Raw genomic sequence first — 72,089 nt, 5'->3', positions numbered from 1 at the left:
TCTGAATGATTAGGAACGCCAGATGAACGGCTATGATCTCACACGCACCTGTTTTTCGCATCCATGTGTGGGTCGAGAGTGCACATTTTAAAATTGTACTCGAACGCGAAAATACGGTATAGATATGCAAGAGCGAAAACGGATTGGCTACTCCCCCTGCCACCAGCCAATGGCTGGTGGTCGGTGCTCTGCGGGCCCCACCATGATGTATTTGTTTCATCCATTCCGTCCATCTATATTTCCAGATCATGTTATGAAATGAAATAGAAAATGAGATATATAATGTTCTCAAGTGGACCACATTACAGGAAACAGTGTTGAATGAGCTTCAACCATTAAAAACCTTTTGGGGGCATAAAAGTTTTGGATCAATATGGTCATTGTTTTTTACCTTCATCCGGTCATTTATGACCTAATAAACATATTGGATATCAAATAAACAGTACAGTGGGTCTTAGGAGGATTTTAATGGTGGATATCCAATCAATATTGTTTTACTGTGGTGTGGTCCAACTGAGACTTATATCCCTCTCATTTTTAAACGTAAATCTAAAATGATATGTAAAAATGGATGAACGGAATGGATGAAACACTTACTTCATGGTGGGGCCCACAGAGCACCGACCACTAGCCACCGGGCTGGTGGCAGGGGAGAAGTTTAGGACTGTGGACCCAACTTTTATCCAGCTGTTTTTATGAAAGAAGGCAAACCTTGTTTTGCAACTTAGACCTCCACGTGCGGAGACCGAATTTCAGGACGAAAATACCCCTCCTTTCACGAAAACGGATTGGGTACTCCCCCTGCCCCCAGCCAATGGCGGGTGGTCGGTGGTTTGTGGGCCCCACCATGATGTATGATTTTCATCCATTCCGTCCATATATTTTTCCACATCATTTTATGTATCAGACCAAAAATTAGGTATATCCACATCTCAAATGTACCACATTACAGGAAACAGTGTTGAATGAGCGTTGACCATTAAAAACTTTTACGGGGCCCACTGTGATGTTTGTGATAAATATTCCCCATCTAAGTTCATTCATAGGGTCACAAAGACCTGGATGAAGAGGAAAAACAAATTTCGTAATGATCCAAAACTTCCGTAACCCCTAAAAGGTTTTCAATGGTAGACGTTCAATTCCCCACTTCCTTTTACAGTGTGGTCCATTTGATAGTTATATCTATCTTATTTTTCTTCTCAAGCCTTAATATGATCTCGCCAAATATATGGACGGTTTAGATACAATACAGACCTAATGATGGGATTCACAAAAGCAAAACAGCAAACAAAAAAAAAAAAAGACGGCCGCGGCGCTATCTCCCGTGGCAGTCTACTGCGGTTATAATCCGTAGCTATAGTGTATCAAAAATCTCAGGACCTTTTAGGCTAACTCGCTGGACAGTTCCGGACGTATTCGATAATATCGAAAGAATTTTTACCTATAGCTACGGATTATAACCGTAGCCATAGCTAAAGTGTATCCAATCTATACAAATTTTTTATTTTTATTTTTATTTTTTTTTACATGGAGAACTTTATTCTACCTACAATATTCTCTAATACATATTTATATAAATATGTATATATAAGCATATAAATTTTTTTTCTCTTTTTTTCATTTCTTTCTTTATTCATTTAATAAGAATATCTTCTAAACCAAAATTAGTTACTTGACGTACCCTATATGATTTTGGGGTAGGAGAAGCTACTTTAGCCAACCAACCTGGTTATTTTTCAAGATTCCATCAGGTCGATGGTCGAAAATCCATTTCATTCACTTCGTGATCAATTTCATTCATTTCATTTACTTCGCAATCAATTCCATGCATTTCACGATTAATACCAGCGATTCTCATTCACTTCATGGTCAATTTCATGCATTTCATGGTTAATATATTTCTTTCACTTCACGGTCAATTTTGTGCATTTCACGGTCAATTCCCTTCATTTCACGGTCAAACAGAAATTGGGCGGGGCAAACTAGAAATTCAACGAGTCAAACTAGAAATTGAGCGGGGTAAACATGAAATTGAGCAGGGCAAACTAGAAATTGAGCGGGGCAAACATGAAATTGAGTGGGGCAAACATGAAATTGAACGGGGCCAACGAGAAATTCAGCAAGGCAAACATGAAATTAAGCGGGGCAAACTGAAAATTGAGCAGGGCAAACTACAAATTGAGCGGGGCAAACATGAAATTAAGCGGGGCAAATATGAAATTGAACGGGACAAACTAGAAATTGAGCGGAGCAAACATGAAATTGAGCGGGGCAAACTAGAAATTGAGCGGGAGAAAAATGAAATTGAGCTGAGCATGCTTCAAATTGATGGCTCATGTTTGCCCCACTAAAATGAAATTGATGGCTTATTTTAAGGCATGCTTCAAAAAATGAAGTAGATCTAGGCCCAAGCTACGGAGCTGGAAGTGGCTGCGACAACTTGTGCCGAGGTCGAGACCTTACAGGTGGCCCTGAGGGTATCCCTCTCCTCTTTGTTAATTCAAGTTTCTTTATTATTGCTTTGATTTCTTATAGCTCCATGTTATTTTACTTTTTCCCTTCAATTTGAACACTAAAAGGAAACAATTTGTTTGTCTCACATCTGATAATTTTTCAACGTAAGAGGGATGTTTAGTTCATAAAATTGGTTCTTCCATCGACTATCGGAAAATGATGTCTGTAAAGTTTTTATTCCCTCACTTATAGGTCAATTAAACATCCATTCCTTGTTATTAATGGCAGTTTGCCCCGCTGAATGCAAACGATTGCACATGCAGAGAGAATGAAAACGATTTTCTACGTCTTGTCCTATAAGTGAAAAACCACCAAATTTTCAAGAGTATATTAGGTGCACCCCAGCCTCACCCAGAGTGATGCAGCCCTTACCATGAGGCATTTTTACAAACACCTGAACTACAACTTAAAAAACCCACTGTTTTACAAACAAATACAATGGTTTTACACCTGCTTAATTTCATGTTTGCCCCGCTCAATTTCTAATTTGCCCTGCTCAATTTCGTGTTTGCCCCGCTCAATTTCATGTTTGCCCTACTGAAATTCATGTTCGCCCCGCTAAATTTCTAGTTTGCCCCACTCAATTTCATGTTTGCCCCGCTCAATTTTCTGTTTGCCCCGCTCAATTTCTCATTTGTCCCGCTCAATTTCTAGTTTACCCCGCTCAATTTCATGTTGATTGACATGACGAGGGAGGGTGTAAACACAAAGCTAGACATATAAACAGATGCTTTAGAATCTGAATGATTTAAAATTAGTTAGACTAAAATCGAGTATATGGAGTGCAATTTTAGTAATAATAAGAGTAAAAACGAGGAATTAGTAAAGATTGCTTACTTGGATTGACAATTCATGAGAGTGAAAAGATAGAGAAGGATGTTGCCCATAGAATTCAGGCGAGGTGGAAGAAATGGAGATGTGCCTCTGGAGTTTTATGTGATCGTCGTGTACTCACTTAAATTGCCCTGATCCCATTGACTAAGGATCGAGGCAAGCAGGAGCCCTGTAGCAAGGGGATAGATTGAAGAGGCACATAATCCCCCCTCCCCTCTTTCCTTACCATCATTGTCAAATGAAAGTAGAGTTGTGGCTGCTCTCTACTTCTGCTTGTAGACTTCTTCTCCTTCGTGCTTCAAGTGACAAAATGTGAAGCAGAGGTAGGTGAAGAACATGTGGTCCCTAGCAAAAATGGTTATGAAATAGATGTTGAACAACGAAGTTTGATTTTAGAAAAGCACCATCACTATGGGAATGTACACACGGTAAAAAAAGTTACGTCAATCCGTTGAGATATGGTATGCTACAAGTGAATATTTGAGACAAAAAATGCATCCTAATTTAGGATGATTGATCCTTCTAATCTAGTCCATATAATGTCCTTTTCGGGAGTGTACATGTGAAGAAATGATCAAAAGGGTCATATTTGTTAGGAAATTGGGAGTTCTTATCATAATGCATGGCGATTTAATGGGGAGATTCACTGCAAATACTAGCTTGGCTCATTATTGCCAAAACAATGGTTTACTTCTTCACATCCATTCAATTGGGTTGGTTTGTCTATTCATTTCTATTGAAAAGGAGTCAGTTGTCCGCGTGAGTTACCTTCTTCTAGGCTCTGTGAAAATTTTTATAAGATGGCTTTAAGATCAATCATGCTTTATGGGACAAAATTTTGGGTAGTTAAAAACAAAATGGTCATTAGATGAGTGTAGCTAAAATGAGTATGTTAAGATAGATGAGTGCAATATAAGAAAGGATTAGATTATAAATGAATGCGTTTGAGGGAATTTTGTAATAGCACCAATAGGTAACAAGATGAGGGAAAGTAGAGTAAGATGGTTTGGTGCAATGGAGACCAAGAATTGCACCAGCTAAAAGGACACCATTCTATGAGAACCCAAAATGTGATTCAAGATTATGATAGTCTAAGGGACATCTGAGAGCTGATTGAAGGTCACCATTCTCCCGATAACCATAGCAAAACACGTGTACAAATCCTATACTCAACTCAAACATGCCCTTGTAAATCATACATGTAAATCCCAATAACCAAAGTGTTCTCCCTTTGGCTCCAACAAACCATATCCGGAAGAGTTCTCAATAACCAAAGTGTCAAGTGGAGGAGAAAAGGAACCCATAAAGCAGTTGAACTTTGTGGATACCAAAGGCCTGAGGTCATGTTGGGTCCTCTAGAGGTCATGTTGGGCCCAAATCATACATGCTTGCCCCGCTGAATTTTCAGTTTGCCCCACTGAATTTTCAGTCTGAAAACCAATACAATGACACGTTATCAATAAATCGTAAATCAATAGAACCTTACCATATGACCAAACTCAATTAAATAATGAATGACCGACAACTCAGTTTTTATTATAGATGAGGATGATAAAGTCTTATTTAGGTACGTTTTCCTTGGCTGGTTACTAAAAACAGGGTGTACGATCATTTACTTCATAACATCTATATTTTTTGTTTTCAAATTTTTTTAAAAAAAGTTAAAATCCGGATGACAGTTTGAAAAATAGAAGAAAGAAAGGTGAAAAGGGGTTTCCATCATCGACAAACTCAGCATTTCATATTGATTGCAATGAACACAAACTTACCGAGATCATCTTAGCAGAAATTCTCCAAAGATTAAGGTTGCTAATGTGGAGTGCAAATAAATGGGTATCGAGTGTAATAAAGGATGGTTGGTGAAAGCAGTTAATGCAGTTTTTTTCAAAACCGAGATCCATCGATAATATCGATAGTTTGTCGGTATATCGACAAGTTCCATTTCGATATATCAATAAATCGGCGATATATCGTCAAGTTCCATTTTTCGTGTTTGGCTGCTGGACACTTACAGTCCTAATTCGATAATATCTACAACATGTCGATATATCGATATGTATCTATTATCGATATATCGAGATTGTGTCAATATATCGATAAAATATGAAAATGCACCAAACCTTGCTGGACAATTGTCATCCACATTCGATATTATCGACATATTGTCGATATTATCGATGACTTACGTCGATAATATCGATGATATGTAGATGATATCAATGACTTATGTCAATCATATCAACGATATGTCGATAAAATCGACTTTACATTTCTGATTGTTTTATAAGTAGATATCATCGACATGTTATCGATATATCCATCGACATCGTTGATATTATTGATAACTTGTCAATATGAAATATTTCCTGATTACTTGCTGGACACTTACAGCCCTAATTCGATATTATCTACAACATGTTGATATATCGATATATTTCTACTATTGATATATTGAGATGTTGTCGATATATCGATAAAATATGAAAATGCACCAAACCTTGTTGGACAATGTCATCCACATTCAATATTATCGACATATTGTCGATATTATCGATGATATGTAGATATCAACGATTGCATCTTTTGTAAAAAAAATAAAAAATTTGAGGGTTTTTTTTTTTTTTTTTGCTTGGGTTTGATTGTTGTACACACCCATGTCAGTACACTCCCTCCATGTTAGCCATCCCCACTAGGGAACGATATGAAGATGAATAAATTCCATCCTTGTTGGGAGTATTTGAAATTTTGCATTTGTGTGAGAACTTGGGCTGATGTGTTCTTGAATTTACTGTGTGAATAATAGTACAGTACCTTGTTTGCTTTTAGTGCTTGTATTTTTTAGCAACTAGCTAAGGAAAACGTATCTAAATAAGACTTTATCATGCTCATCTATAACAGAAACTGAGCTATCGGTCCTTCATTATTTAATTGAGTTGCGTCATATGGTAAGGTTCTATTGATTTACGATTCACTGATAATGTGTCATTGTGTTGGTTTTCAGATAACGAAGACATTGATGATTTTCTTGCGTTGAGAATGATTCTCTGTGAAATTCTTTCCGATGAACCCTAATCGAAAGTGCATTTGTCAGTGCTAATGAGAGAAGAATTGAAAAGTCTCAAGGGAGAAAGGCTTCATGTCAGTGAGTGCTACTATTTGCTGGGAACTGCAGAACCGACTGGAATGCCAAAAGCTAATGAAGTTCGTGTTATTCTGTATGTAATTTTGTTGCTATATTACTCTGTTTATGTGATTCCTCTGATTATTTTAGAGTAACGTGATATGTTTACATTTGTTACCTACTCAACATTTTCATGCTTTATTTCTCACTAAAATACAAAGACAATGGGCAAATCTCGAAAAATATATTAGTATACAAGGCTCCTGGACTACACTTAGGAGATATCCATGTTGTCATTATGAAGATGTATAAATGACCCGTTTCATGTGGTGCCATTGATTGCGTCAACCACAGCAGCACGAAACATCCAACCATTTATGATTCAAATCCTTACGGATGGCAAAATGAGAAAAATTTGGGATACTCCTTTTATGAACCAACCCTATTGGCTCAACCCGCTAAATCCGTGACCACATTTTTGTTATTTATGTAGTGAATTGGTTGTGACATCACCTGTGGAGGATTATTTTATATACATTGATGATCTCCCATGTTTGCTTTTACTGCTTGTATGTAACGGTTATTTGTTATTTGCAAAGGTGATGTGAAGAGTTAATCCAAATGATTCCGTGGAATTCCTCTTGATGAACCGTATTTAATGAACCGTATTTAAAAGCTCACTTTTCAGCACTAATGAAATGCAGAATTTGAAAATTGTTGTTGGAAATTCTAAATATGCACAAGTCTTTCTCAATATCATTGATTTTGGCACTTGATTTTCACATGATTTGAGCGGGGCAAACTGTAAATTGAGTAGGGCAAATTGAAAATTCAATGGGGGAAACTTGCATTTGAGCGGAGCAAACATGAAATTCAGCAAGGTAAACTAGAACTTGAGCGGGGCAAGCATGAAATTGAGCTGGGCAAACTAGAAATTGAGCGGGGCAAACTGGAACTTGAGCAGGGCAAGCATGAAATTCTACGGGGCAAACTAGAAATTCAGCGGGGCAAACTGAAAATTCAGCGGGGCAAACATGAAATTGAGCGGGGTAAACTAAAACTTGAGCGGGGCAAGCATGAAATTGAGCGGGGCAAACATGAAATTCACTGGGGCAAGCATGAAGTTGAGTGGGGTAAACATGAAATTAAGTGGGACAAACTAGGAATTGAGCGGGGCAAGCATGAAAATGAGCGGGACAATCTAGGAATTGAGCGGGGCAAACTGGAAATTAAAGGAGTAAACATGATATTCAAGATCTAGAGCAATTACCAAGTATTAAGTTCCATGTGCATTGAATGATGCTCAAAATGTTCGTTCCAATAAGCACATTATGTTGCATTGAGATGTGCTGTTGAAAGTGATTTAAATGCACATGCAATTGGCATAAGTTTCTATCATCATAGATTTCTTAAAAATTTACATGTTCTGTATAAATCTGATGTAGTTTTTCCATATTGCTTCAACATGTTGTCATCCACTTGTTCCAGGTGAATAACCTAAAAAGTGTTCCTTGGACAATTTATTGTTTTAAAACATATTTGTTCCATGCATTATTTCTCACTAAAATATAGAGAGAATGAGCAAATCTCGGGAGATATCCATGTTGTCGCTGCAACTTATATCGGGGATTTGGAGAATGTTGTTGGAAATTATAAATATGCTATTTTCTTTCCAAATCAATCTAGTTCTTATTGCAGTGTACTAGTTATTGTTGTTAGTTTCACAAGTAAATGAAGTATTTCTTTACCTTGGATTTCATCTTGGAATAACAAGGAGTCAAGCAAGGATTAAGTCCTTGAGAAACATGTCATCTGGGCTACCACCTGGCATCATAGGATTCCTGAACTGAACTCCTAGACATCACAAAGAGAGAGAAATATCTTCAGAAGGCATAAACATCATTCAAACCCAATGCTCATCCTGAATTAACTGCATTTTTGCTCTTAAGAGTAGGGCAAGTATGAAATTGAGCGGGACAAACTATGAAATTGAGTGGGGCAAACTATGAAATGAGCGGGACAAGCATAAAATTGAGCGTGACAAACATGAAATTAAGCGGGGCTAACTAGGAAATTAGCGGGGCAAGCAAGAAAATTCAGCGGGGCAAACTAGCGACTCAGCGGGGCAAGCATGAAATTGAGTGGGGCAAACATGAAATGAGCAGGGCAAGCATGAAATTGAGCGGGGCAAACATGAAATGGATGGAATGTATCACGTGAGGATGTGTGACCTCAAGTCTTATATAAGTGTGATGGAAATTGTGTGTTAAAGATTCAATCCGTTCATCAAATTGAGTCCATTGATTAAATTTTATCTACAAAAAATTAGTAAATGATTCTCGTATCTGTAACCATACATGTAAGTTAAATATGGACCATTGGAATGGATTTCTAATGGCCTAAATGTTTTTAGAAAAATATCATATTTTTTATTGCAAAAATAAAATAAAATAATTGTATTCACTTGCTTATAATAGACCTTACCTAATTAACATATTAGATTTTTTTACATACGTGGCACTTCATCCAAATACATCACATGTGTACAATTTTTTAATCATCCCATTTTCTTTGGAAAGAATCATTTTCCTCTCTTCTCTCTCTATTAAATGCTTCTCTCTTGTTTAATGTTCTCTCTCCCCACTGTAAGAATGGAAATTAATAGACTCTTCAACTTAGAGAGGGCTTTGTGAGGCCCACCATGATGTATGGGTTTTATCTACACTGAGCATCCATTTTGTTCGATCATTTTAGAGCATGAACCTAAAATTGAGGCAGATCCAAGGCTTAAGTAGATCACACAACGAGGATTAAATGTCCAACGTTAAAAACTTCTTGAGAGTTGGAAGTTCTTGATCAAATTGATATTTGTGTTTTCCCTTCTTCAGGGCTGTGTGACCTTATGAACTGGTAAGATGACAAATGAACATCATGGTCAACCCTATGAAGATTTTAACAGTGGGGTCATTGTCACGACTGCTTTTCTTGGTGTGTTCCAATTGAGTTTTAGATTGACTGGTCTTCTGGCTCATACATTAAAATAATTTTCAGCTTGCCCCGCTTAATTTTCAGCTCGCCCCGCTTAATTTTTAGTTTGCCTTGCTCAATTTCATGTTTGCCCCGCTCAATTTCTAGTTTGCCCCGCTCAATTTCATATTTGCCCCGCTGAATTTCATGCTTGCTCCGCTCAATTTTCAGTTTGCCCCGCTCAATTTTCAGTTTGCTCCACTCAATTTCATGTTTGTCCCGCTCAATTTCATGTTTGCCCCGCTTAATTTCTAATTTGCCCCACTCAATTTTCTGTTTGACCGTGAAATGAAGGGAATTGACCATGAAATGCACGGAATTGACCATGAAGTGTGAAATGCATGGAATTGGCTGTGAAGTGAAGGAGAATCGCTAGGATTAACCGTGAAATGCATGGAATTGATCGCTAAGTAAATGAAATGAATGAAATTGACCACGAAGTGAATGAAATGGATTTTCAACCATCGACCATTGACCTGATGGAATCTTGAAAAATAACCAGGTTGGTTGGCTAAAGTAGCTTCTTCTACCCCAAAATCATATAGGGTACGTCAAGTAACTAATTTTGGTTTAGAAGATATTCTTATTAAATGAATAAAAAAAGAAATGAAACAAAGAGAGAAAAAAAATTATATGCTTATACATACATATTTATATAAATATGTATTAGAGAATATTGTAGGTAGAATAAAGTTCTCCATGTAAAAAATAATAATAATAATAATAATAAATAATAAAAAAATTTAAAAAATTGCATAGATTGGTACAGACCACAGTTATAGCTACGGTGATAATCCGTAGCAATAGGAAACAAAGCTCAGCACTACAACTATTTTCGAAAAAGTCCAATCTATGCAATTCTGTTGAAAAGATTCAGAACTGTCCAGCGAGTAATGCTGGAATTTTCGATATACTATGGCTGCGGATTATAACCGTAGCAGACTGCCCTCAAGCACTTCCGCAGCAATCTGTGTTGTTTTTTTTTTTTTTTTTTTTTAATATATGTTGTGTTGCTTTTGTGGGTCCCGTCATGAGGTCTGTGTTATATCCAAACCGTCCATCTATTTTACGAGCTCATATTAAGGCTTGAGACGAAAAATAAGATAGATCTAACTATCAAGTGGACCACACTGTAAAAGACAGTAGGGAATTGAACGTCTACCATTGAAACCCTTTTAGGGGTTACAGAAGTTTTGGATCATTATGAAATTTGTTTTTCTTCTTCATCCAGGTCTTTGTGACCCTATGAATGAACTTAGACGGGGAGGATTTCTCACAAACATCACAGTAGGCCCCCAAAATTTTTTTAATGGTCGATGCTCATTCAACACTGTTTCCTGTAATGTGGTACACTTGCGATTTGCATATACCTCATTTTTTGTCTCACGCCATAAAATTATGTGGAAAAATATATGGACGGCATGGATGAAAAGTATACATCATAGTGGGGCTCACAGACCACCGAATATCCACCATTGGCTAGTGGCAGGGGGAGTACCCAATCTGTTTCCGTGAAAGGAGGGGTATTTTCGTCCTAAAATTCGGTCTCCGCGCCTGGCGGTCTATGTTGCAAAACAAGGTTTGTCTTCTTTGGCATCGACCATAAGGCTGTTTGAACCTTATCTGTGTGTTAAATACAGAAATTCTTTTATACTTTGCCAGAGTACAATTGCTATAAGCATGCACTACTAACTTGTACAAGTGGTAAGAATACAAAGCAAATCTAAACCGTCCAAATAGTGGTATATGGATTATAAATCGAAATTTCACTGAATATATTCTAATCCATATTATTTGTGCACATGCAACGGATTTTGGAGTGGGAAAAAAAATTCAACAGAATGCATTGGACCTTAATCATATTCTGAAAATTTTGACAATTGTATAATATATGTCCACAGGACACATGATTTGAACGGATTATTTTTGAGTTAACAACGTGCCATGAGTTCAAAGTGTGAGAGGATGCGTATTAACTATCATGCTCTCGCAGAGCATCAGATATCAACCAACTTCTAATTATTTCTCACTAAATTACGTCCGTCGGTAATGATTAGAAATGCCAATTCCGTACAACGCCTGTTACAGGATGATCGTGCAACGAAAAGCTCGGTGGGGCCTCCTGTGATGTATGCATGAAATCCACTCCGTCCATCCGCTGAGACAGATCATGTTGGAAGTTGACCACAAAAATTAGGCAGATTCAATACTCAAATGGGCCACTTCACATGAACTAGTGTAGATTAGTCTCCCACCATCGAAAAACTTCTTTTGGCCACAGAAATTTTGGACCAGTCTGATATTTGTCTTTTCGTTTCATCCTAGTGGGGTTCACCTAATGAAAAGGTTGGATGGAATATAAATATCACAGTGGGCTAAAAAAGTTTCAATGGCTGGCGTTTCCATTCTCCTGTTTATCTGGCTGTGGCTTGCTTGAGTTTGATCTATCTCCATTTTCTGACATCACATGCTAACATGATACGGTGAAACTGAGTAACGGAGTGGATTTCATGAAAAACATCTGGCAACTCATGTTTTCATGGCACTGCCTCTCGTATTACACGCATTCGCATCCAGCCGTTAGCATGCATTAGCCTTATGGGACCCACAGAACATGCTAGCAGTGCTGCCTTCTATACATGCAATTGCTTCGCTGGCTCACCAGAATTGGCTGACTATTGTCTATTTTTAATTCGATTAAATCTTCACATGCAACGTTCGGTTTTCTACTGGGAGCGAATTAGCTGTTACCCGGGTAACAGCTCAGTGGGTGTTACCCTAACTGTGTGGGTCCCACATTGATGTATTTTTTGTATATACATGCCATACATCTGTTTTTCTATCTAATTTTAGTACACCATCCAAAACCTTAAGAAAATCCAAATCTTAGGTGGGCCATATCATTAGAAATAGTGATGAATGGCCATTAAAAACTTTTTGTTGCCATAAAAGTTTTGAATCAAGCTGATATTTGTATTTTCCCTTCATCTAAATCTTATTGACATTATCAAAAGTTTGGATTTCAAATAAACATTACAAAAACCTCACAATGGGCCCTTCGGAATTTTTAATGGTAAGGACTCAATCACCACTGTTTCTTATGGTGTGGTCAACTTGATACTTCTATCTACATAATTTTTGGAAATCCATTCTAAAATCGGCTGAGAAACGGATAAATGGAGTGGATATACAAAAAATCATCAATGTGGCCCCACGTTAAGGTTAACACCCATTCAGCTATTACTGGGTAACACCTAATCCGGACTCATTTTCTTAGCGTGTAGCTTTAGTTGAAGATCACAACCGTTAAAAAACTGAGTCGCGCGGTGAAAATGTTGGGTTGGTTGATTTAAAACATATAAAAACCTAGACATTTTTTAATCATATTTTTATTTGCCCTTGTACTACATGCCAATGTGGAGAGAACCTAAAGTCCATTATATTAAAATATTTCACGGTAGGTTTGTAAGTAGGAGTTTTTAATTGCACACACCCGCTGGGTGGTGTATCATATGAGATCCCTTTATTAAAATGTTATTTTCTTTTTATTTTATTTTATTTTATTTGGTGAAACACAATTATAATTAATTACTCCTTGATTGTGGGTGCACTTCACTAATTGGCTTGGTTGCTGGTGCACTCAGTGTGAAAAGCCAATGAGCGCAGCATGCTTAGAATAGCTTTCTTGAGAAGTCAGCTTCTCCAATTTATTTAAATTTTGGTTTTATTTATAACTGAACTACTTCCTCTCTCTTTTCTTTTTATTATTCTCTTTCTTAGAAGGTAAATCAATGAAAGTAGATTTAAGTTAGGGACTTTGATTTAAGTATGCATTTGATTTGAACCATTCATCAACATGGAGAGTTATTGTCACGTGTTGTGGGAACAGGCAAGCTAAAACTCAATGCATCAATATTCATATCCATATGGAATTATTTGATTTGAACCATTCATCCACGTGGAGAGCTATTGTTTTGTGGGAATAGAGAAGATATATGCATAAGTAAATTTATCTTTAAGACCATGAGTGTACATGTCTTAACTTTTCTCTTTTCATTTATTTTTTAAGAAGTTTAACTTTGTCATCAATTAATAATTTTTTTGAAGGTTATTTCTATATACTGAACTAACAAAAATTTGGCTAGAGTATGAGTTGGAAAAAACCACTAAGTTAGTAGAAATTGTCTATGATGAGATAAACACTCCCTAGGGAAGCTATTTCTTACTTTAGAGAGCTATGGTTCCGCAATGGAAACTATTTGATCTATTGACATATGCAGTTGGTGTGGCTATTGCAAAATGATCATAATTAGAAGATCTCCTGGACCGCATTAAGGCAAGCATCATAGCCGCAGTTATAAAACTTGGTAGCTACGGCAGTCATTTTCTCCGAAGACTTAAATGCGTTCACTGCAGCGGTCATTGCCAACGCTAGGGAAGCCTCATCTTCAACCTGTTGAGCCTCCTTCGCTAGGGTAATTGTTCGACTCTGTTCTTCTACCACCTTGACCATAGTCCGCTCCAGCACGTCTCCCAATCGGGCATTCTCCTTTGCGAGCGAGTCGGCATGGGCTCTGGCTCGGGACAGCTCGGTTGTAGCGGCAGCGCATCGGGCTTGAAGGTTGCTGGCGACCCCCTGGAGTTGTACCTTTCGCGCCTTTCCATCATCAAGCTGCTGTCACATTTCTGCCTGCTCTATTCAAAGGAATGCAACCTCGTCTCAGAGAGTCCCGATCTCACTCCTGAGGGCCATTATCTCTGTGTCTTTCCGCGTGATCTCCCTCAACATCTCTCGAGTCAAAAGGAACCTCAGGATGGATTGAATCAAAATAAGAAAATGAGCATATAAACACGACAAAAGAAACTAAAGGCAACAAAGGTTGGTAGAAATACCTGGTAGAAAACGGAGGCCATGTCGTTAATGAAGGACTCATCCGACTTGTTGAGAAGGGTCGCAATCTCCTCTTCCAGAGTATACTTCATAGCCCAGCGAACCAAGCCCGACATGTGATAGCCTAGCTAAAGTCTATCTCCACTAGTTCCGAACCGAGCTGACCTCGTCGCTCCCCCGCCCCGATCCCGCTGCCTGCTGAAGCTTGGGCCTCAGCTCTGGGGTCATCCCCGGCTTCAGGAGGAGAGAGCATCGCGTCGGCCATCCAAATGATCTCCTCCCATTCGGAAGAAGAAGGGATGACTATGCAAGGTTCGAGGGCTGGTGGAGGTACATCAGGAACGCGATGGGCGATGACTGGAGGGGGAATTGGAGCCGGAACATTATTGACTGCGGCCCCGACCGCAGCGGATGCTGAAACTGCAGCAATTGAAGCCGGAACTACAGCGAGAAAAATTGAAGCTGGAGCCGGAGCTGCAGCGACAGAAATTGGGGCCGAGAGGCCCCCTTCATGAGGAGTCGCTTGCCTCATCCGATTAGTTGTCTTTGTCCGCGGTTCGGCCCTCAGCATCTCCTCGACGGACAGAGCGGCCTTCCTCTTCTGAGATCCAGAGGCCTCGGTCATGCCTGAACACGGGACAATGAATTAATATCCGAACTGAGAGATATTCAGTTTCTTCAAAGTAAAAGGCGGAGAGGAACTTACTGAATGACGTGGGGAGTGACTTAAACTTGCAAAGCCTGGACCAATGAAGGTTGTCGGCGGTAATCAGGACTGACCAGGAGCGTAGATCTTCCGGACGCGCCCTAGCCTTGGCGATCCGATTCTTTTAATCCGAGGTGACAAGAGGTAAGCTCCTCTAGAAGTTTACAAAAATGGAATGAAGACGCTGATCAGACCATAGTAAACAGATGAATATTGCAAAAAAACGGTTCAGAGTCCAATCTGGAAGGGTAAATTGGGTGGGAACCCGAGTCCTTAGGTTCGTGAGCTCCACTGTAGGCGCTTCCCACTCACTCAAAGCCAAAAACCACTTGTTCTTCCAATCCTTGTTAGAGGATGAAAGTTGTAGGACCAGCCCCAAGCCCTTACTGTCGCGAGTCGCGAAATACTACCATGACTCTTGACTGTCGTGCTTAATCAAGTATAGACTTATCAACTCTTCTAGTGTCAGTTCCGGGTTCCCGACATGGCGCCAGATAATGTATGAAGATATGAAAACTCTCCAAGCATTGGGGGTAAACTGGCCTGGAGCCAGTCCCAAATATGTTGTCAGGGCTCGGACGAAGGGATGCATGAGAAGTCGGAGCCTACTTTGTAGCGCGTAAAGAAAGATCACGACTTCCCCTTCAGTGGGAGCCCCAACAGTATCAAGGGGCTCTGGTGCTCATATTTGTACGAAGTTTGGGATCTCAAACTCCGATCGAATCCATTCCATCTGAGACTCAACTAACACTGAGCCTCCCGGGATGGTTTCTGCAGTTCGCCCACTCGTGTGCATCTCTGTAGTTATCCTTATCGAATCTCAGGGGATGCCGGTGGCCTTCTTCCCGCCCTTGCGACGCGTCTTAGCCCCAGCCCCTTTGCCCCTCCTAGGTGGAGGGAAGAGGGGCATCGCATTAGAGGGTCTTCAGAGGCCCCTCTTTTATCATCTGAGCTTCCCAGCTCGGAGTCATCGTCAAAGGCATAATCGCCTCAGATCATCTCCAAATCGTTCAACATCTTGCAGAAGTAAAGGAAATAAGGGTAAATCGGAAACAAGAGGGAGGACTCATCGGACGGTCACCGGAAATCGCTTCTCCCCGCAGAATACACTCGCCGAAAATTGCTTTGCCGAAAATTGCCCTCTCAGGCAGCTCGCAGCAACACGAATTCAGAAAGCGAAAATATGAGCGCCTCTGAGCACTGGGGTTTTTATAACCTGCAAATGATTCTTACATTAATGGCGAGATATGATGGCCGCAGCTGAATCGTCGCGAGCTGACTTCAGAAGACACATGGCTGGAGGCCATTGGTTTAAGCACTGCCAAGTCACATGCCCCTAGCATTCAGCGATGGGCTTCGAGCAGTGAAAGCGTTGCTTAGCCGCCCTTCGTGGCTTACGTGGCGGTCCCTCATAATGTCTTTGATGATTCGAGATCCTAACTGTCGCCACGCGTTCATTCGAGGATAAACTGTAGACAGAAAGCCCCAAGAACGTATCCTTTTGAATATGAAAACCATGATTACAGCTGCACGCGTTGGGGACGTAATAGAAGAATCTACTAATCTTCCGTGTGTGTGTGTGTGTGTACACACTCTTTGAGTCCGTGTCTGAACTTGAAGAGTATGGGGCTTCTGTTTTAGGAAGACCAGGGATGCCTCAGCTACGAGATCTGAGATAATCCAGAGCCGATTCAAGGCATAAAACTAAGCTCAGAGTTGTATGAACATCCGATTCGGTGACTGTTATGTTCCAAGGCCACGAATGGTATGATCCGAGGCTGAGTCGATCTGCTTCGAGGTCAAAGCGGAATCCTATAATGGTCCGAGGCTGAAGCTGTCGACTCGGAACGATCTGATGCCGAGGTGCTTGGTTTAGGACTTGAACCGGGATTCACTAATGAAGAAGGCCGTGAAGTGTTCTACTATCACATGATTGACAACAGTTACTCAACCACCTACGTCGGAACAATCATGCAATGACCGAGTAGCCGAATCACCCGTAAGACGGGACAAATGTCTCAAGATGCGCCTAATTGGACGAATATGCCCATCATGCCCTAAGAGGCGCCGAGTTATGCGGGCGTGCTCACCTTAGGTGATAAGGTATAAATAACATCTCTGTGGAAAGCAAACATGCACGCAAGATCTCACACTCTCCCTCTACCATACTATTTAGACCCAGATTCCCTTAACCTGACTTAGGCATTGGAGGGTCCCCTGCTCAAACCAGGGCCACCTTTGTTCATCACTATTGTGCAGGTTCAGGGCCTTGAAGCGGCTCGGAGTGCGAATACCTGAGTAGAGGGAAGTTTAGATTTTGACCTCAACAAAAACTATTTGATCTATTAACATATGCAATTGGTGGGGCTACTGCAAAATGATCAAAGTTAGAAGATCTCAAGATTTGATTATAGGCTGTGGATTACCTAAATAATCTCTGGTGACCTGAATTTGTGGGCCAATTGTGATGTATATGTGTTATCTATACCTTTCATTTATTTTCAACGTACTAAGGTATGAGCTCAAAACGAGGCAAATGAGGCTAATCTAAAGCTCAAGTGAATCATGACATTCGGGAAAAGAGGGGTTTAAAATGCTAGCCTACTATTGAAAACTTCTCAGGGCCACATAAGTCTTGGATTCCTTAGGAAGTTTTGTATCAAGTTGATATATGGATTTTACCCTGATTTAAACCTGTGTCGGTGGCAAGCAAAAAATCAAAGAGGGCCTCGAGAAGGTTTCATCGGTTTCATTATCTCGACCGTTTCCTTTAGCATGGTCTGTTTAAACATTGGACGTGCATCAATTTTTATTTTTATTTTTCGGACCAATGCAGTGTAACGTGGATAAAGGGCCCGCGGAGTTGGTACCATGCAGTCCCTAGCTAGGAATGGATAAGCGTTCAAAGGGGCTACCATGATGTATGAATTTTATTCACAATATCCATCCATTTTGCTGTATCATTTCACGCTACCATCCAAAACATCCAAGACCGTTACATAGTAGCTGTGATAATGAAACCTATAGTTGAAACCTTCTTAGGGCCCACCTTGATAGTTAATTGCCATCCAACCTGTTCATAAGGTCACATAGGCCTTGATGAAGGGAAAACACAAATATCAACTTCATTCAAAACTTGCGTGGCCACGAAATGTTTTCAATGGTAGCCGTTTAATCCCCACCGTGTGGTTCACTTGAACCTTAGAACCGCCTCATTTTTGGTCCGAACCTTAAAATTTTATGGAAAAAATGTATGGAGAGTGTGGATAAAAGCCAAACATCACGGTGGCCTCTCAGAGCCCCAGTCCGTTACCAGCAGCTAGTGACGTCCATCCATATCACGCTTGGTAACCATACGACGCAACTTAGCTAGGGGATGGTGTACTGATGCGAAATCCAACCGTCATCTGGTTGGTGGCGTGAAATTGATGAAAAAGATCATCGATCCATTCATTAGGTGGGCCATAAGTGTAATTTAGAACGTATTAGCGCATTTTTCATCGTTCTCTGTGATTTGTGATTCAGATCGCTCCACGAGTGGAAAGGGTGTTTTCGGAACTTTGAAATTCCATAAAACCCTGCATTTTCATATATCCCATATCCAGGCTCCGCCTCCGCATGCGTGGAGCCTGGTTCTCCACCCGAACCACAGACAATGGCTCTCTCTCTCCTCCCTTGCGGCCAGCTCAGGACTTGCTTCCCTCTTATCTCGAATTCCCATTTTACGGTCAGCAATTCCTCTCCATTCCCACCTTTTCCTCCTTCGAAGAAAAGTCACCGGAGAACAAACAGGCTTCTTCGCTGGAGCAAAAAGGAGAAGATGTGTGCTTTGTGGAGAAAGAAAGAGGAGAGGGTTTCTAGGGTATCTGAGAGGAGAAGAGATGGGATTTCGAGGGTTTGCAGTTTTGGAGGCGAGGAGACGGGTGAAGGAATCCAGAGTGTAGAAGATGAAGATGAGGAAGAAGCAGAAGAGACGATGAAGGCTTCCGTTGCGCCGGAGAGATGGGATGTTTTGGGTCTTGGACAGGCCATGGTATTATTTTTCCTGTTCTTTTTTTCATTTTTTTCTTTGATTTGTCTTTGAATTATTTTGCTAGTTCTTTATGGGAATTGACATTGACACACCCCCTATTGATACATACGCCCTTTGTATTCTTCTTATGGTAAGATAATAGTACAAGTCTGTATTGTTGTGTTACCTAGAGGAAATGGCAGGTGTAAATAATGTCTATTTTTCTTCTTTTGTATGTTTTTGGTTGTATGAAGGAAATTTCAAGTCTTTCAGTGGGGAAATTTGGAGTTCAAATTCCAATTTCATCTGTTTTCACTGATCTGTTTTTGCCCTCACGATATCTCTCTCTCTCTCTCTCTCTCTCTCTCTCTCTCTCTCTCTCTCTCTCTCTCATTTTGCGAGTTGAGGGAGAGACAGAAAGGTGCATGTCCATTGCCTAAGCATTTTACCAGTTTAATCGTCTCTGAGTCATCCATTACACATTGGGCCCACCGTTTGAAAATCAGAACCATCATATGAGGAGTCCTCCGTTATCCTGGCCATCCAGTTAATTGGCTTTTGCTTGTGGAATGTGAACCGTTTCAACGTCTGTTTGAAGGCTAATACATGACCAACTGAATGATCCAATCAGTAGGACCCCAGCAGTTGGACCCACTGGATGATCCATCCCAGACAATCAGGGCTGGCCCAATGTTCAATGGATATCCTGCGGGTGCTGTTCTCTCTACGTATGTTCAGTGCTACAAAATGCTGTAGAATTGTATGATGGGTTTATCATCACATATTTTTTAGTTTCTAGATTCTACTCTCTCTCTCTCTCTCTCACCCTGATTTTCTTTTTCTGGGAGTAATCTGAATTTAGAGATTTGATTTGTCTATAATGCGATTTAGTGTCACACAATGCTTCCCAATGTAAGGACACACCCTTCAATGGCAATTTGCAAACCCAGCTGATTTTAATTTTAGTTTATTTAATTACATTAGTCGAAATGACAATCTTAGTCACATTGCTCTCGTCCATAACCATAGCTTTGCATGCTGATTCATATGTTTCTAGCATTGGCGATGATGGTGAAAAATGGGATATTAGTATGACAGAAAGCCGAGTTCGTTCTGGGTTCTCATTGCCACATACAAAAATGCTTTCTCATAGACTCAACATTCTGTTCTCTCTCTCTCTCTCTCTCTCTCTCTCTCTCTCTCTCTCTCTCTCCTGGGTAATAAGACGCAAAGTCCTTATGTTCCTTTTTTGTTGTCGTCCTGCCTCTGGACTACAATTTGATTCATGCACCATCGTGCTATGGCATTAGATGCATTTAAGTCGCAACTCTATTCTTATTTCTTTTCTTATATTTGTCAAAATGGATATTTTTCTAATATTGATCATGTGACTTTTCACCTTTCCAGGTAGATTTTTCTGGTGTTGTCGATGATGCTTTCCTAGAGAGGTTGGGTTTAGAAAAGGGGACAAGGAAGGTTGTTAACCATGAAGAGAGAGGTAGAGTCTTGCAGGCAATGGATGGTTGCAGCTACAAGGCTGCTGCCGGGGGGTCTCTTTCGAACACACTGGTTGGTCTAGCAAGGCTAGGTAGTCAGTCCATTGGAGGTCCTGGCCTGCATGTTGCCATGGCTGGCAGTGTAGGTAGTGATCCTTTGGGTGGGTTTTACAGGTACAGTCAGTAATTACGCCATTGTATTACAAAAAGGCTTAGAAAACAATGCTCTTGGTTTCTTTATGAAGTGCTTGAACTGCCATACTCTTTTGATTCTCTGAGGTTTAGGCAGTTGGTGGAATGACATGCAGGATGGAGTGTTTTTATTTTATTTTATTTTTAACAAAATGACTCGCATTTGACTTGCTTGACGTGCCCTTGTGTTTCCTCTCTCTCTCTCTATAAACCATGGGATTGTGGTGTCTTTGTGTGTAAGCATGAGTGCTACAACACATTTATGCATGTTTGCATGTGTGTGCTTCATTAAATCTGCTTGGAAACTGGGTTATATGGGCTGGCACTTTTCTCTTACTTTGAGTAATTACAATAAAAACATCCTTCTTGCCCAATAAAATTCTCATTTCTCAAAAGAAAAAGAAAAAAAAAATCTTTCTTCTTGCCATCTCAAAAAAACACATTTTTTAAGGATGATTTGCATAAAAATCAGCATATTTATGCCACTTCAGGGAAATATTTCCTCTCATTTTCCTTTTTATTAGAAATTTGGGACCTGCATCATGTTAATATTTAAATTTTGTTATGGATATGTGAGTTGCTTAAATGGTAAAAGGAGCTATTAGAGCTTATATTAGGAATGTCATTAACGAAATTTCCTTACAGCCATGATCTTGCAAGCTTGTATATCTTCTTTTAATACTTTCAGGGCAAAACTGCGTCGAGCAAATGTGGATTTTCTCTCTACACCGGTGAAAGATGGAACAACAGGGACGGTTATAGTCCTCACTACACCAGATGCCCAGCGAACTATGCTTGCATATCAGGTTAGCTTCCTTTTGATTGACTCTCCCAAGGAAGTCTTCTTATAGCCTTAAGTAGAAAAACCTGGAGAATTTTGGAAGCTTGCTTCACCCTTTTACTTTAATGTAAGTCCTTATTTACTAAAAAAAGAGAGTAGAAAAGCCTCAACCACCTTTTGTTAAACCTATCTTTTGCGTAATATTGAATGTAAATACTTGCTGAGCTCATACTTGTTGTTACCAATTATTAGTTGCATTCCACTTGTTATTATAGATATAAATATCTAAATATGAATCCATTGGATCAGTAGCCATTACTTTGATTGAACAGTTTGCACTTTGCAATTTACTGACTCATTACATGGGCTAACAGTATATTTATTTTCTTTCTGTAAGTCGAACATAAATGATTAGTGACCTGACACTTTAACGACTCATCATGCAGCTTTAGCAGGCCTTAAGGAGTATGGTCTTGCCATGTAAAACATATTTAGCAGAAATGAAAGCAGAGTGAAACTCAATTACAATGTTTAATAGTCGGCTATGAGCTTATTGAGGGTTGACTGTAAGGAAAATCATAACAGCATAACAAAATTCTCATTAGGGATGGAAAAAAGGAAAGATAAGGACAGTAGTGGCTTCAGGATCTGGTTAAGAGAAGAGAAACATCTTTTTAATGCCCCTGAGTTGAATGATATAGCATAAACCCATTTTTTAGTGCCCCCGAATCAAATGATTATAGCATAAACCTTTTTCAAAAAAATAAATAAATTATTATTTAAAGATAGCATAAACCCATTTAAAAAAAAAAAAAAACATTTGTGAAAGTTGGGTCAAGGAATGAGAAACTTGTATTGCACCTATTTTGGTCTAAATGTAATAATAAGAACAGTTTGTAAGTCCCAAGCTGGAACATTTTCAATGTCTTCCTTCAAAGTTTTAAGGAATATATTGAGCAGCTAAAACTTTCATTGACAAAATCTGAAGTCTATGTTCATTGAGATATTCTCATGCAGCCCTATTTGCCTTCAATCGTTCTCTTGAAATCATGGTTTTGTCCAGGGGTGGGTTGTGAATGTAGACAGCCTCAAATTCTATATTCGAACTTGAGTGAATTGGTTTTAAAAGGAATACATGGTTGTGAGTCCTGTAACTGGATTTTCATGTGTGGATAGCTCAGCAAGGTTTCTTCAGGATATTGGATAAGAAGTGAGTTACTTGCGCCATTTCCTTTCCTGATCATTTACTTGATTTTTGATATGATTTATAGTTATCTATGTTGTTCTAATGTCTTTCTCATTATTGATACACATATATTGCTCCTGCATCATCTTACAACCATGGGAAAAGTTTCTGTGGGTGCAGTGTGCACCCAGAGTAAGCACACACCTACTATCCAAATATGGTGGGTGAAAATCTTCTTAACATACATTTCAAATTTGAGTCTTGAAATGCTTCCAGATCTAAATGGTGAGTGGTAATGTGCACACCAAAACTGGTGCATACTGTGCATATTGAAGTTGTTGTGCATACTATAGGAGTCTGTGGCCTGTTGGGATTTTGAAGGTTGCCTGACTAACGCCTTATGTCCATGGTGCGCACCTCTAAGTTGTATAGGCTATAAATTATGTAGAAAGTATGTAAAAAATTACGTTCTGTTTTTCTCTTTGAAACCCACTTCTGGTTCCCTTTTCCCTTTCTACGGTGACTGGTAAGTCTTCCATAAAAGGAAATGGAGGTTTTCCTCTAATCTTTTTTGCTATAGATCATGAGCTTTGCCAAGCCCACACCCATGTGCAATAAAAAGCTCATGTACATGCCACATATGTGCTAGCATGACGTGATAGGTTTGAGATCCAATGCATCAATCAGAACTACACTATTTTTTATGCCCTAGCCTGAGAATCAGGTTGACCCACTGGTCAGGTGGGCCCAGTTTCCAAAACAAATGTAAGGCTCTGAAAAACTTGGTGGAACTTTTCTAACCCAGCCCACGGTTTCTTATATTGGAACCCACATGCTGATTGGACTGGATTTTGTTTTTGGAGAAAACATGAGCAAAGTCGGACCAACCTGATGGATGGATTAGAATCTTGCACGCGTGGCACGTGTGGTGTGCATGAGCTTTGTTGTACACGTTTGTGTGCTTAACAAAGCTCAAAGATCATATATGAGAAGAATTGATTGGTCTCTTCAATTCTTTATCAAACTATGCATCTTAAAATTTGGTCTAGGCTATGCGTAGTTTGTGAGTTGAATTTCATATATCAAGCACTAAGGTATTCACCTTCTGCCGAGTTTCCAGGGCACTTCTTCAACTGTTAACTATGATTCTTGCTTGGCTGGATTGATCGCCAAAACAAATATACTTGTCATAGAAGGGTATTTGTTTGAATTTTCTCACACGACAGAAACCATTTTGGAAGCATGTGAGGATGCCCACAAGAACGGTGCTCTTGTTGCTGTTACCGCATCCGATGTATCATGCATTGAGAGATATTATGATCACTTTTGGTAAGCCATTACATTGAGTTTCTTATACTTTATGTTTTGTTCATTTCATTCTAGTCAGAGGGGGGTTCATACCTTATCTAGTGAAAATTATTTTAAAAACAGATGCTTCCATGTAATCCCCTTCGCAGAGATTATTTCTTTACTTTATATGCATGTAATATTTCATGAAGTTTAGAAACCATTTTTGGTCCGATAAATCATGGAGCATTGCTAAGCACCCACGTGTGTGCAATAAAGCTTGTCTACACACCACACATGCGCCAACATCGCACATAGATATGAGATCTAATTCATCAATCAGGTTGGTTGACCTTCTACATGTTTTCCCAAAAATAGAATCTGGTCCAGTAAGCATGTGGGCCCCAATATTGGAAACAGGTAGATGGGTTAGAAAACTTCAGCCCAGTCTTTCAGAACCGTACATTAAAAAAAAAAAAACCTGTGGCTACCTGACCGGTGGATCAACCTGATTCTTGGGCTAGGCCATCAATATCATGGTTCCGTTTTGATGGATAGATTGGTTCTAGGACCTATCATGCCATGCTGGCACATGTTTGGCGTGTACACAGGCTTTATTGCACATGCTTGTGGGCTTAGCAAAGCTCTAAATTATAATCTTGTGCATAGTTTCTATAATTAGCTGGTATCATTTCTAACTTCTAACACTGGGTAATATGAGCAAAAAAATGTTGTATTTTGAAATGCATTTGAGAAAGATGAGAAAGAATATAAAATATATAACAGACTTTCACATGGAATGAACCAATGAACTGAACTTGGTACTCCGTGGAATGTACTGATTCATCGTGGAGTATTTTTATCAGGAGAGGATTCCAAAAGCAAATACAGTTCATCAGAAAACATGGATGGGAAAAAATAAGAGAAGAAAATCCTAAAGCATTGTGCCCAGAACAAATACTTTGGGAAGTATTGTTATTATGTTGGTTGCCTTGTATGCGTCATCTTCAGTGGTCCTGTGCTATATCCTGCAGAAGATTCAGCTCTAGAAAAAGGCTTTTAGCCTTATTTGCGCTGCACTCTTTCACCATGCTGCCGTTGATGGGCGGTTTCTCTATCTACCAAACTAATATCAGATTCTTGAATTCTTCTTCTCAGGAAAATTATAGGAAACTACGCAGACATTGTCTTTGCGAACAGTGATGAAGCGAGAGCCTTGTGCCAATTCTCCTCAAACGAAAGCCCTGCTTGTGTCACGAGGTACTTGAGCCATTTTGTGCCCCTGGTCTCAGTCACAGATGGCCCAAAAGGCTCTTACATTGGTGTAAAAGGTGAAGCTGTGTATATATCTCCTACCCCGTGCGTGCCTGTGGACACGTGTGGAGCCGGCGATGCATATGCTTCCGGCTTTCTATATGGTATTCTAAGAGGAGTCTCGGACTTGAAAGGTATGGGCATGTTAGCGTCTAGAGTAGCAGCAGTCGTCGTTGGCCAGCAGGGAACACGTCTCCGGGTTCAAGATGCAATCAAGTTGGCAACGTCATTTGCTGATCACCTTGAGAGCTCCAAGGTCCACTCTGATGTAGGATCAGATCAAATTTCCAGCGTCTGATTGGATCAGATTCCCTCTACTATAGATTTTGATTTCTTCTACTTGTAGTAAATTCTTTTAGCATTGCAGTTTAGCTTGTAACCTTGTCTACATTTTTCTTATATGTATGTTGTCCTTCAGTTTCTCATTCTTGTCAGCTTACCATTGATATTTTCTGGGGTCACTGTATATAATTAAGTCCTTGGACTCTTGGTAGAAATTGTACTGGTGGATGTTATATGTTAGGCCTTTTGGATCCGCGGAATAAACAAACAAATAAATAAAATGTAGTAGTGTTTCCAAAGAAACATTGTTTCCAGGAAGCTGCAGGAAGGACGAATGATTTTGTTGTTTGTTTTTCCGTGATAACTGGGGCCTGTTTTCAAATCTATGGTTGGACAGATTATTTCGGCACATGAAGATGGAGGCTGGGAGATGTGGAACATGTGGGCCGCTTGAAGATGGATAGAGGTGCATCTCCGTTGTGGATGGATGGTGTTACATGCAGGGTGACAGTGGCACATTAGTGCATTGGTGCATGTGGGAGCACTTGAAGATGGACAGTGCCACATGCAGCACATGCACGGAGGCACATTGGGGATATGAGATGCTTTGATAGGAAAAAATTCTGTCGTGGGAAAATGCTTTCCTAAAAAAATGGTTTCACCATGGAATTGATTCCTCAACACCAATCCATTAATAGGATTGTTGTTTTACAAATATGATTTTTTCTATAGGTTTATTTTGGATTCAAAACAGCAAATTGACTACTGGAGACATTACGTACCAAGTTTGCAATTTTACAGTGAGGTTTGGTGGAAATGGTTTAAAATACTTATTTAAGTTTCAACTTTACAACCCATAAGTTAGTCATTTGGGAATGAATGATATTGATCCCTTGATAGGTAAATGAGTGGTTGAAATGAATGGTATTGATTCTTTGATAGGGAATTTGAGGTTGGCGTCATTCAGGAAGAATTTATGCAGAGGTTGGAAAATCTGAATCTAATGGTCGAGATCTTCTGAGTGGTTTTAACTCTCAAGATGCAGATGGAGAGGGATGGGCATGTAATATTTGGGCTTTCTCTTGGTTGAATATGAACCATTAATGTCTTTGAACGTAACCATCGATTTATCAATTTGAAGGGTTAGAATTTGGGCCATCCAAAGTGGGGTCCCATAATGTCGACTGTTTGGATAATCGAACCATAGCTTTCATACATACAAAATAAAACTTGAATGGTGGTTAAAGTGGTCTGGTTAAGCAGGCGTAGATGAATTCGCTTCATTGTCATCCTTGTAGATGGTTAAGATTGCTTGATCAAGGTGATCTTAGAGATATGCTCGACCCACAATTTGGATGGTCAGGATTAGAAATCACCATTTCCAAATGGCACTTAAAAACTGATCAGTTTGAGATGGGACTCACTAAAAGAAGATGGTATTAGTATAACCTTTACTGTTAATTCTCGAATGAACATTGTAAAATCTCTTCCCTGGTGATAACAAACACCCAAAACTTCACCAGGAAAATCAACGTATTTACAAGGAACAGCTTCAAGTATTGAGTAGGAATAGAGAAGCATCGCGGAGTGGAGAAAGATTGTTGAAAATCCCATCATCTGAAGGCAATGAAACTGAAAGTTGCCCTTGTACAGTGGAAGAGGATTCTGCAGGATGTTGCCCTTGTACAGTGGAAGAGGATCCTGCGGGATGTGAAGTACCACTGTCGAATCCAATGCATGTCAGAGGAGAAACGCAGACAGCTCTTGAAAGCTCGTCCGCACGCGCCAACACATTCCCTTTAAGTCCTTCCAAGCCCTTCTTCAATTGCTTAAGTTCATCCACGCTGACATAATCATGGACCTTCAGGCGGTCCCACCAGTACCCCACGCTGTTGCTCCTCCTATGCAATTGAGCTTGCAGATGACGTTCGAGCTGCGAAAGCTGGATGGAGACGTCGGAATGGACGGTGGATGCATTAGGAATGAGATAGGGCCCACCATGGGTGTAGTGGCGATAGCGGTCGATTGTGGAATCAACACATGGGTGGCCGAAAGAGTAGAGCTTGCCAGCAGGAGAGAAGGTGAAGATAGCAATATCAGCGCCACAGAGAATGGAAAGCTCAGCTGCTTTCTTGAAGAGTCCCTGGCGTCTCTTGGTGAAGGTGACCAATCTCGAACCTTTGTCCTCTATCCTTCTTATCGGGATCTTCTTCTTACCCATCTCTCTCTCTCTCTCTGTGAAACCTGCAAGAGATGAGCGCATGTGGGTATGAGATCTCGAGAGAGGTCTTTAAATGGCAATCGGACCGTTTCGATTTTGGAAGCGGATTGTGTACTGAGTAACTCAGTACGGTAAGCGTACTGAGTAAACTCCGTGGGCCCCAGTGTCATTCATGCATTGTATCCACTCCGTCCATCTCTTTTAACACATAATTTTAGGGCTTTATGCCAAAATTGGAGAATATCCAAACCTCAAATGGACCACACCACCGGAAACTGTGTGAATTGAACATCTACCGTTGAAAATTTCTTGGGGACAACAGAGGTTTTAGATCAAGCTGATATTTGTGTTTTCCCTTCATCCATGTCTTTCTGATCTTATGAACAGGTTGGATGACAAATAAACATCACTGGGGGCCTTAGAAAATTTTCAACGGTTGAAATCAATACTTCCACTTTTTCCAGTGGTATGGCCCACTTGAGCTTTGTATATGCATCGATTTTGGGTTGAACCCATAAAATGATCTGGAAAAACGAATGGACGGCGTGGATAAACCACATGCATTCGCGGTGGGCCCAACTGAGTTTACTCAGTACGATAAGAGCGTACCGAGTAACTCAATACGCAATCCGATTTCTTCGATTTTATTTTGTAATAGAAACTTTGCTGAGATTTCCCACATGGTCGATTAGGGTCTAATCAATAACGCGGATTGCGTTTTGCCGACCGACATCCGTTTTGGCAGGACTGTGGGGCCCAACGTGATGTATGTGCTTCATCCATGCCGTCCATCCGTTTTACTACCTCAAGGGGATCCACACCACAGGAAACGGTAGGGATGATTATGTTGAAACCTTGCTAGGGCCCACACCAGGACGAGTAATGTCGTATCAACATCTTCGATCACTGAACTAATGGGCCCCACTTGTATGAACAAAAATCCGAATGTGAGGTACAACGTGCAACCTTCTACCGCAGCTGTATAATACATTAAATTTTTTTTTAAAAAAAAATTATATTCTTACCTTTTTATTTTCTTACTACTTATTTCTCTTTCTGACAAATGTACTGTCATGAAAAGGTACTACCCGGAAGCATGGGACGCGGATTTCCTGCAAAAGGGGCCCACCGTGGATGTTAGTGAGAAATCAACCCCGTACATCTGTTTTTCCAGATCATGTAAAGACATGAGTCCAAAAATTACGTATATCCAAAACTCAAGTGGACCGCACGACATAGGATTGAAATTCCACCGTCGAAACATTTGAGTGGCCACGGAAGATTTGGATCAAGATACTCTTTCCTATTTCAGTTCATCCCAGTAGGAATGACCTTATGAACGGTACGGATGACATATAAACATCACGGTGGACCCAAGGAGGTTTCAACGGTAGGCATTTACCTACACACGTTTTCCTATTGTGCGGCCCACTTTAGTTTTGATTTGCAGCATTTTTGCGACCATGCTCTAATATGATCTGAAAAAAACGGATGGACGGGATGAATTTCTCAGTAACATCACGGTGGGCCCATCTAACTTCCCCTCACAAGGATTTCATGGAATCCGCGTCCCCCAGCATGTATGTGATGTGGCTGAGAATCGGGCCAGTCCACATTTGGACACCCATCTGTATGTCCCATCCGACGTCAGACGATTTTTGGGCCACTACACACATTAAGGGAGGGACCCACCTTTTGAACGGCATAGATTAGGTTTCAACACTAGTGTTTGGTGTGGCCGGGACATTTTTAACTAATGCTTGCACTTATAGCAATTAGTAGGGTAGAATGCTGCGCATGAGAGCTTCTATCGCCTCTTCTATTTAAAAGCTTTTCTAAGTGGGCCCATGGTTTCGGTGATCCACGGTTATGAATGGCCGGTTGATGCTATGATACGCTGCCTTCCCCGTAAAGTAACCGAAAATGGAAAATATACGAAATAGGAAAATTTGTAATAATCATCTCGTTTTTAGGCAACTATAAAATAATATTACTTCTAAATTTCTAATAAGCGGACACAGCTCCCACATTGGTACCGTGCGACCAGTCACCATGATACGCCATCCATTCATTTTTATCATTTTAGGCAGCATGAGCCCCAAAATGAGGCAGTTCCAAAGGTCAAGTAGACCACACCACCAGAAGCCACAGGGCTAATGATGCTCACCGTTGAAACCTTTCTACGGCTCACCATGATGTTTATCCATGCCATGGAACCTGTGCCCCTGAGAAGTTTCCAATGGGAGGCGTTTAATCCATGCAGTTTTGTGTGATGTGGTTCGCTTCATCTTTGAATCTGCCTTATTTTTTAGTTCATGTCTTTATCCGCATTAGTAAGCTGGCCCCAGTCATGAGCAAGGACTCAAAATCTTAGCCATGCTACTGGGCGCCTATAAATGTATGGTTAGAACAAAATATTGGAAAGATCTCCAATAGATGGTCCACTACCCTTCAGTGGTGGGGCCCACTAGACGACCGGTGTAGATTCTAGATGACTGAAAGCTGATTCCCATCTGGACACAATACTCGCCAGATGAAACGCTGTGAACTTGGGACAAACCATTGTCCCTGATTGTGTGTAGATCGGAATCGTCTACCATCACAGTCTGGGTGCGCATAAAACTGTTTCAGCATAGAACTGCTTGGGTCTTTCTCGGGTTTTTTATGGCCGAGGAACATCTAAACAGTATGGCCCATGTATTGGAGGGCTCAGATGTCGTCCACATGTTTTTTTTTAAAAAATACATACCTGGGTACTCGTGAGACCTTTTCTTCTTCCTTTCTTTTCTTCTTCAGCGCATAGCTATGCCATCGTATAACCGCGCGTGGTCACGCAAGCATTTTGAATCCTTGGGGACCTGTTTAATTGCAGCACGTAAACACTCAGGGGCCCACATCCTGTATATATAAAATCCACTCCGTCCATCAGGTGCACTCCTTGATGCTAGCATGAGGGGATAATTCATCCAGATCCATAAATCAGGTGTATTGGAACACAGTGAACAATGGTGTATGGGATGCCAACCATATGTTTACATATTGGGCTTACATGATGTATATATTTCATCAAAACCGTCCATCATATGTGAATCGCACAGATGATGGAAAAATACAAAAAACAGCCTCATCCAAAATTTAGGTGGGCCACAACAAATGAACATGTGGTTTTAGCCGTAATTTTACATTATTCGCATCAATGTCGCCCATCTGAGGTTTTTCTACCAGGTTGATTCTATGTATATAGTTATCACATGACGGACGGAGTAGATTTCACGTGTGCAACATGGTGGGCCCAAAGAATTTGGGTGTTTTTCTTACTGTCTCTGTATACCATTTGGATCCAACGAAAAGCTCCAAGTGGCTCACCTTGATGTCCGGGTGACATCTGCTACGTCCCGAGATTTTGAAAATATCATGATATTTTCATGAAAATGTCGCGAGATTTCTAAAAATATAGACTGTTTATCTTTTTCAAGTGACTAAGGAAAAAAAACAGTAATCAAAATGTTTAACTATTTTATGAGATATAATATATATAATTAATAAATACTTCTGATTAATTATTTTGGCAGAGTTTTCTGATATTATTCTTATAAACACCTCAAATGTTCAAAATTTCCTAGAAAAGAAATATCCGATAAGGAGATTTATGGAGGGATGATGCCTTAGAAAGGGTGGAAACTGAGTTCAGTGAATCCATCTCTCAATAGATGAAAAGTAGAAAGGAATCGCCGTCGATGTTTCAATTCTAGGAAATTGAGGGTTAGGATTGCCTGATAGATGATTCTCATCCATCTGGGGAAAGTATTTGGACAATTTCACTTTATAAAAATTACTGATGAAACACTTTCAACAAAGTCGTTGTAGTATAGTGGTGAGTATTCCCGCCTGTCACGCGGGTGACCCGGGTTCGATCCCCGGCAGCGGCGTTTTTTTTTTTTTAATTTTTAATTTTTGCTCTTATAACAGATAGACACATCTCCACCATTGTTTCCTGGAAGACTAAATTCCTACATGGATCCTTTACAGTAGAGCCGGGAAAGATTTCAACGGTAGGCATTTCCCTCCTTACTTTTAACCTTTTCCCGTCGCGTGGCCCACTTGAGTTTTGGGTCTTGCTCATTTTTGGGCACATGCCCTGTTATGAACTGGCAAAAGAGATAGACAGGGCGGATATCTCACAAATATCCCGGTGGGCCAACCTAGCTTTTGACTGCAGAAGTCATGGGCAGGCAAGTCGAGTCCGGCTATAGACAATGTACAACAACATCCTTAAATTTTCAAAAGAGAAATACTTGGATACTTGAGCAGAGTTTAATGGATGATACGCAGGCAATGACACACGTGGCATAGATATTGATTGGACGGTTAAAACGAAAAGCAAGCAACGACCTTATTTCAGCGTAGAAACGTCTATGTCCATGAACCAGATGTTACGACTGTTCAGAAGACATTAGGCTTCCCACATTAATCCGATTAGTTTTAGTCACTGCACAATTTCTGGGTGCCTGCGCATCAAGCGACATACGCTGCCAGCTGTGTAGGGACGTGCATGGGTGTGTGGACCCCACCATGATGCATGCGTTTCTTGTGCAACGTCCATCCATTTTGGAACGCTCACCATAAAAACTTCCGAGTGTCCATCGTAATGTTTATTTGCCATCTAAGGTGTTGATTAGGTCACATAGACCTGGATAAAAGAAAACACAGATACAAGTTGATCGATAATGTTCTGGACCCCAAGATTTATTTATTTATTATTATTATTATTTTTTTTTATGGTAGTCATTCCATCACCACTCCTCCCTGTGGTGTGGTCCACCTGAGATTTGAATTTGACTTATTCTTGGAATAATGCCATAAAATAAGCTGGAAAAAATGGATGGATGCGGTCAATTAAACAGACACATCATTATGGGGCCCACAGAGCACCGTCTAGTAGCCGCATCATTAGGCAATCGGCATCATGGTGTTGTGACTGATGCAGGCTTCAATATACCGCACCACCTTTGAAATTTTACTAGGCCCAATCAACACAATAAATATATATATAGAAAAGAAAAGAAAAAGAAATTCCATAGACAGTACCGTGGATTTTTTAATTTGATTTTTTTAATGCACATTCTTTATCTGGGCACTCAAACCCATGACATCGGTGTTGAAACAGTCTACCACTGGGCCATGGGTTGCATGAGACCACTGAAAACACCCATCAGATGATCCTGCCATCTAATTTGTGGCCTACAAATGACAGTTTGAATTTTTTTTTTTTTTAAAAATCATTGCTTTCACAGTTATAAGCGTTCAGTGTCTGATTTGAAGTTCCATCTACGGTGGGTCCTATGATTTGGATGCTGGCCAAGTGGCACACAATGGCAAGGTTAAAAGAAAATTGAAGCTGTCCACATTTAATAAGCAAATCTGTACACATCCATTAGAAGTGATTTTCTAAGCTTATACTGGTAATGCCGCGCCCTGTTTCAAATTATTAGGTCTTAAACTACAAGACATAATACACCCAAACAGTTGCTTCTGCAGTTTCAATCAGAAACATAAACAACTCGCCACGCCACAAAAATTTACTGTGTGTAGCTGTTTGGGCCGCCCAAACATCCCCCAATATCACTACTTTGCAATCCCAGCTTTTACAATCCCAGAACATCTCCCAAAATCAGAAAAATCCAATTAACTGGGTGTAGTTGTTTGGCCCGCCAGATTCATCTTTTGAGTTAATCTGAGTAGTAATGGGTTTCAGTTTGGCCCGTCAGATTCATCCTTTGAGTAACTCTGAGTAGCTTCCACTTGGGATCGCGATCGGATGCCTGACAGTGTTCCTGTTCAACTCCCTCCCAATCCTTGCAAGGAGCTATTTCATCACATACATAACAGTAGCACTGCACCATTCAAAGAATGTCAACTCAGTCGATATCGTTTACACGGTTGAGTTAATAAACATGCATAAAAAGGAATATTATAAGAGCCTGGATCCAATACAACGGTTCGCATGTTGATGCATCTAATTGCATCTACGCCTGTCAAGGTTCATCATGCACTTAGATGAACTTAGTAGTGTTTAAAAACTCGGGAACTCAATTCAAAATCAAAGCTAGCTGACCAGATCAGTAACTCAGACGAGTTGACTTGCAAGCCATTACCAACACAGGACTATGCAAGTAATTGGTGGACGAAGGATATCACAAAATCTTCTCCACAACATGTGCACATCAGATGGTTTCCTATTTTTCCCATGAAAATGGCAATAAAAGGTACATGTATATATTAGATAATGCGATAAGGACTGTATTCATAAAAGGGCAAGAGTGAGAGAGAGATGAATATGAACCCTTTACTGTGTATATTAGATAATGTGTAAGCTATTGTGCTCACAACTTGAGTTAACTCGTCTGATCTTCCTGAAAACTCAGCCGAGTTTTCCAATTCACTCGGCCAAGTCTGTGTAAAAATTAGATCCTTTGCAGGCGAACTTTGATGCAATCCAACCAGGTATCCTGTCAATCCTGAGTGGATTGGCCGGTCCCCAAGCTGAGTTGCTGAGTTTTTAAACACTGGAAAGTCATAGACACCCCTAAAATGCATGCAGATGAACTTACATGCACCTAGATGCAATCAGATGCATTTTGCAGGTTAAGAGAGTTGGCTTAATGTAAAGGCGTTTGTATTGGATCCACCTTCTCAGTTATAGTGCCATGCATGTGTGAAAAGAAAAACATATCATGCCTTTCGTGCATTTAAAGGGTAAGGTTTACCACTGGCATGGCACCTTCCTTTCGATAGGCAATGGAATCATTAGAAAAACGAAAAGAAAAAAACAAGAAGGATGAAGATGATAACATAAGAAGCAAAGGGGGGGAGTTGTCCATGAAAAGAGACCAAGTCATTCTTTTTCTCTAGCAACTGAAACTGTCATCTCATTTGCCTGCTTTATAATTGAAAGCACCCTGTTCAGTAATAATATAAGATAATACAATATAAGAAAACATAACACATATTCCCTTCTCTTTTTTTTCAAAATACCAAAAACGTTGTCCTCCCCTAAAAATAAAAATAAATAAATAAATCCTTTTCAAGCCATCTTCTCCCTCAAATAACCTCTTCAAATTACCATCCTTCCAAACCTTCCCAGCCAAAATAAATAAATAAAAGCTTATAGAATTTGCTATTCAATTCCAAACCACAAAACCCTCCATTTCACTTAGATTTCACCACACAGCATAGATCCACAAAAGGTCCCCTCTAATGCAGGAGTGGCAAAGAGCTGGGCGCCCTGGCCCAGCTGTAGTCTCCTAAGCCCTAGAGCTATAGGGCTGGCCCTGTAAGGAAAAGATTTAAATGATAGATGGGTTAGAATGGTTGAATCTAAGAATATGTTTTGGGTATCCTCCATCCACGATGAGTCCCATCCTACAAACAGTTTGGATAATTGAAACAGGACCCTATATCCGATGGATGTCTTTAAACTAAACATGTAGGCTGACTAAGACTGCCAACAAGGGTCTTTAAACCATCCATTTTTGGCCCACTCGATGATGGGCCAGGCCACTCATCATTGGCATGGGGCCTAGATTTCAAGCCCGAGACAGGCCCTCGGGCCAAGTTTAGAGGCTCAGGCCCATTGCCACCTACTCCAATGGATCTTCCCCAATCTCCTTCCAATCACCTATGAGAACCAAATGAATGCCCCTTCTCAAGGGAGGAAGCAACTTCTACAAACCACAACAACAATGTCCTCAAATCCTTTACCCTTATGTATCTTCATCTTTTCCCTTTCTTCCTTTATGGGGGACCATTCATCTCCACATCAACTAATCAACAACTCTATAATACAAAAATGCTTCTCAACCACTACAAACACTTACAATGGCTCTGCATATTCTCTCTTTCAACAATTTCTTCCTATTTTTATCATTGAGGCAACACCAATAACCCAACGGCATCCTCATTCAGTGTTTGCATAGCTAAAACATCTTCCAGCAGATCGTTGCCTCTGAAAACCCAAAGGGTTAACTTGCTGCAGTTCATTAGGTGGGGCCAAGGTTGGGCCGCTCATTAGGTGAGATAAGTGTGAAAAATACCCTAGCAAGCCATGTTCAAAGTGGGTCCTATGATTTGGATGGTGCACACGTGCCACATGCACAATGGCAAGGTTAAAAGAAAAATGCAGCTGTCCACATTTAGCAAGACTCTACACATCCAATGGTTCGGTTCAACATTGGTAATGCCACACCCTGTTTCAAAGTATCAGGTCTTAAACTACAAGACAAATACACCCAAACAGTTTCTTCTGCAGTTTCAATCAGAAACCAAAACAACTAGGGGAGATGAGAAACCACCACAACAATTTACTTTGTGCAGTTGTTTGGCCCGCTAAATATCACTACTTTGCAATCCCGACTTGTCCGATTCCAGGACATCTCCCAAAGTCAGACAAATCCAACTAACTGGGTGCAGTTGTTTGGCCTGCCAGATTCAATCTTTGAGTTATCTCAGTAGCTTCCACTTGGAATCATGATCCAATGCATGACAGTGTTCCTGTTCAATTCCTTTCCAATCCTTGCAAGGAGCTATTGTATCGCATACATAACAGTAGCACAGCACCATTCAAAGAATGTCTTAGCCAATGTTGTGTAAAAGTTAGATCCTTCATAGGCAAGAGATTTGATGCAATCTGACCAGGTATCCTGCCAATCCTGAGTGGATCGGCCGGTCCCTGAGCCAACTCGCTGAGTTTTTAAACACTGGAACTTAGTCATATAGGCGCAGTGTTCGAGTTGTCGGTATCGCTACAAGTTTCGCTGGCTGGAGATAAAGATATAATATCGTTATCGCCGATAATATCGCTGATAACCGGAAATGTAGGGAAAAAGGGGGAAACATGGAGAAAATGGTGGAATTTTTCAGTGAAACTTCAGGACATGCCTAAATACACATATTTACATATCCAGGAATGAAAAATTTATAAAATAATGCATTAAATAATAAGTTTCCATTTAATGGGGGCCAAAAGGCATACGTTGTCGTAAGAAATCACTCAAATAGTAATCAAAATGAGTTTATATAATACAAATGCAAACTTACAAGAATAATTAGATAAATTTAAAGTTCAAGTGGACCCACCACAGAAAACCATGGCATCAGTCAACCCATCGTTGAAACATTTATAGGGCCCACCATGATGTATTTTTTAGATCCAGCCTATTCAGTTGAAACATTTATAGGGCTCACCATGATGTGTTTTTTAGATCCAGCCTATTCACAAGTTAACATAGAGATAGATGAAGCGAAAAGAAAAATATAAGCTTGATTGGAAACTTCTGTGGCCCCTTAAGAAGTTTTGAACAATGGATGTCACTGTCTCCACTGTTTCCTACAGTGGGGTCCACTTAAGCTTTATATCTGCCTCATTATTTTTCTCATGTGTTAAAATAATCTTTCCAAATGGATGGATGGTATCGATACAACACATGCATCATGGTTGTACGGAGGTGCACAAAGCGGAAGCAGATTGGCTGGTGTACCACACACCAACTATACAGCTGTTGTAGGTATGTGTCATGCAAAGACGAGCACTGACGCTCCTCTTGCACGGACGGCTCAAAGTAGATCAAAGTTACATGGGCCTACAGTGATGTATTTATTATATGTATACCGTTCATCTATTTTTATAGATTATTTTAGAGTATTATCCAAAAAATGAATCATATCCAAAGATCATCTGGTCCACACCACAAATAGCAATAAAGATAATGATTTTCACCGTTAAACAATTCATAGGGCCTGCCATAACATTTATTTTCCATCCAATCTGTCCATAAGATCACAAAGGACAGAATGAAGAGGAAAAACAAATTTCATATTGATCCAAAACTTCTGTGACCCCAAAAACGGGTTTCAATGGTAGACGTTTAATCTCCCACTGTTTTTTTTTTTTTTTTTCCAGTGTGGTCTACTTGATAGTTAGATCTATCTTATTTTTCATCTCAAGCCTTAAGACGAGCACGCCAAATGGATGGATGGTTTGAATATAACACATACCTCGTGATCAGATCCAAAGAACTCGTTGACGTCAATACGTCAGATAGATAGCTAGAGGTACACCAGCCAATCCGGTTCCGGTAGGAAGCGGATTGCTTACTGAGTTATTCAATAACCTTAGTGCACTGAGTAAACACTGTGGGGTCCACCATTATTTATTTATTTATTTTATCCACTTTGTTCATCCATTTTAATACATAATTTGATGGCTTTACCACAAAACAAAAGAATATAAAACGCTCAAGTGGATCACATCACAAGAAACAATGTGATTGAACCTCTACCATTGAAAAATTCGTGGAGGCCACAAAAGCTTTTCCTCAAATTGATATTCATGTTTTCGTTTCATCGAGGTCTGTTCAACCTTATGAACAGGTTGGATGACAAATAAACATAATCGTGGGCCCTAACAAGGTTTCAACAGTGGAAATCATTATTCCACACTGTTTCCCATGGTATGGTCCATTTGAGCTTTGGATTTACTTAAATTTTGGGATTAACCACTAAAATTAGCAAAAAAAATGAATAGAAGGTGTTGATAAATCACATGTATTAACAGTGGGCCCAAATGAGTTGACTCACTACCATAAAAGCGTATTGAGTAGCTCAGTACGCAGTCCAATTTAAAGCCTCGCCACTGGTCCATGCTCTGTGGTCCACCATGATGCATATGTTTAATCCATTCCATCGGTCCATTTTTCTAGATCATTTTATGATAACCATCCAAAAATGAGATAGATCAAAATCTCAAGTGGACCACACAATGTTGATTGAACGTATACGGTCTACAATTAAAAACTTCTTGCGGGCTACGAAAGTTTTGGATCAAGCTGATATTTCTTTTTTCCCTTCACCCAGGTATTTAAGACCTAATCAACAGCTTGGATATCAAATAAACATTACAGTGGGCCCCAGGAGGTTTTAAATGGTGGACATTTAATGACTACTGTTTTCCCGTTGTGTGGTCCACCTGAGTTTTAGATCTACCTATTTTTTTGTATCAAGCTCTAAAATTATATTTAAAAATTAATGGACAGAATGGATCCAACAAATGCATCATGGTGGGGCCCACGGAGCACCGACCTGCACCGTCAAAACCCAAACCCCCGATTTAAAATGAAATCCCACCCCCAATTTCCGTAAAAACCCTGAAAATCCTCTCCTTCCCACCAAAATCTCTGGATTTTCAACACGAAAATCCTTCCCTCATCCCAATTTTTTTTAAAAAAACCCTTTATTTTCCAACAAAATCTCGAGATTTTCACAACCTGCAAGCCGATTTTTTCTTGGGAAGCTGCCGGAGGATTTTTCGATGGAAAAGCCGATTTTTTTGGGTTGAATCTTACTGAAAAGTTGCCGATCCGCACTCAACAGCCGTGAAGCTCTTGAAATTCGTGTTTTCAACCAGATCCGGCGAAAAACACGTATTTTCTTGCGATTTTTGTTTTTGATTTCGACGATTTTATCGCCGAAAACATCTCTTGTTGGCTACAGTTCCCACCCTTCGAAAATATCGGCGATATTTCGAAAATATCGGCGATATCTGGCAGCGATGCGAATAAATGGGTTTTCAGTATCGCTGAGTGGATCGGCCGGTCCCTGAGCCAACTCGCTGAGTTTTTAAACACTGGAACTTAGTCATATAGGCGCACCTAAAATGCACTAAGATGAACTTACATGCACCTAGATGCAATAAGGTGAATTTAAAGGTTAAGTGAGTTGGTTTAATGTACAAAGCTTTGTATTGGATCTAGCGTCCAGTTATAACATCATGCATATGTGATAAGGAAAACATAATCATGACTTTCTTGCATGTAAAGGGTAAGTCTTACCACTGGCACGGCACCTTCCTTTCGATAGACAGTGGAATTATTTGCAAAAAGAAGAAGAAAAAGACAACATAAGAAGCAAAGGAGGGAGTTGTACACACCCAGATCCATAGCTCAATTGGCAGACTGAGTGGAGATACCTCGTTTCAACACTTGAGGTCTTGGTATCGATCCCTAGCGGGGGTGGCTAACATGGAGTGTGTGTACTGACATGGGTGTGTACTAACAAGCTAACCCAAAAACAAAAAAAAAAAAAAAAAAAAAAAGAGAGGAGGGAGTTGTACATAATAAGAGACTCTCAACTCATTCTTTTTCTCTAGCAGCTGAAACTGTCATCTCATTTGCCTGCTTTATAACTATAAGCACCCATTTAGTAATAATATTGGATAATACAATGTAAGTAAAAATTATGTGTATTCACTTTTCCTTTTTCAATATACCAAAAATGCCCTCCTCCCCAAGGGAAAAAATAATAATCCTTTCCAAGCCATCTTCTCCCTCAAATAACCTCTTCAAATAACCATCCTCCCAAACCTTCCCTCAAACCCACCCCAGATCCCCGGCAAGAAGAAAAAAATAATAATCAGAATTTGCTATTCAATTCCAAACCACAAGAACCCTCCACTTCACTTTCATTTGACCTTGCAGCATAGATCCACAAAAGGTCCCCTCAATGCAGGAGTGGCAAAGGGTTGGGCCAAGGTTTGGCCTGGCCTTGACCCTGGCCCAGCTGTAGTCTCCTAAGTCCCAGCCCTATAGGGCTGGCTCTGTAAGGAAAACAGTTAAATGATGGACAGGTTGAAATACTCAAATCTAAGAATTTCTTTTGGCAAACTGTTGTACTCACAACTCGAGTTAACTTGTCCGATCTTTCCCGAAAACTCGGCTGATTTTCTGATTCACTTGGCCGATTTTCTGATTCACTTGGCCAAGTCTTTGTGTAAAAATTAGATCCTTTGTAGAATGCTTTGATGCAATCCAACCAGCTATCCTGCCAATCCCAAGTGGATCAGCCGGTCCCTGAGCCAACTCGCTGAGTTTTTAAACACTGGAACTCAAGAGTCATAGATGTTGAGACTCAAATATTGCATAATTTCCCCCATTTATATCTTGGTTTTATGAACATGAATCCGCTTAATGTTCTATTTTACTCATGTATGTGTTGCAAGGTGAATTTAAGAGCTTGAATTGAAAAAGGGTGCTAAAAAGCATGGATTTGATGCTCAAAAATCACCAAGGCAAGGGATGGATCTTAGGAGACCAAGATTGAAGAATTCACATGCCAAAGATCTAAGAAAACCAAGTGAAGAATGAAGAAAATTGAAGATTTGAAGTGAAGAATCCTAAAATCGTCCTGAAAAAGTGTATTCTAAAGCTCTGAGGTCTATTTTGGAAAACTGCGCAGCAGGAAATCTATTTTAAACAAACTGTGCAGCGATAAGTCTATTTTGGAAAACTGCGTATATTTGAGGCGGTTTCTAGGGTTTTTCAACTTTGTACGAAAATTGGAGTTCCCTACTTATAAATAGGGCTTCCTAGGGCATTCCTAAGCATCATTCAAGGAATCCCAAAGCAAAATTTAGGGTTTTTAAAGAGTTTTTAATTTTATTAAAGTTTTATATATATATATATAGATCTTTTCTATTTGCATTTTTTTTCTTTCTTGTTGCTTTTTATTTCTGTAATTTAATTATGTTTTTCTAAGTTCCTTCTAGCCCAAGCTAGAAGGGAAGCACATGGGTTTAATAATTCTTTAAGATTATGATGATTGATTGTTTTAATGATGAGAAGAATGGTGTATGCATGTTATCTATTATTTAGGTTTTGTTTTTTATCATCTTGTGAGATCCATATGTTTCCATCATATGAGATCCACATTGATGGATAGGCTTACCCTAGATCAATCAGATTTCCTAGATAGGAGAGGTTCTCAACCTGTTATATTTATTTGATTTTCATTATCTCATTGATATTGGATTCTTAAAATCACTGACGCTTGAGAATATATATCAATGGTGCAAATCCATGATTTTTTAATATTTTATATCACTTATTAAAATATTTAAACTGTTTTATTTTCCGATTAGGCTGACCATAGTGCTCAGATCCTAGTTGTGTTATCCAAGTCATCATGATTTTGGAACATTAACCTATGTGTGGAACTTTGAAGCTTGGGTGTTATTTTATTCAGTTGAATTACATCCATTCAAAAATTCCAAAATCAAATCATCAGTTTGGTTTTTATTACTTAGTTTGTTTTGCATTTGATTTTTTCCTTCTTACAATTCATCTCCCCGTGGGATCGACCCTGTATTCACGGGATACTACTTACGAACCTCTGCACTTGGAGGCAAGCAATCAATAGACACACCTAAAATGCATTCAGATGAACTTACATGCACCTAGATGCAATAAGATGCATTTTGCACGTTAAGTGAGTTGGCTTAATGTACAACGATTTGTATTAGATCCAGCGTCCGGTTATAATGCCATGCATATGTGATAAGAAAAAAAATATCATGACTTGCATGCAAGTAAAGGGTAAGGCTTATACCCGCACAGTGCCTAACTTTTGATAGACAATGGAAATATTGGAAAAACAAAAAGAAAGAACGATGAAGACGATAACATAAGAAGCAAAGGAGGGAATTGTCCATGATAAGAGATCCTCAACTCATTCTTTTTCTCTAGCAACTGAAATTGTCATCTCATTTGCATGCTTTATTATAACTATAACCACCCATTTAGTTAGGGGTGTACATCGAGTAGAACCGAGTCGAGCTGGCCTCAGCTCGACTCGGCTCGGCCACTAGCTGACCTCAGCTTGAACTCAGCTCGGCTTGGTTCGGTCAGCAACTCGGGCCAGTTCGAGCCAAGATCGAGCCGAGTTCGCCATTGCAGCGTTTTCATAAACACATGGACTGCACCTTCAAAATCTCACTGTATTTGAGACGACAACAATGGTTTTACAGGTATTTTATCAAACACCTTTTAAGCAACATAAAAATCAAGGAAAAAAGGGTGTTAGTTTCATATACATACCTTCCTTGCCACCAGCCACACTTCTTTGAGTCATTTCATCAAACACTTGGTGACCAACATCAATATCAAAGTAACCGAGTCACCGAACTGGTTCGATCCGAGTTCAATTCAAGCTAGGTTCAATCCGAGTCAAGTCGAGTTGGGGCCAGCTCGAACTCGGCTCGAACTCATTTTCGAGCTAAAAAAATCAGCTCGACTCGGCTCGAACTCAGCTTCAAACCGAGTTGAATCGAGCTTTTTCGAGTCGAGTCGAGCGAGCTAACTGAGCTAGCTCAGTTCATGTACACCTCTACATTTAGAAATAAAGGTGTTTTACCAAAGTAGACCCAAGGTATACTTTAATTACGAAAGTACAATCCCCTTGAGAAAAGTTTTTTATGTAAACCTTTGACAACTTGTTTATTTATTATCTTTTGGGACAAAAATGCCCTTGCATTTATTCCAACCCTTGTAAATGGGGTTGTTAGAGGTCCTAGCAGCTCTAAAAGCGGTTGCGTGTTGGGAATGGTTGTAGATCCCACTACTATGTTTGATGTGGACCATTGAAACCCCCCTTTGGTCCACTGCTGAAGCCATCCAGCCCGTTCATAAGGTCACATGGGTTTGGATGAGGGGAAGACACAAATTTCAACTTGATCCAAACCCTTTGTGGTTCCATAAAAGTTTTAAATGGTGGGTGTTCAATCCCAACTGGTTCCTGAGGTGTGGCTTGTCTGTGAGTTGAATACATCTCATTCTTTGTCCCATGTCCTACCTTTTAAAAAAGCCAAAACGAAGGGACAGTGTGGATAGGACACGAAACTCACGGTGGGCCCCACAATAGTTACCCAAGGCCATATAGTAAGGCCCACAAACTGTGACCCCTACAATGTACTAATTGTGACCCCTATAACTGGCTTGTGGTGAGTGTGGTAACCAGCCTACATTCTGTTCCAAGTCAACTCATGATAACTACGAGTCCCAGCTATTATATCTCCCGGATCCGACACATGCTTACCAAGTTGTCACATGTGCTTAGAAAAAGATCTAGAGCTGAAGATGGTAGCAATCGCAAAGGCTAGATACTCTGCCACCTTTGTAGAAAAAAATCATCTTACAAATAGTGCTGATGGAGCTTACTGCCTTGTGTGTATGGCTTAAAAGACACAAACATTACGTGGGTCGCCCCATGAGAATTTAGAAGTTTTTGGGTGGTTGTCTATTGTTTTAAGTGACGTGGGGCACCTATAATTTTATAGGCACCTCTGACTATAGAGGCTTGATTGTTTGGAAATCCCATCCTCATGGTGGGACACTCTTGACACTGAAGTTGGATATGATAAATAAACAATTGGCCACAAAATAGAAAACAAAGGACAATATGTCAAAATCTTATCAGTTGCATGGTGGCCTCATATGTTAGTTGAATCATCCTCATTTTCGAGGCATTACAGTTAGACCCTTTTGGAAAGATTGGATGCCATAGAGACATCAAAGTTGGGGCCATGTGCAACAATCGTAAAATAGACTTATTCTATAATGTTGTGGATCCTCCAAGCTCCTAATCAGAATAGGGAGGAGCGACACAATGGGGAGTATGGTCAATCATAATATTGCATCCATAAATGGTCAAATGTCCATAGATCTAACAATGAGCACCACACAAAGATCTATAATGAATGTGCCACCTATGATTCCCTAAGTCTCCTCAAGAGCCCAGATCCAACGCAAAGTTCCTTAGGCTTAACCCACAATGCCATGTGTAGGGCCCATTGTGATGTGCATGGCATTCAATCCGTCCACCATGTGGGTAAAATCATGCCTAAAATCATTAATCAAATTTTAGCCCACCTAAGTTTTGAAATGACCTGATTTGGTGTGGCTCGTCTTATGAACACATTTGATGGAATGCATAAAACATGGTGGGCCACATGCACAATCTAGAAGGCTTTTTAATGGTGGTGTAACCATACCAACAGTTGCTCCCCATCGTGTTCCCCAATTGAGAATTGAATCGGCTTGATTTTGGGGGGGCTAAGGGGAACCTAAGGGGTTGCACATGATGGATGGTTTGAATGTCAAGCATAGGCCCACACATCATATTATGGGCTAACTTAACATACAAAAGCTTTAGAGTGGATCCAACCTCCCAAAAAAATATGGCCACACTCACCACAAGCCAATTGTAAGGGTCGCAACTAGTACATTGTAAGGGTTACGATTCCAATATTGTGGGGGGTCATGGTTGGTATGTTGTAGGGGTCGTAGTTAGTGTATTGTAGAGTTCATAATTCCGACGTTGTAGGGGCCGCGGTCCGTTAGACTTACTATATGGCATTGGGTCATCACTGTGGGGTCTGCATGAGGTTCATGTCCTATCCACGCTATCCATCTGTTTTGGCTTTTAAGGTTAGGGCATGCATTAAAGAATGAGATGTTTTCAACTCACAGGTGGACCACACCTCAGAAAATTGTGGGAATTGAATGCCCACCATTTGGAACTTTTATGAGCCCACGAAGGATTTGGATCAAGCTAAGATTTGTGTCTTTCCCTCATCTAGACTCGTGTGACCTTATGAATAAGCCAAATGGCCCCAACAAAGGATCTAAGGAAGGTTTTAACAGCCCACATCAAACATAGTAGTGGGTTGCACCATTCCCAACATGCAACCACCTTTATAGGCACTAAAACCTCTAACAAACCCAATTTATAAGGGTTGGAATTAATGCAAGGGTATTTTTGTCGAAAAAAATAGTCAAAGGTCTTTAAAAAATTCAAAAGAGAGTCACGTTTGTAATTAAAGTAAACCTTGGGTTTACTTTGGTAAAAAAAACCCTAGTAATAATATGGGATAATACAATATAAGAAAATGTATGTGTATTCCCTTCCAAATTTTCAAAATACCAAAAATGCCCTCTTCCGTTGAAAAAAATAAAATAAAATCCTTTTCAAGCTGTCTTCTCCCTCAAATAACCTCTTCAAATTACCATCTTCCCAAACCTTCCCTCAAAGCTACCCCAAATCCCTGGCAAGAAGTTTTTTTTTTTTTTTTTCCCTTTAGAATTTGCTATTCAATTCCAAACCGCAAAACCCTCCATTTAACTTAGATTTTACTATGCAATGTACATCCACAAAAGGTCCCCTCCAATGTAGCAGTGGTAAAGGGTTGGGCTAAGGTTTGGCCTGGCCTTGGCCCGACTGTAGTCTTGTAAGCTAGCCATGTATGGAAAAGAGTTAAACGATCAATGGGTTGAAACAGTTCAATCTAAGAATTTCTTTTGGATATCCACCATCTATGATGAGTCCCATCCTATAAACAATTTTGACTATTGAAACATGACCCTGTATCCAATTGATGTCTTTTAAATTAAACATGTGCGTTGAATGAGACTGTCAACAAGGGTCTTTAACCATCTATTTTTGTCCCAATTGATGATGGTTTGGGTTGGGTTGGGTTGGGTTGGGTCGGGTCGGGTCGGGTCGGGCCCAGGGCCTAGATTTCAAGCTCTAGAAAGGCTCTCAGGCCAAGTTTAGAGGCTAAGCCCCTGGCCCTACAGGGTCGGGCCATCGCCACCCCTACTCCAATGGATCTTTTCCAGTGTCTCTCTCCATCCATTTTTGTCTTGGGTTGGGTCAGATCGGGTCGGGCCCGGGGCCTAGATTTCAAGCTCTAGAAAGGCTCTCGAGCCAAGTATAGAGGCTACGCCCCTAGCCCTACAGGCTCGAGCCATCGCCACCCCTACTCCAATGGATATATATATATATATATATATAGACACACACTTATGACAACAAATAAGTTACTTTTTTAATAAAAGTTAGTTTGGTAACTACCTTCATAAAAGTAGCTTATTAGCTTTAATTTAGTCATAAGTAAAAAATAAAAATTGTTATCACTCTCTCTCATCTTTCTTTCTCATCTCTCCACCTAATGGATAGTCCATATCAAAGGTGGCCCGAAATGATGGACATTCCACATCTACAGTAAGACCCACATCAAAGGTCGACCCCACATGATGGATGACCCACATCAAGGTGGGCCCACATAATCAACAATCCACATCAAAGGTCGGCTCCTAATTACGAATGGCCCACATCAAGAGTAGGCCACGTATGATAGACGACACACTTTGAAGGTGGGGCCCACACGATGGACAATCAACATCAAAGGTGGGCTCCACATGGTGGATGACCCATGTCAAGGTGGACCCCACATAATGGATGGTCCCCATCAAAGATCAGCCCTAATGATGAATGCCCCACATCCAAGGCGGGCCCATCATAATGGACAACCCACTTTGAAGGTGTGGCACACACGAAGGATGGTCCACATCAAAGGTGATGAGCAATGGACGTTGAAGGTGGGCCTCACATCATGGACAACTAACATTGATGGTGGGTCCCACATAATGGACAACCCATATCAACGGTTGGCTCCTCGTGATAAATGGCCTACATCCAAGGCGGGCCCTGCATGATGGTGGCACACTCCAAAGCTGGGCCTTACATGATGGACATTCCACAATAAAGGTGGGCCCCGCATGATGGATGATCCACATCCAATGTCTGACATTATGGACAACCTACATCCAAGGTGGGCCTCACAAGGTGAATGGTCTATATTAATGGTAGGCCCCACAGGATGGACGGTTCACATTGAAGATAGAGCCGAGGTGGGGCCAACATAATGAATGGTCCATGTCAAATGTTGGCCCCACATGCCAGACGATGGATATTAAAGGTGGACCCCACATGACTAAGTAAAAATTGTATATATAGGTTATATATATATATATATATATATATATATATATATGGAAAAGGTTCTATGCGGTCAAGCTCATGGGAACTTCTCATGAGGTTGAGTTGTGTGGGTCCCACCATGATGTATGTCGAACATCAACATCGTGCATTTGATGGGTCCCCTTTAAATTATGGAATATCCCAAAAATCAAGCCATATACGGAACTCAGGTGGGCCATACCATCTAAAATCATGTAAAGACATCCCTAAAACATATAAAAGCACTTGGTGGGGCCCACCTGAAATTTAGATGCGTCTGAAACTTGGTCTGACCCCTCATCCAAGTGGGACACACATAATGGATGGGCTGGATTTGTGAACCACATCTTAGTGGGCCCAACAAATGATTATGAATGTTTTAATGGAGGGTAACCCCTCTCAACTTTTGTATGTGGTGTGGCCCACACAAGTCACGGATTGACTTGATTTTTAAGCCCTAAGCCCACCATGGAATGGTGCATCTCACTGATGGGGTAGATGTTTGACACGCATCACAGTGGGCACACAGCTCGACCTCATGGGAAATTCCCATGAGCTCGACCGCATAGAACCTTTTCCCATGTATATATGAGAAATGCTCACACACAACTAGTTGGACAATTTAAATTGGTCCAACTAGGTAGCATTAAATAGAAAAAATAATTCTCGTAATTTATATGTATTGCTTACTTATCAAATGGTACATGACATCAAGTTTTATATAGGTATAATAAAATACGTGTCACATATCTAGTCCATTTATCTAATAAGGCATGCTAATTTAATTTTATCTGTGAAAAAATATTAAATGATCCTAAATGCTTGATCCACGCATGCAAATTAAATCTGAACTGTTGGAATGAATTTCTATCAACCCACTTTTCTTATAAAATAAGATTATACTATTAATTACAGAAAAATAATAATTTTATATGCTTCATATGCTTATAAGGGACCATAAATATTTAACGGACTGGATTTGTTACACAAGTGGTACATTGCCCGGATAAATCACAAGAGTTCAACTTCTCTAAATAGAAAAAATAATTCTCGTAATTTATATGTATTGCTTACTTATCAGATGGTACATGACATCAAGTTTTATATAGGTATAATAAAATACGTGTCACATATCTAGTCCGTTTATCTAATAAGGTATGCTAATTTAATTTTATCTATGAAAAAATATTAAATGATCCTAAATGCTTGATCCACACATGCAAATTAAATCTGAACTGTTGGAATGAATTTCTATCAACCCACTTTTCTTATAAAATAAGATTATACTATTAATTACAGAAAAATAATAATTTTATATGCTTCACATGCTTATAAGGGACCATAAATATTTAACGGACCGGATTTGTTACACAAGTGGTACATTGCTCAAATAAATCACAAGAATTCAACTTCTCTAAATATTCCATTTTCTTTTAAAACAAACTTCTCGTACTCGCCTCTCTCTCTCTCTCTCTCTCTCTCTCTCTCTCTCTCTCTATTTAATCCCTCCTTTTTTTTTTTGAAAGATCTATTTAATCCCTCTTTGTTGATGCTCTCTATCTGCTACGTTATTGGAAACAGAAGCCTACGGCCTCCGATTGCAACTGGAAGCTACTTGGGGCCCACGGTGATGTTTGTGATAAATCTATCCTACTCATCAGCTTTGATAGATCATGTTATGACATGGACCCAACAATGATATAAATCCAAACCTCGAGTGGGACACACGACAGGAAAAAGGTGAGAATTGAACTTCCACCATTAAAACATTCAAGCGTCTACAAAAGTTGTTTAAATGCGGCCACAAATGTTTTGGACCATGCTAATGTTTTATAATTTCAGTTCATCCTAGTAGGAATGACCTCGTGAACGGTATGGATGGCATATATACATCATGGTGGACACAAGGAGGTTTCAACGGTAGTAATTCCCTTACCTACTTTTTCCAAACGTGCGGCCCACATGAGTTTTGGATCTGCCTTGTTTTTGGGTACACATTCTAAGATGATCTAGAAAAACGGATGGACGGAGTGGATTTATCATAAACATCACGGTGTGCGCCACCTAGCTTCGCATGGAAGAGCTTTGGCCGCATTTGCGTCCATTGGAAATAGGCGCCTCCATCGCTGCCTAAGAACAAGGATTAGGTACTAACCCCACGCATCCCTGGCTAGGAACGGGCATGGGCTCTAAGGGGCCACCGTGATCTACGATTTTTATCCACACCGTCCATTTATTTTTTTCATGTTTTAGGGTAAATTCCAAAAAAATAAGGCAAATCCAAGGCTCAAGTGGAACACACCAATGGAAGCAGTGGGGATAATGACACTCGCCGTTAAAACCCTCTTAGGGCCCACTCTGAGAATTTAATCTGATTAATTTTTGGATTCATGGCCTAAAGTACCTAGTAAAACGGATGGATGGTGTGGATATACAATAAATGCATCAAGGTGGGCCCCTCGGTCAAGGACACACCATATAAGGTGAGGCCGGCCGCACCTAATCCACTGCCGAAGCGTGGGAAATTTTTGTAGGCCCGAACATGATGTATGTGATATATTCACACCGTTCATCCATTTAAGGCACACCCGATGCTCAAGTGGACCACACCATAGAAATTAGTGTGGATTGAGTGCTTACCATTGAAAGCTTCTCGAGGGCCATAGAAGTTTTGGATCAAGCTTATATTTCTGTCTTCCCTTCATCCAGGTCTGTGTGACCTTATGAACAGGTTGGATGGAAAATAAACATCATTATGGGTCCTATGAATGTTTCAATGGTAGGCATTCAGTATCCACTATTTCCTGTGGTGTGGTCCACTTTAGATTTGGATCTGCCTCATGTTTAGGAAGTTGCACTAGAATGATTTGTAAAAACTGACGAACGGCCTAGATATACAGCACATATATACTCACTTCTTTTCGTCAATTACATGGAAAGAGTTTCAACATTAACTACTCATTAAATGACCCATCTAGTTGGACCAATTTGAATGGTCCAACTAGTTGTGTGTGAGCATCTCTCTCTCTCTCTCTCTCTCTCTCTCTCTCTCTCTCTCTCTCTATATATATATATATATATATATATATATATATATATCATGTGATGTTGAAAACCAAATAAAGTTTCCTACTTTTTGGTTGATATGCAGGATGTTTACAAAACACACTTATTTGTTGGATAAGCATAAACCAAGATAAGCTACCTAAGACACAAGTAGCTTATGCAAAACTAGTTATGATATGAATGGGCCCTATAAGAACCAAATGAAAGCAAGTTCTATAAACCACAATAACGAGATCCTCAAATCCTTTCCCCTTTTTGCATTCTTCATCTTTTCCCTTTCTTTCTTTATGAAGGACCATTCATCTCCACATCAACTAATTAACAACTCTATAATACAAAAATGCTTCTCAAATCGCAACAAACACGCTCTTATAATGACTACGCATACTCTCTCTTTCAACAATTTCTTCCTAGGGACAGGCTACGGCCAATCCTTCCTCAGTCTTAGCCCAGCCCATTGACACCCATATTGATGATTCCCCAATCTCGATGATAAACGAGATTGCCAATGGATATGCCATCAAGAGATTGATGGATCTAAAGATGACGAGATCTTCCGGATTTCACCAAAAATGCAAGTAGATCTCCAAGGCTCCCTTCTTAGAGGAAGAATGCCACTTATTTGTGTTTTAAAGAAATGACTTCCACCATCAATGGGCCAGCAAAGAGAGAATATAGAATCTAGATAGAGGCAGTCCTTGAGCACCCCCAAATCTGCTACATAGGAAACAACACCCAAAGGATTGGAAAAAGAAATGGTGGCATTGCCATTGCAGTTCCGTAGCATATCCCTAAAAGCGAAAGGGGTGAGCACCACTACGAACGTGTCTTGGCCCAAGGCTGACCACTCATTAGTTGGGCCAGATGTTTATGGTAAAAATGGAAGGTCAAAATAAATTGACCAACAGCCCACATGCAAGTATTGCCTAATGGATGAGCACGACCCCTGATTTTCTGTCAAGCCCTGTTCATGGCTGGGCATGCCCACAAATTGCCTAGATCTCCCCACATGTATGCCACATTCGCACGTGTCTTTATCCTATCTCACGACTAAACTACCCTATAGAGTTCAACATGCAGGTTGCAACAGTTACATTGCAAAGACAAAGGAGTCTCCTACCATACTATGACCAGGAGATGGAATTCTCATCAGTTCAGAGGGAATTCTCATAAGTTCACATACATTGGTCAAGAAAATGACACTGATGAGACTAATCTCACAATTACACTAGATATACTGAAATGGTATGGCTAATGATGCAATTAATTTAGATAAGGGTGTTACCTGTTTGCAGTAGCTCTTATGAGGGGTCTTGTTAAAGGGGAAATTTGCACAAAGATGCCTTGAATGAGGATAATCTCTACATGCCACCTATCACCATCGCATAAACAAATCAGTGGAATAAGATCATGATAATCAATCCTCATCAAAACCAATTATTAACACTGTGTTTGGATGCACATTTTAGAAGAACAATGGACATTGGGTCTAATCAATAGGAAATGACAGTAATCGATGATGTTTCCTCATGTTAACAACATACAAGCAGCCCTCAATTTGCAATTGTGTTCCTTTCATGTCCCACTAGAATGTACCATAATGGCAGTTCAGAGCTCAGATCTTCTGTATGGATGCACACAAGCGAATCATATTGCAAACATCGGTTTCAATCATGAAGAAATAACATGATTTAATGATGCTTCCTAGCATGTAGAATAAGTAGACCTCAAATTACAGTTAGGGGTGGCAATGGACATCCATTTACCTAAATACCCGAAATATCCAACCCAAGAAAATCGGATATGGATAGGGGATTTTTACCCAATTCAAGTAATTTTACCCAATTATCCGATTACCCAACTTCTAGGCAGGTTAGATACGGATATTACTATATCCACATATGCTTACTTGATTCCTGAGGGCATTTTCATAATTTACCCAACTAATAATATTTTTAACTAAAATATTAAATAAGAATATATCATTTATTAAAATTCTAGGGTGTTGACTGAAATCAACATGGATGATGAGGTTGATACGGTGACTGCTGCTATTAATTGACTTTATATTTTGTCAAAATCGATAAGCTTATTAGGTTGCTATTAGCTTTTATGTTATGGAAATTGCAATTTTTTACTAGTTTAGTTGGCATTTATCTATGGTGAAACTATCATTTTTCTATTTGTAGGAATTTTTGTTGATTTTATCAGGTATTTAACTTATGCTTTTAGTTTTTAATTAAATATCAGATGGATATCCCATTATCCAACTATCTGATTTACATCCAACTCGGATATTATCCATATCTGACTTCTTTGGATAATAGATAATATGCAAATCCATATCTTTTATCTGATGTCCAAGTCGGATATTCGATATGGATATTGAAACATCCAACCCGTTTACAACCATAATTGCAGCTATGTTTCTTTCATGTCCAACTTGAAAGTAAGACAAAAACAATTTCGAGCCTGCCCCTTGATACAAATGCTAGCAAAGGTAATTGCTGCAATTCATATTTGAAGTGCAACCAAACACGCCCTAAGGGAGCATATTGCCACTTTGTTAGACAAACAATCGTGATTCAATTCGGTAGTGCATCCAAACACACCCCAGAGATTAACATGTACACCACAAACTAATGTAGACTCCTTTAAAAGTTCCTGCACCAGAGTCGGTGTGTAATTGCCTCCTACCATTTAAAAATGGTATGAGGAAAATCTAGCCAGCATTTCAAAATCAGTTGACACACAACTACTGGAATTTTCATTGCTGAGTTTCAGATAGAGCACAGATCTCCCACAATTTAAAAATAGTCTGCAGGAATCCCACAATCATTTCAGAACTCGAATTTCCAAAACCCCATTTAAAATGGGTGTTGAGATTCCCTCCCACCATGCGCGCACCAACTCTCGCTGCGCGTTATGGACGCACATGCTTTTCCCTTAAGAAATTGCTAGGGCTAGTTTCGTCATTTTCCTCTTTAAACTTCGTCGACGGAAGTCAGTCAATGATAGTACGGACTACGGACTACCAAAGGAAGTAACCCCGCAGATGCATCAGAACAGAGAGTGAGAGAGAGAGTTTTGCTTTATTTCCCTTACCGGGCCCCTTTCAGAGACGACCGAGACCTCGTCGGCCTCGTCGGCATCATCGGAGTCCTCGAGCACGAGCTTCTTTGAAAGATTAATGGCCTCAAACGGATCGAAATCCAAGATAAAGCAGTCTAGATCTCCCACCTTGTTCTCCTTTTTCTCCGTTTTGACGGGGGTGATTTTCTTTGCCGGCGGACGGAGCGCGGGTATTAGACGAGTGTACTCGTAGTCGTCGTCGTCTGAGGATGAGATCTCGATGACAGTAACCGCATCTCCGGCCATCTCAAGCAAACGGACGGATCAAAAAGACGTTAGAAAACCCTAGAGAGGGGCGTAAATATCAGAGGAACAGAAGGGTAAAATGGGGAGTAACAAAAACGCAACCGTCGGTAAACCTAAGATTCGAAAATCGGCTTTGGCGCAGGAGCGATTTCCTTTGCAGAGGGCCAGAGGCGCTGGATGCACTCCGTCCGGCGCCTATAAAAAATAAATAAAAAGCGCGCGTATACCCGAAGAAGGGATGAGGGTCGCAGAGTGAAAAAGGTCTCGCGGGACTACAGTGAAAAAGTGAAGACTCCTCATGGAATGCACGTCCAACACGTCATTCCTATGGGGCCCACAATGTTGTATATGTAACATCCACTCCATCCATCATTTTCTAACCTCGATCTCAGTGTCGGAGGAAACAAAGTCAGCCATATCATCAACTTAGTTAGGCCACGTGAAACCATGGTTATGAGGTGCATATCATAAGTTCGTGCCGTCTGTATCTTTCATCAAATCCATTAATCAAGTATCAATCACCGGAAAGAGGGAAAATACAAAATTCAGCTTAATCGCGGCATTGAATTAGAGGTTCCCATCAGAATTATCTATCAGGATAATATTTTGTATGTACAGTTAAAATAAAGGTTATCATCTTATGAACGGATTCGATTTAAATATACGACATGGTGGCCCCCACATAGATTGGATGTTTAACGCTGCTGAAGCAGGCGCGGTACGCGCTTCCGGTCGAGTTCTTTAATACTCTGACAGACACGATGCTCCATACCCGAAAATTTTAGCACTATAAACGCTGTGTTTATATGTAATTTTTTTTCAACAGCCGCAAGTTTTTATCACCAAACTAAATTTTAGTGTACGGCAATAGGATTTCGGATGAATACACCCTTCAGTTTCAGGTAAGAGCAGTTGAAAAGGGAGGGGTAATTTATTCCGAAAGTAGGTTGTCTGTATAACAGGAGTATACTTTGGTAAAGCAAGTTTAAGATCGGTTGACAAAAGGGAAGACTACGCCTAGCGTACACAAAGCCAAATCAAACCGGACTAATCGTTGGAGCTTGTTTAGCGAGCCTATATTTGGAAGCCATTAGAGGCCATTGGAATTCCCTTTGACACCGTAAATACATTATCAATGAATAATGATGATCTCTCATTTTCTGTTATCTAACCTGTTCGTAAGGTCATGTGGACATGGATAAAGGAAAAACACAAATACATACTTCTCGGCTTGATCCAAAATTTTCGTGGACAACTGTAGGCTTCAATTCCCTTTGTTTCTTGTGGTGGGGTCCACTTGCACTCTTGATATGCCTCATTTTACACATACATTTACACATAAATAACAATGTGCTCCACAGATTTTATGAGAACCCCTTTCCTCTGTTTTAGAGTTAAAAGGCTTCTAAATAGGCCTGACTATCACATCATGTAGGGGTAGTTCCTATGCAATTACACGTGTAAATAAAAATTACTCACTTAATCCTATTAATAGATAATTACAAAATAATAATTAAAAAAACAAATGAACAAACAAATAGGAACTTATTCTGAATTGATGATTGTATTCTACAGCTTGTTACTCAATTGTACTGAAATCCTAAAATAAGAATGCTTTGAACTTATATGGTATATTTATAAGAATTTGAATTTGACTATCAAATCAACTTTAATATTTAAAATTAGTATATATTTATGATATCTGATGAGATAATTAGAAAAGACTCGTTGGAATATATACTTTAGTAAAGAAGTGTTAGAAATCTTGAGAATGGGTAAACCACAAGCATGAGAGTCACGAGTGAGTGACTGTCGAATGTTTCTTTATTGCCACGTTACATGGTTAATATTTGGGTTGTTCACATCAGTCTATTAATGTGATTTTAGTAACATAATTGATAATTAAATTGTACGTCTATAATAAATTAGTAGCCTATTAATACCTTTGTTACACTTCCAACGGAAACGGATTGGCTACTCCCCCTGACACCAGCCCGCTGGCTGATGGTCGGTGCTCTGTGGGCCCCCACATGATGTATGTATTTCATCCATTCCGTTCATTCATTTTTACAGATCATTTTATGGTATGAGACCAAAAATTAGATATATCCCAATCTCAAGTGGACCACATTACAGGAAACAGTGATGAATGAACGTCAACCATTAAAAACTTTTTGGGGGCATAAAAGTTTTGGATCAAGCTGGTCTTTGTGTTTTTTCCCTGGGTCTGTTTGACCTAATCAATAAATTGGATGTCAAATAAACAATACGGTGGGCCTTAGGAGGATTTTAATGGTGGATATCCAATAACTATTGTTTTCCTGTGTGTGGTCCACCTGAGATTTATATGCCTCTCATTTTTAGGATCAAGCCCTAAAATGATCTGTTCGGATGTTGTGGTTCCTGTGTTACATTCCTTTAGACAGAGTTAAGAAGATTCGATAACGATGATCATGTGGGCCACACATGTACAAATGTACAAATGAATGAGCAGTTAAGAGAAATTGACCTATGTTCCACATTCTGCATTCGTTTTGTCCATGCACACGTGTGAAGTAGTGCAATCACTTGTGGCCAGTTTCGCCCCTCGTAATAACCTATTGGGCCAATCCATGCACTTATCCCAATCCCTTTTGGAGCTTATATGAATTGGTATGTTCAAGGATTGCTGGATCTACCTTAGGCTCCCCATCCTCAAAACTGTCACACGTGATCAAGATCTGGCCATTCATCAACGGAGGCTCATCAGAACGTGCGAAACGAGGCTATTCCACTCATCAGGTAAGCCACACATGTACGAGTGGACACGTTTGAACTTTTTGGCTTCCGTTGATGACGAACAAGGGATGTCGAGTAGACCATCCAACGTGGGGCTTGATCTCCTATACAATTGCTTCATCCTCAGGTATAACTCCCTCACTGTTTCCCTTAGGCCAAGAAGAGTTTAAAATGTGAGTATAGAAAACCTGTAAAATCCCTCCAGGCAAGACTATGTGGGGGCCACTGTGATGTATGGGTTTTATCTATGCTGTTTATCCATTTTTTTTCATATCATTTTAAGATATGTGCCCAAAAATGAGATAAATCCAAGGCTTAAATGGACCACTCGGTGAGGATTGAATCCGCTCATTAAAAAATTCTTGGGGGCTATTGAAGTTTTAAATCAAGCTGATTTGTGTTTTACCTTCAGACATATCTATATAACCTTTATGAACAGGTTGGATGTCAAATAAACATCACAGTGGGCTATGAGAAGGTTTCAACAGTGGACATCACCCCTGTTGATAGTTTTCCCTTTCTACATCGAAATTTGAACATAAACTAAACCTAAATAACAAAATGATTTGAATTAAAATTAAACCTAATTAAAAAAATAAAAATAAATAAAATAAATATAAAGCTAATAGTAGAGGCCCGCCTCTTCGTAATATTCTAGCTCTGCACCTGTGCATTTGTTTTAGTAGGATGAGCATAACAGCCCAGTAAGGTCGTTTCTTACCCAAAATTTAACATGTTCAGATAATATCAATTTTGAAAAAGAAGGAATAGAAAACAGATAATGGAATTTAACATCAGAATTGTGAAATGCAATACATGTGATATTTCCATGAATACTCCTAACATTTGTATTATTTCTTACAACACCGTACCCAAGCGAATGGTCACGTTGCATTAACGCCCACGCACTGGTATCTCATGGTGAGGAACCCATTTATACGTTAGCTGGTCAGACTATTGCTCCAGTTGTACCTCTGACGTATGTCCACGCACACAATTATACTCATACTCCGTACACAAAGGAGACTCCAAAGGATCCAGTGGTTCTAGGGTCTTTCACCTAAGGGACACGATTGCCCTACTTACTAGCTTTAAGGTCTCTCACCCAAGGGACACGATCGCTCTACTTGCTGATACAACCATATATATTTTTTTACAATTTAAATAATCAATAGATAAGCATGAATAACATGAACAATTCTAATATCAACAAAAATAAATGATTAATAATTTAATAAATTCAATTTCTACACTATAATGCAAGTTCTATATGAGGTGCATAAATTTGTTAAAATATCAGGTTCTATACGAGCTCCACCCTTGAGCAATAAATCTCACCTTGAGTGGCTGGGCCTACTAAAATTCATGGTTACTTTCGCATTCTCAGCTCAAATTTATTTTATTTTATTTTATTTGTGGTCCACCATCAAAAGTTGGTTCGGCAATTTGGACGGTCTGATTACCGTACCAACATTTCATGGTGGACGGTTGAGGAGTCACCACCATATTACAAATGGCAGTAAACTATCATGATATTGTTATTTAACAAAGAGGCAGATTGTGGAAATAAATCCATACAACAAACCGAGTAAATGGTGTAACCCAAAGTAATAATTAAAATGCAGGTATATGATGAATGTATACACTACAGAGCCGGAGGGTTCATGACCACTTGCACAAATCCAGAGCCGTTGGTTGGTTTCTAGAATCCATGCAGCAACTCCAATGCCCCACCATTCAATTCTTCATGGAAAATGGGAAAGCTACTCGCGCGAGTAGGATTTGAATCCTACTCGTGTGTCACGTGCCACACAAGACACGTGTGTGATATCTATTCCGTTCATCTGAGAGGTCATGTTTTCTATGTTCCCATTACTGAAAATTTAGCAGTTAAACTAAATAGGTGGACCATACTTGTAAGTTGAATAAGGAACATTGTTAGCTTTCATTCATTCATGGTGCCCAAGAAAATAGACAGACCGTGCTCTTTTTATTTATTTATTTATTTATTTATTATATTTATCTGGGCACGTCGAAGATGTGGGTTGCATGGTAGATTTCTCAGACTTACACACGTGTGCTATGCTCCGCATGTGGAGACGAGTAAGATTGTAGTCATACTCGCCTATCTCGCACTAGCATAGTCCCATTATAATAAGAAGATCTCCAGTTCAACTGGTTGGAAACATTACGGTCCATCAAGTAAATAACTTCTAACCTTTAATATACATGTAAAATCTAACCCATTCGATAGGTTTATTATACTATTAGGATCACTTACAAGAAAACACTTACATTCACTCATTAAATGGATAATACTATTTATCAACAGATATAAGTTATTTTCTATTTTTGGTGGATATCCTGACTAGTATATAGGAATGATTTTTTTCATATAAATGATCTTCATGTTGTTTTAAACGTATTGGGTGGGTTGGATGTTGTATGAACTTAGTATGTCATAAATCTATTGCTAGGTGGACCGTAACTTGTGGTCCAGCTTGATGGACTTGAAACCTTCCCCATTAAAGTAGTTTCTCATGGTACATCTCCTGACTTTTCATGAGGAGTTATTTGATACTCTGGTAGAGTACGACGATTGACATGCACGCACTCTGAAATTGCAAATGTGGCATATGATAACACAAATATTTTTATATACAGAATTTATAAATCAAAATATACACTTAGATAATTGGTTTATTTTATTCTGTAAATTTATTTAATTATATATATATAATTATTTCAACATTAAATATCAGAAAAATATTAAAAAAATAGAAATTCATAAATAAGTAGGATTTCCTACATAAAAATCAATTGACAATAATATTCCTATCAAAATTTTGGAATAATAAGCATAAAAATTAACTGAAAATACTAAATCTCAAGATAAGATCACCTACCTTAAAAGTCTGATGATCCGCCTCTGCTCTAATCTCCCTCTCTCTTGATCTACGGAGCTTACTCTCTCCCTTTATGATACGATTGAAACTTGTTTATATCTTTCCTTTCTTTTTTAATGGATATGAGGAACGAGGCGGAAGAGTGGGGGATGTGGGCAGTTTCATTTCGTGGGAGGGTTCGGCGGCCATTACCGTACAAAACGGAAGGAAAGTGGAGAAAGTGGTTTAGTCGTGCGGAAGATATAACTTTCATTTTTTATTTTATTTTTATTTTTTAAGATATAGTGGGTCCCACTAACAATAATTTAAATCTACTCCGTCCATCATCTCGGCCTGGCCAAGAGAATATATAAGGCAAAAAAATGAGGCTGATCTGAAACTCAGGTGGGCCACACGCACTCGGTGACGATTGAATGCGCTCATTAAAAAATTCTTAGGGGCTATTGAAGTTTTAAATCAAGCTGATTTGTGTTTTACCTTCAGACATATCTATATAACCTTTATGAACAGGTTGGATGTCAAATAAACATCACAGTGGGCTATGAGAAGGTTTCAACAGTGGACATCACCCCTGCTTCTTGTGATGTGGTCCACTTGAGCCTTAGATCTGCCTCATTTTTGGGCCCATACATCATGGTGGGCCCCCGCAAAGAGTGCCTGGACTGATTTCCCTCTAGGCGGGGCATGAAACAATTTGCTTCCATTGATTTCTATAGAAATGTTCAAACTGGAAAGATCAATGGTCAACATGAGCATCATCTATTGTTATCATGGAAATATTTATAGATTAGCTACTTGGAAAGAAATTAATTCACCAAAATTTCAAGGAAAAGCATAATAATGATTGTTGATTTCAAGGCTTCATGATCATCATTTAAGCCTTATCCCAACTAATAAGATCAGCTACATGTTGGCCATTCCACACCTTTAAAGAGCTATGGCTTTAATTAAAACTATTGCTTATCAAGATCTTTCTTACTACCTCTATAGCATGTAGAAATTAATTTGATTTTCAACTACTTTTAACTCACCAAGCAAATTTGTGTTTTCAAATTTGTGAAAAGAAAGGGAAAGGAAAATATGCTGTGGAGGATCTACACGACATTTAGCAAAGCAATGGAAAAGTATAAAGCAAAAGATGCCGTGGAAAGAAAAAGGAAGGGAAAGATGCCATGGAAAGATAGAAAAGAAAATAGTGTCATCAGAAGACTCCATCCCTAAGGAACCATGAAAAAGAAAAAGACATTTCATCTTCAACATGATTTTTTCAAACATGTTTTCTCCATTTTCAAGTAGAGTTGGTAATAAGCTGGCTAGCGGCTTGGTCCTATGGTCATAAGCCGTGGCCCTAGCCCTAGGGCAGAGAGGACTAACCCTACAAGTTGAAGATAAGTCCCATAGAAGCTAAGTGAACAATTGATGAGTGCGTTTTTAAGAAATGTCATGCAATTCTAGAATATCAAAGTTTTTCTACAGCATGCCTAAGTCAAATAATTTTATTTATTGGCCATACGTATGTTCTATCTAGTCATCTAACATATATTTGAATTTAAACGAGTGCATCAATATACTGTTATCATTTAAGATGGGGTCCATAATTTAACAATTTAAAAATGCTTTTTATCATTTATCACACTCTGCCATAGCATTAGAGTTCTTCATATTAGTAAACTTTTTTTTTTTAGTATACAAATTCTATAATCTACATTATTAATGCTTATGTAATGTATACTGTACACCAAAGCAACAAGCTATGCTATTCATCATTTCCCTTGACCTCGTCCTGCCTAAACACTGGGCCTAAATTTCAAGCGTGAACCCAACGTTGGGCTAAATTAAGTGGCCTGAACCTTTCCCTCCAGGGCTGGGCTGGTTAGCTCATTGCTACCCCTATTTTCAAATAAAATATATCGCATTGCAAAGTAGAATTTTTCATTGAAGGATTCTCTTGAAGTTAAAAGGCAGCACATGTGTGGAATTAGAGATGATGCATTAGGGCATATGTAGGATATTGACACATGAGAATTATGAAGATATGCGGTGGCACATGTTACACATGCTATATATTGACTTGTATGTAGGGGTGTACACGAACCGAGCTAGCTTTGTTGGCTCGCTCAACTTGACTTGAAAAAGCTCGATTTGACTTGGTTCGAAGCTAAGTTTGAGCCGAGTCGAGCTGATTTTTTGAGCTCGAAAATGAGTTGAGTTCAAGTTGGCCCCAGCTCGACTCAACTCGGATCGAACACAGCTCGAATCAAACTTGGATCGAATCAGTTCGCTAACTTGGTTACTTTGATATTGATGTTGCTCACCAAAGGTTTGATGAAATGACTCAACGAAGTGTGGATGGTGGCAAGGAAGGTATGTATACAAAACAAATGCCCTTTTTTTCTTGATTTTTATGTTGCTTAGGAGGTGTTTGATAAAATACCTGTAAAACCACTACTGTTGTTTTACATATGGTGAGATTTTGAAGATGCAGTACATATGTTTGTAAAAATGCTGCACAGGCGAACTCGGCTCGAACTAGCCCGAGCTGCTGACCAAACTGAGCCAAGCTGGCCAGTCAAGCTCCAAGACCAAGCAAAGTTGAGTTCGAGTTAGGGTCAGCTATTGGCCGACCGAGTCAAGCTGAGGCCAGCTTGAGTCGATTTGACTCGATGTACACCCCTACTTGTATGCCACATGTGGGGCACTTGAAAGTGAATGGTAAGACATGCGTCGCACGGGTACATGTGGGACTTTAAAGAAGATGGGTGGCACATACGATTAATGTGGTATATTGACAAATGTGGCATATATGGAGTGTTTGAAGATAGGGAATGGCAGATGTGGCATGCATATTGTCCAATTGTGCGGTCCATTTTCTATGGATTATAGCACTAATGAACGATCTTAACCATAAACTCGATGTCAATAGATCAATGGGTGAAAACAGATGGTTGAGATCATCCAGTTACCTGGAGTTTTGGGTTATGCTCCAAAGGTGCCACCAGGTCATCTCACCCGTCAATATATACTTGTGACTTGTGAGAAGTCCACGGTGGGGCACACCAATACATACACAGCTAGAAAATAAAAATATCCCAAGCATTTATCAAACGCATGTTGGGTCATAGACCATGGGATGACAGTTCACAGTTCAAACCATTTGGAATGGTGAACTCCTCCAAAGTCAATAGTGTCTAGCAATCCGGGCCACCCAAATCATGAACCCAGGCCGATTTTAACCACCTAATTTCATCCATTGAATTCAGACTCAAGACCATTTATTTTTGATGGTTCATTTGGAAACCATGAATTGGGTGGTTAGGATTGTTTGATCGTGTGATTGCTGGGCTATGCTCTATCCATAAGGGGCTGCATTATTTGGATGGCCCGGATTTGATCATAAGCATGCATTTATAAGTGTACACGTGGTGTAACAACCCTATATTTTGGTGCATTAAAAAAATTAAAATAAATATTTAAAAATTTTATTTTTAAATAAAAAAGAAAAACAAGTCAATAGTTGAGTTGGTAGAGACATTTTTAGTTGAAAGAGAGGTTTAGAGATCAATTCTATCTTATCAAGAGAAGTTTATTTTAAAAAAAAAAGATACAAAAAATAGGAAGCTCTCCAAAATAAGGGAGAGGAGATTCTAAGAAAGCTTGATCAGGTAAGTTCTGATCGTTAGATCTTTTTAATTTTTTATTATGCTGTTAATTTCTTCTTGATCTATACAATGGATGGTGTGGATCATCCACACGATCATTGTATAGGTGTGTAAAGTCAATTTTAAAGTGATGTTTTTATGATTTCAGATATGGTTAGTAATGCTTTAGGAATAAATTGAATGGATGGAATCTGATTGTGTTAAGATAGATATGTATGGATCATATTATCCTTAAGGCTAAAATAAACAAGGGCCCTAATTTTCAGATCAATCTAACCATTGGATGGGTCACACATTAGTCAGATCTAAAAGTGTTTAACAAAGGAATCTTAGATTTTTGCGCGAGTGTTGGTATCACTTGACGTAGAAAGTCGAGATGGGCCATTGGTGTATATGTGGTCAAATCCATACTATTCATCCAATGTATAGAGGCAAAATATGATAATAGCTCAAAAATCTGGATGATCCAATCATCCGGTAGCTCATCCCGATTAATTATTTGATATTCAATTTCAGGATTTTAAAAAGAAAATATAAATCTTGATAATTAAATTTAAATAAACATATAATTTTAATTATTTGATTATTTAGGGTTTGACCACTTAGGATGTATATCAAGGTGGGCCTCACCATGTAAAATAACTAGATGAATAATAATGTTATTGATATAACTGATAGGATCTCTAAATTCAAACCAACCTAATTACCGTGTGGATTCTACATTACCAGACTCATGTGAGTAACCCAACTTGTTTCATGATTCATTAAAATTAAAATAGATTGTTTATAATTGTTTGATTGATTGATATACTGATTTGAGTATTTTATTATGATAATTGTACGCTAAATTCATATGTGAATATTCTAATCACGACAACTATATTAAATATGAAAAATATACATTTACATAACATCCATCATTCATTACATTTACATAATGCATGGTCGATCATAGGGGCCTCCCTGGAAGAAATATCGATCCTGGTAGAACGTTATTAGATGCGAGTTATGCCCAAGCCTACCGAAAGGTGGAAGCTTACCCAACGGGTGGATGTAGGTTGACAACCTCTAACCCAAGTAGATGGACGATCATCTCATCTGATGCATTCATACATCATTTGCATACATATCATTGTACATCCACTTTTATGCTATTTTAATTGTTATGATTATGAACCATGCTAGGTTATTTCACTAAGCCTGACCAGCTTACCTTTTTATTGATGGAAAAACAGTACAGAGGAGCTATTAACAGATGATGTGGCATAAGAACCGAAATGATCCACCGTACCTGAACACAATCCATGTGAAACATAGCCATATTTATTTGAAGATAAAGTGGTAGCATTAGATCATTTCTGATTACTTGCTAGTATAATTTGATTAACGTAAAATGCATATTGGTATTGATTTTAAAATTTTAATGAATTATTTAGATTTATTTCATTGAAACAATGTTAGAATGGAATAAACATCATTATAGTATGATGATATAATAAATGAATGATTTTTAAAGTTTATTTTATTTTAAGGGATGTCAAGATTTATATGCCTAGTGATTGGTGCTAAGTGTAATGTATGTGTGATTGGAGTTGTGGTGGAACTTATACTGAATGTAATTATCACTTCTGATTAAACTGATTAATGAATTAACTTAGTACACTTTGTGTACGAGTTATGAACTGAAACTCAGATCCTGAGGGTGCACACTCTGTACTCGAATTTCGGGGCGTGACAGAATGGTATTAAAGAAAGGTCTTTTCTAAAATCTAGAGTGACCTGTAGGTTATGTACCCCACTAAATTTCATAAATTGTAGACCCTTGAAATTAGGATTGATGAACTTAGAGATCCAGAACTAAGTTCCTATTAATTTTTGTTGAACGTACAAATAAAAATTTAGATTCTCTATACTCTTGTTTGAATATAATTTAGATTAAGGTGGATTAATATAATAAAAATGAATTTTAAAGATATTTAATCTACAAAATTATGCTAGATAACAATGGATAACAAAAATTACCCAACTTGTAAAATTCATAACTATAACAGTACTACTCCGATTGAGATGATTCAAAAACTTGATCGAAGATAGACAAGTCTAAATCAATATAAAAATAATAATAAAATTTGAATCTCATAGTAACCATACTGATCCAGTGAGTTAGTACAAGCTGGTTATAAATCATAATTCTGGACAGAACTGACTGCAGGAATTTGAAAATTTTTTGTGGTTAGAATTGTTAACTAAGATTTTACAGAGACATAGTAAACTTATAATAAGATCTCCAAAATTTTTTTTGAACATAATCTGAAATTTTAAAGTATAATAAAATGTGATAGAAACAACAGTCATCAAATCGAAAATTAATCTGCCTATATTGGCTTTTTATAGATTTAACTAACTGAATTTTTCATTTTAATAATTAATTTTGGTTAAATAAATATTTTTATTTAAAGTACTTTATTTAAAGAAAAAGATATTAAGTATAAAATAAAATAAAATAAAATAAACCATAATCTCTACTAAATTTTAAAATTTTTTCTTATAGGATCATAAGTCTATACTTGGTGGGAAAAAAAAAAGAATTTTTACATAAAGAAAAAAAAATAGGAAAAATTAAATATCAAACTCACTAAAATCTTTTTTTTAAAAAGGTATATAACAACGTCTTCCCCAAATTTTAAGGTATGGAAAAATTATTTCTAATTTTCTAATAAATTTCAACATTATATAGTGAAAAACTGGATTATTTCAGTATCTTTGATCAAACCAAATAAAATTATTGTTCAAAATAATTCTCGAATTTTTTTTTTAGTTATATATATACCCCTGAACAATTCTATAAAATTTTTATGATAATTCAAGTTGTAGAGAAATTATAAACATTTAAGCACTAAGCTGTAAATGATAGAAACGACTGTTGGACAACATGATTTTCTCCCCTTAACAGCAATGAAAACTTCAGTAAAAGTAATAATTTTAATTTGATTTTTCTTTTCTTTTTTCACTATATAATTAATAGTATACTTTCCAAATTTCAAGTCATTCTGACTTTTGATGCAAATGTTAAAATTCTGTAAATAACATTGTATCTGTGAGTCTAAATTTAAAATATTTCGTTGGTTATTTTGAGAGATTCAATACATAAGATCATTAATTGTTATGATATTTGAAACTTAGAAACTCAACTTAGGACCCCATAATATTTTAAAATAAAAAATAAAAAAATAAATTTTGCCTATCATATTTTGTTAAATAATGAAAATCACCTGATTTGAGAAACTCATAACTAATTAAGTACGAGTCCAATTAAGGTGATTCAAAGACTACATCGTATATTGAAAAATCGAGTTTAAAAGAAAATAATTAAGAAACTAGAAATTAAAAATTTTTTAAAACCAAATTTAATTTTTAATTGAAAAAAAATTATTTATTTTTAAACAACTTTCACTGTCTGAATTTTTTAATCTTCTATAAATCTTAGTTTTTGACAAAATTTTACATACTTATAAATTCACTAATAAAAAAAAAAAATAAGAGACCAATCTAGTATCTAAAACCATTCATAACATAAGCGTGGCTAATGCCATTAAAATCAGAAATTTTTAAGATGTTAGTTTCTAAATCTCAAGGACGAGATTTTATTTTAGGAGGGGTATAATGTAACAACTCTAAATTTTGATACATTAAAAAAATTAAAATAAATATTTAAAAATTTTATTTTTAAATAAAAAATAAAAACAAGTCAATAGTTGAGTTGGTAGAGACATTCTTATTTAAGAGAGAGGTTTAGAGATCAATTCTTGGAGTATTAATAATAAATTTTTTTATATCAAATGTTTCTACTTAATAGAAAAAAAATAGGAAGCTCTTGAGAATAAGGGAGATGATATTTTAAGAAAGCTAAATCAGGTAAGTTCTAATCATTAGATCTTTTTAATTTTTTATTATGTTATTAATTTCTTCTTGATCTATATAATAGATGGTGTAGATCATCAAAACGATCATTGTATAAGTGTGTAGAGTCAATTTTAATAAAGTGATTTTTTATCATTTTATATCTGATTAGTAATATTTTAGGAATAAATTGAATGAATGTAATCTGATTGTGTTAAGATAGATCTGTATGGATCATATTATCTTTAAAGCCAAAATATACAAGGGTCCTAATTTTCAGATCAATCTAACCATTGGATGGGCCACATTAGTCAGATCTAGAAGTGTTTAATAAAAGAATCTTATATTTTTGTGCGAGTGTTGGTATTATTTGGCATAGAAAGTTGAGATGGGCCATTTATGTATATGTGGTTAAATCCATACCATTCATCCAATATATAGAGGCAAAACATGATAATACCTCAAGAATTTGGATGATCCAATCATCTGGTGGCCTACCCTAATTAATTATTTGACATTCAATTTCAGGATCTTAAAAAGAAAATCTAAATCTTGATAATTAAATTTAAATAAACATATAATTTTAATTATTTGATCATTTAGGGTTTAACCACTTAGGATGTATATCAAGGTGGGCCCCACCATGTAAAAAACTAGATGAATAATAATGTTGTTGATATAACTGATAGGATCTCTGAATTCAAACCAACCTAATTATAGTGTGGATTCTACACTACCAGACAACCTAACTTGTTTCATGGTTCATTAAAATAAAAATAGATCGTTTGTGATTGTTTGATTGATTGATATACTGATTTGAGTATTTTGTTATAATAATTGTATGCTAAATTTATATGTACATATTTTGATCACGACAACTATGCTAAATATGAAAAATATGCATTTATATATCATCCATCATTTATTACATTTACATAATGCATCGTAGATCTTAGGGACCCTTTTTGGAAGAAATGTCGATCCTGGTAGAGCATTAACAGATACGGGATATGCCCAAGCCTACCAAAAGGTGGAAACCTACCTAACGGGTGGATGCGGGTTGACGACCTCCAACCCAAGCAGATAGACGATTATCCCATCTAATGCGTTCATACATCATTTGCATACATATCATTGTACATCCACTTTTATGCTATTTTGATTGTTATGATTATAAATCATGCTGGGTTATTTCACTAAGCTTGACCAACTTACCTTTTTATTGATGAAAAAATCGTGAAGAGGAGCCATTAGTAGATGATGTGGTGTAAGAACCGGAATGATCCACCGTACCTGAACACGATTCATGTGAAACATAGCCATACTTATCTGAAGATGAAGTGGCGGCATTAGACCATTTCTGATTACTTGCTAGCATAATTTGATTAACGTAAAATGCATATTGATATTAATTTTGAGATTTTAATGAATTATTTAGATTTATTTCATTGGAATAATGTTAGAATGGAATAAACATCATTATAGTATGATGATATAATAAATGAATGATTTTTAAGGTTTATTTTATTTCAAGGGATGTCAAGATTTATATATGTCTAGTTAATTGGTGCTAAGTGCTATGTATATGTGATTGGAGTTGTGGTGGAACTTAGACTGAATGTAATTATCACATCTGATTAAACCGATTAAAGAATTAAGTTAGTATACTTTGTGTACGAGTTACGAACTGAAACTTAAGCCTTGATGGTGCACATTCTATACTCAAATTTTAGGACGTGACACGTGGCATAGGCGCAACTCAAATCAAACCGGTCAAAATCAGGAGAGCCACCATTAGATGCACCACAAAACCAAGATCAGATGATTGGAATAACCTATGGTTAGCTACGTTTGTTGAACTTTGAATGGTTGGCTGTTTGCATCCTAACCGTCCGTTAAATTATCAGAAATAGGCAAGTTAGGATATCAATTCTGTCCTTTTTTTGTTTTTTTTTTTTAATCCATCCAAATTGAAACTAACGATTTTGGACCGTTTAAAGCGTTACCTATATTCCACGTCACAATTTCGGAATGCATGTGTGTGAACCGTCAGAAATCTGAAGTAGAATATCAGTTTTATTTCTCCTTGCTAGATACCAAAGGGTCCAGATTTTCTGTCTGTGAAGGGCCCACAAAAATTATAAAGAGATGACTGCACTTACGAAATGCAGACGTTCACGACTGCAGCAGCTAGTAGCCCAAAAATGTTTTCTAGGGGGCGTTTGGATGCCATCCAAATCTCGATATGGACAGGTGCCAGTGACTGGAGAAGAATTTGCTGTCATCTCGGACCAATACTTGTTCAATTGGAAACAGAAATAATCACAATCCGAACCCAAAGGCTTTAAAAAAGAGCACCGGTTAGGGCTGTAAATGGGTTAGGTTGGCCCATAACACGGGCCTGGCCCATTTTGACTGGCTTGAGCTTGAAAGCTAGGCCCGAGGACTGGACCTGGGACATTGGACTGTGGCTAAGAGCTACCCAGTCTGACATCGCCATGATTTCGAATTTTTGTCATATGTCATGCATCATGGGGCACACCAAATGAACGGCCCAGATCTTGCACAGAGGTGGGTGGCCGGGTGCAGGCTAGGTACCGTGTGTAATAAACATGGCCTGGGATTAGTTCTATTTGTTTAGGCCCATCATCGAACTGGGCCAGGTTCGGGCTGAGGATTTACTGCTCAGGACAGGTTTCATAGACCCTATTGTAGCCCATTGACAGCGCTAGTGTTGGTTGCTGAAAATCGGGTTGCACTGGATTGAGCCTCAAGGCCCTTGGCTTGGACCAAATAACTAGTGGTGTGGACAAGGGCTTGCAACTACCTAAAGATCTGACAAGTGGGCCCTTCCCAAATCAGCTTATGTTTGGATTCTGGGCTGGGGTGGGCCTTGAAGTTGGGTCCCTCGCTCATTAGCTGATGTGAATTTGCTTCGTCTTGGCCAGTTTTAAACTAGCCAAAAGACTATTGTTGGCAAGTTTTCAAGTCTGACCAACCCATGGATTTAAGACGGACCCAGACCGACTCGGTTGGTCCTAAGTTAGAATCAAAACTCGGTTGGTCAAATCACCTCTTATTTTCAATCCTGACTTGTCATTAGGCAAACTAAGTAGAACCAGACCAATTCTGGGTTAACCAAGATTAAACACATTCGACTCGACTAGTTGTTAATCCTGGGCCCAAACACATGAAACCTAGCTCTAAGAGTTACTGTGTTTTTTCTCGCAATGGTTTTTTACTTAAAAAATCGTGTCTTCTTTATGGTTGCTTGGAATTTTATATTTTTTCTTGTTTGTTTCAATTCAAATTAAGGCGCTTTAGCAAGGTCGGTTCTCCAACAAATGGTGGATATGGAAAACTTGCTGTGGCGGTGGCTATGGTAAGGCGGTGGAAAGACACGTTTCCAAAAGGCAATGAGTTTCCTTTTCTTCATTAAGTTTGTTTCTTGTTTTGTTCACAATGCCGTCTCTTGTGATGTGTGGTCCTTACAAAGAAGGCCACTGTAGAGAGTTATATGCTATTTCATTCATCTTTGGATGTGAAAGATTTCTTATATAAAGAAATAATAGAAGAGGTGAATATTGTATCTCTATTTTTAATATTTTTAATGAAGTAAAAAACTTTATAGTGCTGTCCAATAGAATAGGTATATTGTCAAATTATGGAAATCTCTATACCCATTGTTTTTTATTTTTATAATTTTATCTTAATTTTTATCTATCATATGTAGGTGTTTTTCTGCTACATAACTAATAAGGGGCTGTATGATTTTCCAATTACAGGGATAATTCAAGGTAAATGGGTAATAATTATTTACTTGTGTATTTCTGGTTGGATTTTCAAGGTGACGTTAGCTACCTTTTATTTATAGCACTCCTCACGTCACCCAAAGAGAAAAATGTTAAATCGTGGGGCCCACCATGATGTGTGTCTTATCCCCATCATCCAACCCTTTAGCCAACTCATTTTAGGCCATGAGCCGAAAAATGAGGTAGATCCAAAGATCAGGTGAACCACACCATAGTAAATAATGGGAATTAAACTCCTAACACTGAAAGCTTCTGGAGGACCCCAAAAGTTTTGGATCAAACTGATATTTTTGTTTCCCCTTGATCCATGACTGTGTGACCTTATAAACAGGTTGGATGACAAATAAACATCAATGTGGGCCCTAGGGAGAAAACAACTTTCAACCGTTGACGTCTAAATGATCATTGTTTCCTAAGGTGTGGTCCACTTGAGCTTTTGATCTTCCTAATTTTTGGGCTCATGCCTTACAATGCATTTTTTAAAAGGATGGATGGTGTGGATAACTCACATATATCGTGATGGGCCCCACATATTTAAATCAGTAATAACAGGGTTTTTATGGACCGATTTTCGAAACATAATTCCTAGCCAATTTCAAACAGGTGGAGTAACTAATTATTACTTATTTCCATGTATTTACCAAGGAAATTAAAAATCAAACTAAACTTTATGTAAGAGGAAATAGAAACATGTGGGGAAAAAGAGAAAAAAATAATGATAATTTATTTATTTTAACACAATTTCTAAAAACTGTTAAAGATTAAACGGTGAAAGTTGTCTCTCTCATATATATATGTGTGTGTGTGTGTGTGTGGACCGAGCTTATGATGAAGTAGATGTGGGGAGCAGAGAGGAGTTGTGCTCTGCAAAGCTAGCTTCTAGGCTCGGCCTCCTCATCAGGAGTTGACTTAAGGGTCGTTGAAGGACCTGCCTGATGTAGAACCTGTCATAGACACGTTCCTAGCATGGTTGAGCCAAAAGAAGATGAACTGTGAATTGACCATAACTTTTGATTTGGGTATCGTTACGGAGTGTACAA

The 72,089-nt window shown here is 38.8% G+C and overlaps 3 protein-coding genes and 1 non-coding gene across 5 annotated transcripts; 2 read left to right on the top strand and 2 right to left on the bottom strand.

The window, feature by feature from the left end:
• The first annotated feature begins 18,682 nt into the window (after nt 1–18,682).
• LOC131232241 (uncharacterized) lies at nt 18,683–25,786 on the top strand. The gene is made up of 5 exons (XM_058228447.1): nt 18,683–19,126; nt 20,513–20,775; nt 21,482–21,599; nt 23,881–24,089; nt 25,206–25,786. The coding sequence occupies exons 1-5, from the start codon at nt 18,749–18,751 to the stop codon at nt 25,657–25,659; spliced, it is 1,422 nt and encodes a 473-aa protein (XP_058084430.1). The 5' UTR covers nt 18,683–18,748; the 3' UTR covers nt 25,660–25,786.
• A 1,397-nt stretch (nt 25,787–27,183) lies between these two features.
• LOC131233821 (MADS-box transcription factor 51-like) lies at nt 27,184–27,956 on the bottom strand. Its single transcript, XM_058230636.1, has one exon. It carries the CDS (start codon nt 27,904–27,906, stop codon nt 27,196–27,198), a length of 711 nt encoding a protein of 236 aa, XP_058086619.1. The 5' UTR covers nt 27,907–27,956; the 3' UTR covers nt 27,184–27,195.
• Nucleotides 27,957–31,721: 3,765 nt separating this feature from the next.
• Nucleotides 31,722–31,793, top strand: TRNAD-GUC (transfer RNA aspartic acid (anticodon GUC)). Its single transcript has one exon. It is a non-coding gene; the product is annotated as a tRNA-Asp (tRNA).
• Nucleotides 31,794–33,245: 1,452 nt separating this feature from the next.
• On the bottom strand, nt 33,246–54,207 carry LOC131233002 (RPM1 interacting protein 13-like). 2 transcript variants are annotated; one of them, XM_058229553.1, is made up of 3 exons: nt 53,722–54,207; nt 51,902–51,988; nt 33,246–33,758 (listed from the first exon to the last, which is right to left on the bottom strand). In XM_058229553.1, the coding sequence occupies exons 1-3, from the start codon at nt 53,992–53,994 to the stop codon at nt 33,594–33,596; spliced, it is 525 nt and encodes a 174-aa protein (XP_058085536.1). In that variant the 5' UTR covers nt 53,995–54,207; the 3' UTR covers nt 33,246–33,593. The 2 variants fall into 2 exon arrangements, with proteins under 2 accessions (XP_058085536.1, XP_058085537.1); XM_058229554.1 differs by lacking the exon at nt 51,902–51,988.
• Nucleotides 54,208–72,089: the final 17,882 nt, after the last annotated feature.

This window comes from Magnolia sinica, chromosome 18 (genome assembly GCF_029962835.1).
Source record: "Magnolia sinica isolate HGM2019 chromosome 18, MsV1, whole genome shotgun sequence".
In the NCBI taxonomy this organism is placed as follows: domain Eukaryota; kingdom Viridiplantae; phylum Streptophyta; class Magnoliopsida; order Magnoliales; family Magnoliaceae; genus Magnolia; species Magnolia sinica.
Note: the sequence above shows the minus strand (reverse complement) of the source record. Positions and strands in the feature narration are given on the sequence as shown.

What these genes read in the sequence shown, in the direction of transcription:
- LOC131233002 (XM_058229553.1), bottom strand. Translation starts at nt 53,994, where the DNA reads ATGGCCGGAGATGCGGTTACTGTCATCGAGATCTCATCCTCAGACGAC. An exon ending in TCGTCTCTGAAAGGGGCCCG is followed by an intron (nt 51,989 to 53,721) that starts GTAAGGGAAATA and finishes CGATGGTGATAG; the next exon opens with GTGGCATGTAGAGATTATCC. An exon ending in ATAAGAGCTACTGCAAACAG is followed by an intron (nt 33,759 to 51,901) that starts GTAACACCCTTA and finishes TGAATGGTGCAG; the next exon opens with TGCTACTGTTATGTATGTGA.
- LOC131232241 (XM_058228447.1), top strand. Translation starts at nt 18,749, where the DNA reads ATGGCTCTCTCTCTCCTCCCTTGCGGCCAGCTCAGGACTTGCTTCCCT. An exon ending in TGGGTCTTGGACAGGCCATG is followed by an intron (nt 19,127 to 20,512) that starts GTATTATTTTTC and finishes TCACCTTTCCAG; the next exon opens with GTAGATTTTTCTGGTGTTGT. An exon ending in AGATATTATGATCACTTTTG is followed by an intron (nt 24,090 to 25,205) that starts GTAAGCCATTAC and finishes TCTTCTTCTCAG; the next exon opens with GAAAATTATAGGAAACTACG.
- LOC131233821 (XM_058230636.1), bottom strand. Translation starts at nt 27,906, where the DNA reads ATGCGCTCATCTCTTGCAGGTTTCACAGAGAGAGAGAGAGAGATGGGT.